Genomic DNA, 72,089 nt, shown 5'->3' on the forward strand with positions numbered 1-72,089 from the left:
TGGTTTCATTCATAAAACACAGGGTTCTATTCATAGAACACAGGGTTCCATTCATAGAACACAGGGTTCTATTAATAGAACACAAGGTTTTATTCATAGAACACATGGTTATATTTATAGATCATGGGTGGTTTCCATTCAGAGAACACATAATTTCATTCCTAAAACACAGTGTTCTATTCATAGAACACAGGGTTCCATTTATAGAACACAGGGTTCTATTCATAGAACACAAGGTTTTATTCATAGAACAGATGGTTATATTTATAGATCACGGGTGGTTTCCATTCAGAGAACACATGGTTTCATTCATAAAACACAGGGTTCTATTCATAGAACACAGGGTTCCATTCATAGAACACAGGGTTCTATTAATAGAACACAAGGTTTTATTCATAGAACACATGGTTATATTTATAGATCACGGGTGGTTTCCATTCAGAGAACACATAATTTCATTCATAAAACACAGGGTTCTATTCATAGAACACAGGGTTCCATTTATAGAACACAGGGTTCTATTCATAGAACACAAGGTTTTATTCATAGAACAGATGGTTATATTTATAGATCACGGGTGGTTTCCATTCAGAGAACACATGGTTTCATTCATAAAACCCAGGGTTCTATTCATAGAACACAGGGTTCCATTCATAGAACACAGGGTTCTATTAATAGAACACAAGGTTTTATTCATAGAACACATGGTTATATTTATAGATCACGGGTGGTTTCCATTCAGAGAACACATAATTTCATTGATAAAACACAGGGTTCTATTCATAGAACACAGGGTTCCATTTATAGAACACAGAGTTCTATTCATAGAACACAAGGTTTTATTCATAGAACAGATGGTTATATTTATAGATCACGGGTGGTTTCCATTCAGAGAACACATGGTTTCATTCATAAAACCCAGGGTTCTATTCAAAGAACACAGGGTTACATTCATAGAACACAGGGTTCTATTAATAGAACACAAGGTTTTATTCATAGAACACATGGTTATATTTATAGATCATGGCTGGTTTCCATTCAGAGAACACTTAATTTCATTCATAAAACAGGGTTCTATTCATAGAACACAGGGTTCCATTCATAGAACACAGGGTTCTATTCATAGAACACAAGGTTTTATTCATAGAACAGATGGTTATATTTAAAGATCACGGGTGGTTTCCATTCAGAGAACACATGGTTTCATTCATAAAACCCAGGGTTCTATTCATAGAACACAGGGTTCCATTCATAGAACACAGGGTTCTATACATAGAACACAAGGTTTTATTCATAGAACACATGGTTATATTTATAGATCACGGGTGGTTTCCATTCAGAGAACACTTAATTTCATTCATAAAACACAGGGTTCTATTCATTGAACACAGGGTTCCATTCATAGAACACAGGGTTCTATTCATAGAACACAAGGTTTTATTCATAGAACAGATGGTTATATTTATAGATCACGGGTGGTTTCCATTCAGAGAACACATGGTTTCATTCATAAAACACAGGGTTCTATTCATAGAACACAGGGTTCCATTCATAGAACACAGGGTTCTATTAATAGAACACAAGGTTTTATTCATAGAACACATGGTTATATTTATAGATCATGGGTGGTTTCCATTCAGAGAACACATAATGTCATTCCTAAAACACAGTGTTCTATTCATAGAACACAGGCTTCCATTTATAGAACACAGGGTTCTATTCATAGAACACAAGGTTTTATTCATAGAACAGATGGTTATATTTATAGATCACGCGTGGTTTCCATTCAGAGAACACATGGTTTCATTCATAAAACACAGGGTTCTATTCATAGAACACAGGGTTCCATTCATAGAACACAGGGTTCTATTAATAGAACACAAGGTTTTATTCATAGAACAGATGGTTATATTTATAGATCACGGGTGGTTTCCATTCAGAGAACACATGGTTTCATTCATACAACCCAGGGTTCTATTCATAGAACACAGGGTTCCATTCATAGAACACAGGGTTGTATACATAGAACACAAGGTTTTATTCATAGAACACATGGTTATATTTATAGATCACGGGTGGTTTCCATTCAAAGAACACATAATTTCATTCATAAAACACAGGGTTCTATTCATAGAACACAGGGTTCCATTTATAGAACACAGGGTTCTATTCATAGAACACAAGGTTTTATTCATAGAACAGATGGTTATATTTATAGATCACGGGTGGTTTCCATTCAGAGAACACATGGTTTCATTCATAAAACACAGGGTTCTATTCATAGAACACAGGGTTCCATTCATAGAACACAGGGTTCTATTAATAGAACACAAGGTTGTATTCATAGAAAACATGGTTATATTTATAGATTACGGGTGTTTTCCATTCAGAGAACACATAATTTAATTCATAAAACACAGGGTTCTATTCATAGAACACAGGGTTCCATTTGTAGAACACAGGGTTCTATTCATAGAACACAGGGTTTTATTCATAGAAAAGATGGTTATATTTATAGATCACGGGTGGTTTCCATTCAGAGAACACATGGTTTCATTCATAAAACACAGGGTTCTATTCATAGAACACAGGGTTCCATTCATAGAACACAGGGTTCTATTAATACAACACAAGGTTTTATTCATAGAACACATGGTTATATTTATAGATCACGGGTGGTTTCCATTCAGAGAACACTTAATTTCATTCATAAAACACAGGGTTCTATTCATAGAACACAGGGTTCCATTCATAGAACACAGGGTTCTATTAATAGAACACAAGGTTTTATTCATAGAACAGATAGTTATATTTATAGATCACGGGTGGTTTCCATTCAGAGAACACATAATTTCATTCCTAAAACACAGTGTTCTATTCATAGAACACAGGGTTCCATTTATAGAACACAGGGTTCTATTCATAGAACACAAGGTTTTATTCATAGAACAGATGGTTATATTTATAGATCACGGGTGGTTTCCATTCAGAGAACACATGGTTTCATTCATAAAACCCAGGGTTCTATTCATAGAACACATGGTTCCATTCATAGAACACAGGGTTCTATTAATAGAAAACAAGGTTTTATTCATAGAACACATGGTTATATTTATAGATCACGGGTGGTTTCCATTCAGAGAACACATAATTTCATTCCTAAAACACAGTGTTCTATTCATAGAACACATGGTTCCATTCATAGAACACAGGGTTCTATTAATAGAACACAAGGTTTTATTCATAGAACACATGGTTATTTTTATAGATCATGGGTGGTTTCCATTCAGAGAACACTTAATTTCATTCATAAAACACAGGGTTCTATTCATAGAACACAGGGTTCCATTCATAGAACACAGGGTTCTATTCATAGAACACAAGGTTTTATTCATAGAACAGATGGTTATATTTATAGATCACGGGTGGTTTCCATTCAGAGAACACATGGTTTCATTCATAAAACCCAGGGTTCTATTCATAGAACACAGGGTTCCATTCATAGAACACAGGGTTCTATACATAGAACACAAGGTTTTATTCATAGAACACATGGTTATATTTATAGATCACGGGTGGTTTCCATTCAGAGAACACTTAATTTCATTCATAAAACACAGGGTTCTATTCATAGAACACAGGGTTCCATTCATAGAACACAGGGTTCTATTCATAGAACACAAGGTTTTATTCATAGAACAGATGGTTATATTTATAGATCACGGGTGGTTTCCATTCAGAGAACACATGGTTTCATTCATAAAACACATGGTTCTATTCATAGAACACAGGGTTCCATTCATAGAACACAGGGTTCTATTAATAGAACACAATGTTTTATTCATAGAACACATGGTTATATTTATAGATCATGGGTGGTTTCCATTCATAGAACACATAATTTCATTCCTAAAACACAGTGTTCTATTCATAGAACACAGGGTTCCATTTATAGAACACAGGGTTCTATTCATAGAACACAAGGTTTTATTCATAGAACAGATGGTTATATTTATAGATCACGGGTGGTTTCCATTCAGAGAACACATGGTTTCATTCATAAAACACAGGGTTCTATTCATATAACACAGGGTTCCATTCATAGAACACAGGGTTCTATTAATAGAACACAAGGTTTTATTCATAGAACACATGGTTATATTTATAGATCACGGGTGGTTTCCATTCAGAGAACACATAATTTCATTCATAAAACACAGGGTTCTATTCATAGAACACAGGGTTCCATTTATAGAACACAGGGTTTTATTCATAGAACACAAGGTTTTATTCATAGAACATATGGTTATATTTATAGATCACGGGTGGTTTCCATTCAGAGAACACATGGTTTCATTCATAAAACCCAGGGTTCTATTCATAGAACACAGGGTTCCATTCATAGAACACAGGGTTCTATACATAGAACACAAGGTTTTATTCATAGAACACATGGTTATATTTATAGATCACGGGTGGTTTCCATTCAAAGAACACATAATTTCATTAATAAAACACAGGGTTCTATTCATAGAACACAGGGTTCCATTCATAGAACACAGGGTACTATTAATAGAACACAAGGTTTTATTCATAGAACACATGGTTATATTTATAGATCATGGGTGGTTTCCATTCAGAGAACACTTAATTTCATTCATAAAACACAGGGTTCTATTCATAGAACACAGGGTTCCATTCATAGAACACAGGGTTCTATTCATAGAACACAAGGTTTTATTCATAGAACAGATGGTTATATTTATAGATCACGGGTGGTTTCCATTCAGAGAACACATAATTTCATTCATAAAACACAGGGTTCTATTCATAGAACACAGGGTGCCATTCGTAGAACACAGGGTTCTATTAATAGAACACAAGGTTTTATTCATAGAACACATGGTTATATTTAAAGATCACGGGTGGTTTCCATTCAGAGAACACATAATTTCATTCCTAAAACACAGTGTTCTATTCATAGAACACAGGGTTCCATTTATAGAACACAGGGTTCTATTCATAGAACACAAGGTTTTATTCATAGAACAGATGGTTATATTTATAGATCACGGGTGGTTTCCATTCAGAGAACACATGGTTTCATTCATAAAACACAGGGTTCTATTCATAGAACACAGGGTTCCATTCATAGAACACAGGGTTATATACATAGAACACAAGGTTTTATTCATAGAACACATGGTTATATTTATAGATCACGGGTGGTTTTCATTCAGAGAACACATAATTTCATTAATAAAACACAGGGTTCTATTCATAGAACACAGGGTTCCATTTATAGAACACAGGGTTCTATTCATAGAACACAAGGTTGTATTCATAGAACAGATGGTTATATTTATAGATCACGGGTGGTTTCCATTCAGAGAACACATGGTTTCATTCATAAAACACAGGGTTCTATTCATAGAACACAGGGTTCCATTCATAGAACACAGGGTTCTATTAATAGAACACAAGGTTGTATTCATAGAAAACATGGTTATATTTATAGATTACGGGTGTTTTCCATTCAGAGAACACATAATTTAATTAATAAAACACAGGGTTCTATCCATAGAACACAGGGTTCCATTTGTAGAACACAGGGTTCTATTCATAGAACACAGGGTTTTATTCATAGAAAAGATGGTTATATTTATAGATCACGGGTGGTTTCCATTCAGAGAACACATGGTTTCATTCATAAAACACAGGGTTCTATTCATAGAACACAGGGTTCCATTCATAGAACACAGGGTTCTATTAATACAACACAAGGTTTTATTCATAGAACACATGGTTATATTTATAGATCACGGGTGGTTTCCATTCAGAGAACACATAATTTCATTCATAAAACACAGGGTTCTATTCATAGAACACAGGGTTCCATTTATAGAACACAGGGTTCTATTCATAGAACACAAGGTTTTATTCATAGAACAGATAGTTATATTTATAGATCACGGGTGGTTTCCATTCAGAGAACACATAATTTCATTCCTAAAACACAGTGTTCTATTCATAGAACACAGGGTTCCATTTATAGAACACAGGGTTCTATTCATAGAACACAAGGTTTTATTCATAGAACAGATGGTTATATTTATAGATCACGGGTGGTTCCCATTCAGAGAACACAAGGTTTCATTCATAAAACACAGGGTTCTATTCATAGAACACATGGTTCCATTCATAGAACACAGGGTTCTATTAATAGAACACAAGGTTTTATTCATAGAACACATGGTTATATTTATAGATCACGGGTGGTTTCCATTCAGAGAACACATAATTTCATTCATAAAACACAGGGATCTATTCATAGAACACAGGGTTCCATTTATAGAACACAGGGTTCTATTCATAGAACACAAGGTTTTATTCATAGAACAGATGGTTATATTTATAGATCACGGGTGGTTTCCATTCAGAGAACTCATGGTTTCATTCATAAAACACAGGGTTCTATTCATAGAACACAGGGTTCCATTCATAGAACACAGGGTTCTATTAATAGAACACAAGGTTTTATTCATAGAACACATGGTTATATTTATAGATCACGGGTGGTTTCCATTCAGAGAACACATAATTTCATTAATAAAACACAGGGTTCTATTCATAGAACACAGGGTTCCATTTATAGAACACAGGGTTCTATTAATAGAACACAAGGTTTTATTCATAGAACACATGGTTATTTTTATAGATCATGGGTGGTTTCCATTCAGAGAACACTTAATTTCATTCATAAAACACAGGGTTCTATTCATAGAACACAGGGTTCCATTCATAGAACACAGGGTTCTATTAATAGAACACAAGGTTTTATTCATAGAACACATGGTTATATTTATAGATCATGGCTGGTTTCCATTCAGAGAACACTTAATTTCATTCATAAAACAGGGTTCTATTCATAGAACACAGGGTTCCATTCATAGAACACAGGGTTCTATTCATAGAACACAGGGTTCTATTCATAGAACACAAGGTTTTATTCATAGAACAGATGGTTATATTTAAAGATCACGGGTGGTTTCCATTCAGAGAACACATGGTTTCATTCATAAAACCCAGGGTTCTATTCATAGAACACAGGGTTCCATTCATAGAACACAGGGTTCTATACATAGAACACAAGGTTTTATTCATAGAACACATGGTTATATTTATAGATCACGGGTGGTTTCCATTCAGAGAACACTTAATTTCATTCATAAAACACAGGGTTCTATTCATAGAACACAGGGTTCAATTCATAGAACACAGGGTTCTATTCATAGAACACAAGGTTTTATTCATAGAACAGATGGTTATATTTATAGATCACGGGTGGTTTCCATTCAGAGAACACATGGTTTCATTCATAAAACACATGGTTCTATTCATAGAACACAGGGTTCCATTCATAGAACACAGGGTTCTATTAATAGAACACAAGGTTTTATTCATAGAACACATGGTTATATTTATAGATCATGGGTGGTTTCCATTCAGAGAACACATAATTTCATTCCTAAAACACAGTGTTCTATTCATAGAACACAGGGTTCCATTTATAGAACACAGGGTTCTATTCATAGAACACAAGGTTTTATTCATAGAACAGATGGTTATATTTATAGATCACGGGTGGTTTCCATTCAGAGAACACATGGTTTCATTCATAAAACACAGGGTTCTATTCATAGAACACAGGGTTCCATTCATAGAACACAGGGTTCTATTCATAGAACACATGGTTTTATTCATAGAACACATGGTTATATTTATAGATCACGGGTGGTTTCCATTCAGAGAACACATAATTTCATTCATAAAACACAGGGTTCTATTCATAGAACACAGGGTTCCATTTATAGAACACAGGGTTCTATTCATAGAACACAAGGTTTTATTCATAGAACAGATGGTTATATTTATAGATCACGGGTGGTTTCCATTCAGAGAACACATGGTTTCATTCATAAAACCCAGGGTTCTATTCATAGAACACAGGGTTCCATTCATAGAACACAGGGTTCTATACATAGAACACAGGGTTTTATTCATAGAACACATGGTTATATTTATAGATCACGGGTGGTTTCCATTCAAAGAACACATAATTTCATTAATAAAACACAGGGTTCTATTCATAGAACACAGGGTTCCATTCATAGAACACAGGGTTCTATTAATAGAACACAAGGTTTTATTCATAGAACACATGGTTATATTTATAGATCATGGGTGGTTTCCATTCAGAGAACACTTAATTTCATTCATAAAACACAGGGTTCTATTCATAGAACACAGGGTTCCATTCATAGAACACAGGGTTCTATTCATAGAACACAAGGTTTTATTCATAGAACAGATGGTTATATTTATAGATCACGGGTGGTTTCCATTCAGAGAACACATGGTTTCATTCATAAAACACAGGGTTCTATTCATAGAACACAGGGTTCCATTCATAGAACACAGGGTTCTATTCATAGAACACAAGGTTTTATTCATAGAACAGATGGTTATATTTATAGATCACGGGTGGTTTCCATTCAGAAAACACATGGTTTCATTCATAAAACACAGGGTTCTATTCATAGAACACAGGGTTCCATTCATAGAACACAGGGTTCTATTAATATAACACAAGGTTTTATTCATAGAACACATGGTTATATTTATAGATCACGGGTGGTTTCCATTCAGAGAACACATAATTTCATTCCTAAAACACAGTGTTCTATTCATAGAACACAGGGTTCCATTTATAGAACACAGGGTTCTATTCATAGAACACAAGGTTTTATTCATAGAACAGATGGTTATATTTATAGATCACGGGTGGTTTCCATTCAGAGAACACATGGTTTCATTCATAAAACACAGGGTTCTATTCATAGAACACAGGGTTCCATTCATAGAACACAGGGTTCTATTAATAGAACACAAGGTTTTATTCATAGAACACATGGTTATATTTATAGATCACGGGTGGTTTCCATTCAGAGAACACATAATTTCATTCATAAAACACAGGGTTCTATTAATAGAACACAGGGTTCCATTTATAGAACACAGGGTTCTATTCATAGAACACAAGGTTTTATTCATAGAACAGATGGTTATATTTATAGATCACGGGTGGTTTCCATTCAGAGAACACATGGTTTCATTCATAAAACCCAGGGTTCTATTCATAGAACACAGGGTTCCATTCATAGAACACAGGGTTCTATACATAGAACACAAGGTTTTATTCATAGAACACATGGTTATATTTATAGATCACGGGTGGTTTCCATTCAAAGAACACATAATTTCATTAATAAAACACAGGGTTCTATTCATAGAACACAGGGTTCCATTCATAGAACACAGGGTTCTATTAATAGAACACAAGGTTTTATTCATAGAACACATGGTTATATTTATAGATCATGGGTGGTTTCCAATCAGAGAACACTTAATTTCATTCATAAAACACAGGGTTCTATTCATAGAACACATGGTTCCATTCATAGAACACAGGGTTCTATTCATAGAACACAAGGTTTTATTCATAGAACAGATGGTTATATTTATAGATCACGGGTGGTTTCCATTCAGAGAACACATGGTTTCATTCATAAAACACAGGGTTCTATTCATAGAACACAGGGTTCCATTCATAGAACACAGGGTTCTATTCATAGAACACAAGGTTTTATTCATAGAACAGATGGTTATATTTATAGATCACGGGTGGTTTCCATTCAGAGAACACATGGTTTCATTCATAAAACACAGGGTTCTATTCATAGAACACAGGGTTCCATTCATAGAACACAGGGTTCTATTAATAGAACACAAGGTTTTATTCATAGAACACATGGTTATATTTATAGATCACGGGTGGTTTCCATTCAGAGAACACATAATTTAATTCATAAAACACAGGGTTCTATTCATAGAACACAGGGTGCCATTCATAGAACACAGTGTTCTATTAATAGAACACAAGGTTTTATTCATAGAACACATGGTTATATTTATAGATCACGGGTGGTTTCCATTCAGAGAACACATAATTTCATTCCTAAAACACAGTGTTCTATTCATAGAACACAGGGTTCCATTTATAGAACACAGGGTTCTATTCATAGAACACAAGGTTTTATTCATAGAACAGATGGTTATATTTATAGATCACGGGTGGTTTCCATTCAGAGAACTCATGGTTTCATTCATAAAACACAGGGTTCTATTCATAGAACACAGGGTTCCATTCATAGAACACAGGGTTCTATTAATAGAACACAAGGTTTTATTCATAGAACACATGGTTATATTTATAGATCACGGGTGGTTTCCATTCAGAGAACACATAATTTCATTAATAAAACACAGGGTTCTATTCATAGAACACAGGGTTCCATTTATAGAACACAGGGTTCTATTAATAGAACACAAGGTTTTATTCATAGAACACATGGTTATTTTTATAGATCATGGGTGGTTTCCATTCAGAGAACACTTAATTTCATTCATAAAACACAGGGTTCTATTCATAGAACACAGGGTTCCATTCATAGAACACAGGGTTCTATTAATAGAACACAAGGTTTTATTCATAGAACACATGGTTATATTTATAGATCATGGCTGGTTTCCATTCAGAGAACACTTAATTTCATTCATAAAACAGGGTTCTATTCATAGAACACAGGGTTCCATTCATAGAACACAGGGTTCTATTCATAGAACACAAGGTTTTATTCATAGAACAGATGGTTATATTTAAAGATCACGGGTGGTTTCCATTCAGAGAACACATGGTTTCATTCATAAAACCCAGGGTTCTATTCATAGAACACAGGGTTCCATTCATAGAACACAGGGTTCTATACATAGAACACAAGGTTTTATTCATAGAACACATGGTTATATTTATAGATCACGGGTGGTTTCCATTCAGAGAACACTTAATTTCATTCATAAAACACAGGGTTCTATTCATAGAACACAGGGTTCAATTCATAGAACACAGGGTTCTATTCATAGAACACAAGGTTTTATTCATAGAACAGATGGTTATATTTATAGATCACGGGTGGTTTCCATTCAGAGAACACATGGTTTCATTCATAAAACACATGGTTCTATTCATAGAACACAGGGTTCCATTCATAGAACACAGGGTTCTATTAATAGAACACAAGGTTTTATTCATAGAACACATGGTTATATTTATAGATCATGGGTGGTTTCCATTCAGAGAACACATAATTTCATTCCTAAAACACAGTGTTCTATTCATAGAACACAGGGTTCCATTTATAGAACACAGGGTTCTATTCATAGAACACAAGGTTTTATTCATAGAACAGATGGTTATATTTATAGATCACGGGTGGTTTCCATTCAGAGAACACATGGTTTCATTCATAAAACACAGGGTTCTATTCATAGAACACAGGGTTCCATTCATAGAACACAGGGTTCTATTCATAGAACACATGGTTTTATTCATAGAACACATGGTTATATTTATAGATCACGGGTGGTTTCCATTCAGAGAACACATAATTTCATTCATAAAACACAGGGTTCTATTCATAGAACACAGGGTTCCATTTATAGAACACAGGGTTCTATTCATAGAACACAAGGTTTTATTCATAGAACAGATGGTTATATTTATAGATCACGGGTGGTTTCCATTCAGAGAACACATGGTTTCATTCATAAAACCCAGGGTTCTATTCATAGAACACAGGGTTCCATTCATAGAACACAGGGTTCTATACATAGAACACAGGGTTTTATTCATAGAACACATGGTTATATTTATAGATCACGGGTGGTTTCCATTCAAAGAACACATAATTTCATTAATAAAACACAGGGTTCTATTCATAGAACACAGGGTTCCATTCATAGAACACAGGGTTCTATTAATAGAACACAAGGTTTTATTCATAGAACACATGGTTATATTTATAGATCATGGGTGGTTTCCATTCAGAGAACACTTAATTTCATTCATAAAACACAGGGTTCTATTCATAGAACACAGGGTTCCATTCATAGAACACAGGGTTCTATTCATAGAACACAAGGTTTTATTCATAGAACAGATGGTTATATTTATAGATCACGGGTGGTTTCCATTCAGAGAACACATGGTTTCATTCATAAAACACAGGGTTCTATTCATAGAACACAGGGTTCCATTCATAGAACACAGGGTTCTATTCATAGAACACAAGGTTTTATTCATAGAACAGATGGTTATATTTATAGATCACGGGTGGTTTCCATTCAGAAAACACATGGTTTCATTCATAAAACACAGGGTTCTATTCATAGAACACAGGGTTCCATTCATAGAACACAGGGTTCTATTAATATAACACAAGGTTTTATTCATAGAACACATGGTTATATTTATAGATCACGGGTGGTTTCCATTCAGAGAACACATAATTTCATTCCTAAAACACAGTGTTCTATTCATAGAACACAGGGTTCCATTTATAGAACACAGGGTTCTATTCATAGAACACAAGGTTTTATTCATAGAACAGATGGTTATATTTATAGATCACGGGTGGTTTCCATTCAGAGAACACATGGTTTCATTCATAAAACACAGGGTTCTATTCATAGAACACAGGGTTCCATTCATAGAACACAGGGTTCTATTAATAGAACACAAGGTTTTATTCATAGAACACATGGTTATATTTATAGATCACGGGTGGTTTCCATTCAGAGAACACATAATTTCATTCATAAAACACAGGGTTCTATTAATAGAACACAGGGTTCCATTTATAGAACACAGGGTTCTATTCATAGAACACAAGGTTTTATTCATAGAACAGATGGTTATATTTATAGATCACGGGTGGTTTCCATTCAGAGAACACATGGTTTCATTCATAAAACCCAGGGTTCTATTCATAGAACACAGGGTTCCATTCATAGAACACAGGGTTCTATACATAGAACACAAGGTTTTATTCATAGAACACATGGTTATATTTATAGATCACGGGTGGTTTCCATTCAAAGAACACATAATTTCATTAATAAAACACAGGGTTCTATTCATAGAACACAGGGTTCCATTCATAGAACACAGGGTTCTATTAATAGAACACAAGGTTTTATTCATAGAACACATGGTTATATTTATAGATCATGGGTGGTTTCCAATCAGAGAACACTTAATTTCATTCATAAAACACAGGTTTCTATTCATAGAACACATGGTTCCATTCATAGAACACAGGGTTCTATTCATAGAACACAAGGTTTTATTCATAGAACAGATGGTTATATTTATAGATCACGGGTGGTTTCCATTCAGAGAACACATGGTTTCATTCATAAAACACAGGGTTCTATTCATAGAACACAGGGTTCCATTCATAGAACACAGGGTTCTATTCATAGAACACAAGGTTTTATTCATAGAACAGATGGTTATATTTATAGATCACGGGTGGTTTCCATTCAGAGAACACATGGTTTCATTCATAAAACACAGGGTTCTATTCATAGAACACAGGGTTCCATTCATAGAACACAGGGTTCTATTAATAGAACACAAGGTTTTATTCATAGAACACATGGTTATATTTATAGATCACGGGTGGTTTCCATTCAGAGAACACATAATTTAATTCATAAAACACAGGGTTCTATTCATAGAACACAGGGTGCCATTCATAGAACACAGTGTTCTATTAATAGAACACAAGGTTTTATTCATAGAACACATGGTTATATTTATAGATCACGGGTGGTTTCCATTCAGAGAACACATAATTTCATTCCTAAAACACAGTGTTCTATTCATAGAACACAGGGTTCCATTTATAGAACACAGGGTTCTATTCATAGAACACAAGGTTTTATTCATAGAATAGATGGTAATATTTATAGATCACGGGTGGTTTCCATTCAGAGAACACATGGTTTCATTCATAAAACACAGGGTTCTATTCATAGAACACAGGGTTCCATTCATAGAACACAGGGTTCTATTAATAGAACACAAGGTTTTATTCATAGAACACATGGTTATATTTATAGATCACGGGTGGTTTCCATTCAGAGAACACATAATTTCATTCATAAAACACAGGGTTCTATTCATAGAACACAGGGTTCCATTTATAGAACACAGGGTTCTATTCATAGAACACAAGGTTTTATTCATAGAACAGATAGTTATATTTATAGATCACGGGTGGTTCCCATTCAGAGAACACAAGGTTTCATTCATAAAACACAGGGTTCTATTCATAGAACACATGGTTCCATTCATAGAACACAGGGTTCTATTAATAGAACACAAGGTTTTATTCATAGAACACATGGTTATATTTATAGATCACGGGTGGTTTCCATTCAGAGAACACATAATTTCATTCATAAAACACAGGGTTCTATTCATAGAACACAGGGTTCCATTTATAGAACACAGGGTTCTATTCATAGAACACAAGGTTTTATTCATAGAACAGATGGATATATTTATAGATCACGGGTGGTTTCCATTCAGAGAACTCATGGTTTCATTCATAAAACACAGGGTTCTATTCATAGAACACAGGGTTCCATTCATAGAACACAGGGTTCTATTAATAGAACACAAGGTTTTATTCATAGAACACATGGTTATATTTATAGATCACGGGTGGTTTCCATTCAGAGAACACATAATTTCATTCATAAAACACAGGGTTCTATTCATAGAACACAGGGTTCCATTTATAGAACACAGAGTTCTATTCATAGAACACAAGGTTTTATTCATAGAACACATGGTTATTTTTATAGATCATGGGTGGTTTCCATTCAGAGAACACTTAATTTCATTCATAAAACACAGGGTTCTATTCATAGAACACAGGGTTCCATTCATAGAACACAGGGTTCTATTAATAGAACTCAAGGTTTTATTCATAGAACACATGGTTATATTTATAGATCATGGCTAGTTTCCATTCAGAGAACACTTCATTTTATTCATAAAACACAGGGTTCTATTCATAGAACACAGGGTTCCATTCATAGAACACAGGGTTCTATTCATAGAACACAAGGTTTTATTCATAGAACAGATGGTTATATTTAAAGATCACGGGTGGTTTCCATTCAGAGAACACATGGTTTCATTCATAAAACCCAGGGTTCTATTCATAGAACACAGGGTTCCATTCATAGAACACAGGGTTCTATACATAGAACACAAGGTTTTATTCATAGAACACATGGTTATATTTATAGATCACAGGTGGTTTCCATTCAGAGAACACATCATTTCATTAATAAAACACAGGGTTCTATTCATAGAACACAGGGTTCCATTCATAGAACACAGGGTTCTATTTATAGAACACAAGGTTTTATTCATAGAACACATGGTTATATTTATAGATCATGGGTGGTTTCCATTCAGAGAACACTTAATTTCATTCATAAAACACAGGGTTCTATTCATAGAACACAGGGTTCCATTCATAGAACACAGGGTTCTATTCATAGAACACAAGGTTTTATTCATAGAACAGATGGTTATATTTATAGATCACGGGTGGTTTCCATTCAGAGAACACATGGTTTCATTCATAAAACACAGGGTTCTATTCATAGAACACAGGGTTCCATTCATAGAACACAGGGTTCTATTAATAGAACACAAGGTTTTATTCATAGAACACATGGTTATATTTATAGATCATGGGTGGTTTCCATTCAGAGAACACATAATTTCATTCCTAAAACACAGTGTTCTATTCATAGAACACAGGGTTCCATTTATAGAACACAGGGTTCTATTCATAGAACACAAGGTTTTATTCATAGAACAGATGGTTATATTTATAGATCACGGGTGGTTTCCATTCAGAGAACACATGGTTTCATTCATAAAACACAGGGTTCTATTCATAGAACACAGGGTTCCATTCATAGAACACAGGGTTCTATTAATAGAACACAAGGTTTTATTCATAGAACACATGGTTATATTTATAGATCACGGGTGGTTTCCATTCAGAGAACACATAATTTCATTCATAAAACACAGGGTTCTATTCATAGAACACAGGGTTCCATTTATAGAACACAGGGTTCTATTCATAGAACACAAGGTTTTATTCATAGAACAGATGGTTATATTTATAGATCACGGGTGGTTTCCATTCAGAGAACACATGGTTTCATTCATAAAACCCAGGGTTCTATTCATAGAACACAGGGTTCCATTCATAGAACACAGGGTTCTATTAATAGAACACAAGGTTTTATTCATAGAACACATGGTTATATTTATAGATCACGGGTGGTTTCCATTCAGAGAACACATAATTTCATTGATAAAACACAGGGTTCTATTCATAGAACACAGGGTTCCATTTATAGAACACAGAGTTCTATTCATAGAACACAAGGTTTTATTCATAGAACAGATGGTTATATTTATAGATCACGGGTGGTTTCCATTCAGAGAACACATGGTTTCATTCATAAAACCCAGGGTTCTATTCAAAGAACACAGGGTTACATTCATAGAACACAGGGTTCTATTAATAGAACACAAGGTTTTATTCATAGAACACATGGTTATATTTATAGATCATGGCTGGTTTCCATTCAGAGAACACTTAATTTCATTCATAAAACAGGGTTCTATTCATAGAACACAGGGTTCCATTCATAGAACACAGGGTTCTATTCATAGAACACAAGGTTTTATTCATAGAACAGATGGTTATATTTAAAGATCACGGGTGGTTTCCATTCAGAGAACACATGGTTTCATTCATAAAACCCAGGGTTCTATTCATAGAACACAGGGTTCCATTCATAGAACACAGGGTTCTATACATAGAACACAAGGTTTTATTCATAGAACACATGGTTATATTTATAGATCACGGGTGGTTTCCATTCAGAGAACACTTAATTTCATTCATAAAACACAGGGTTCTATTCATTGAACACAGGGTTCCATTCATAGAACACAGGGTTCTATTCATAGAACACAAGGTTTTATTCATAGAACAGATGGTTATATTTATAGATCACGGGTGGTTTCCATTCAGAGAACACATGGTTTCATTCATAAAACACAGGGTTCTATTCATAGAACACAGGGTTCCATTCATAGAACACAGGGTTCTATTAATAGAACACAAGGTTTTATTCATAGAACACATGGTTATATTTATAGATCATGGGTGGTTTCCATTCAGAGAACACATAATGTCATTCCTAAAACACAGTGTTCTATTCATAGAACACAGGCTTCCATTTATAGAACACAGGGTTCTATTCATAGAACACAAGGTTTTATTCATAGAACAGATGGTTATATTTATAGATCACGCGTGGTTTCCATTCAGAGAACACATGGTTTCATTCATAAAACACAGGGTTCTATTCATAGAACACAGGGTTCCATTCATAGAACACAGGGTTCTATTAATAGAACACAAGGTTTTATTCATAGAACAGATGGTTATATTTATAGATCACGGGTGGTTTCCATTCAGAGAACACATGGTTTCATTCATACAACCCAGGGTTCTATTCATAGAACACAGGGTTCCATTCATAGAACACAGGGTTGTATACATAGAACACAAGGTTTTATTCATAGAACACATGGTTATATTTATAGATCACGGGTGGTTTCCATTCAAAGAACACATAATTTCATTCATAAAACACAGGGTTCTATTCATAGAACACAGGGTTCCATTTATAGAACACAGGGTTCTATTCATAGAACACAAGGTTTTATTCATAGAACAGATGGTTATATTTATAGATCACGGGTGGTTTCCATTCAGAGAACACATGGTTTCATTCATAAAACACAGGGTTCTATTCATAGAACACAGGGTTCCATTCATAGAACACAGGGTTCTATTAATAGAACACAAGGTTGTATTCATAGAAAACATGGTTATATTTATAGATTACGGGTGTTTTCCATTCAGAGAACACATAATTTAATTCATAAAACACAGGGTTCTATTCATAGAACACAGGGTTCCATTTGTAGAACACAGGGTTCTATTCATAGAACACAGGGTTTTATTCATAGAAAAGATGGTTATATTTATAGATCACGGGTGGTTTCCATTCAGAGAACACATGGTTTCATTCATAAAACACAGGGTTCTATTCATAGAACACAGGGTTCCATTCATAGAACACAGGGTTCTATTAATACAACACAAGGTTTTATTCATAGAACACATGGTTATATTTATAGATCACGGGTGGTTTCCATTCAGAGAACACTTAATTTCATTCATAAAACACAGGGTTCTATTCATAGAACACAGGGTTCCATTCATAGAACACAGGGTTCTATTAATAGAACACAAGGTTTTATTCATAGAACAGATAGTTATATTTATAGATCACGGGTGGTTTCCATTCAGAGAACACATAATTTCATTCCTAAAACACAGTGTTCTATTCATAGAACACAGGGTTCCATTTATAGAACACAGGGTTCTATTCATAGAACACAAGGTTTTATTCATAGAACAGATGGTTATATTTATAGATCACGGGTGGTTTCCATTCAGAGAACACATGGTTTCATTCATAAAACCCAGGGTTCTATTCATAGAACACAGGGTTCCATTCATAGAACACAGGGTTCTATACATAGAACACAGGGTTTTATTCATAGAACACATGGTTATATTTATAGATCACGGGTGGTTTCCATTCAAAGAACACATAATTTCATTAATAAAACACAGGGTTCTATTCATAGAACACAGGGTTCCATTCATAGAACACAGGGTTCTATTAATAGAACACAAGGTTTTATTCATAGAACACATGGTTATATTTATAGATCATGGGTGGTTTCCATTCAGAGAACACTTAATTTCATTCATAAAACACAGGGTTCTATTCATAGAACACAGGGTTCCATTCATAGAACACAGGGTTCTATTCATAGAACACAAGGTTTTATTCATAGAACAGATGGTTATATTTATAGATCACGGGTGGTTTCCATTCAGAGAACACATGGTTTCATTCATAAAACACAGGGTTCTATTCATAGAACACAGGGTTCCATTCATAGAACACAGGGTTCTATTAATAGAACACAAGGTTTTATTCATAGAACACATGGTTATATTTATAGATCACGGGTGGTTTCCATTCAGAGAACACATAATTTCATTCCTAAAACACAGTGTTCTATTCATAGAACACAGGGTTCCATTTATAGAACACAGGGTTCTATTCATAGAACACAAGGTTTTATTCATAGAACAGATGGTTATATTTATAGATCACGGGTGGTTTCCATTCAGAGAACACATGGTTTCATTCATAAAACACAGGGTTCTATTCATAGAACACAGGGTTCCATTCATAGAACACAGGGTTCTATTAATAGAACACAAGGTTTTATTCATAGAACACATGGTTATATTTATAGATCACGGGTGGTTTCCATTCAGAGAACACATAATTTCATTCATAAAACACAGGGTTCTATTAATAGAACACAGGGTTCCATTTATAGAACACAGGGTTCTATTCATAGAACACAAGGTTTTATTCATAGAACAGATGGTTATATTTATAGATCACGGGTGGTTTCCATTCAGAGAACACATGGTTTCATTCATAAAACACAGGGTTCTATTCATAGAACACAGGGTTCCATTCATAGAACACAGGGTTCTATTCATAGAACACAAGGTTTTATTCATAGAACAGATGGTTATATTTATAGATCACGGGTGGTTTCCATTCAGAGAACACATGGTTTCATTCATAAAACACAGGGTTCTATTCATAGAACACAGGGTTCCATTCATAGAACACAGGGTTCTATTAATAGAACACAAGGTTTTATTCATAGAACACATGGTTATATTTATAGATCACGGGTGGTTTCCATTCAGAGAACACATAATTTCATTCCTAAAACACAGTGTTCTATTCATAGAACACAGGGTTCCATTTATAGAACACAGGGTTCTATTCATAGAACACAAGGTTTTATTCATAGAACAGATGGTTATATTTATAGATCACGGGTGGTTTCCATTCAGAGAACACATGGTTTCATTCATAAAACACAGGGTTCTATTCATAGAACACAGGGTTCCATTCATAGAACACAGGGTTCTATTAATAGAACACAAGGTTTTATTCATAGAACACATGGTTATATTTATAGAACACGGGTGGTTTCCATTCAGAGAACACATAATTTCATTCATAAAACACAGGGTTCTATTAATAGAACACAGGGTTCCATTTATAGAACACAGGGTTCTATTCATAGAACACAAGGTTTTATTCATAGAACAGATGGTTATATTTATAGATCACGGGTGGTTTCCATTCAGAGAACACATGGTTTCATTCATAAAACCCAGGGTTCTATTCATAGAACACAGGGTTCCATTCATAGAACACAGGGTTCTATACATAGAACACAAGGTTTTATTCATAGAACACATGGTTATATTTATAGATCACGGATGGTTTCCATTCAAAGAACACATAATTTCATTAATAAAACACAGGGTTCTATTCATAGAACACAGGGTTCCATTCATAGAACACAGGGTTTTATTCATAGAACAGATGGTTATATTTATAGATCACGGGTGGTTTCCATTCAGAGAACACATGGTTTCATTCATAAAACCCAGGGTTCTATTCATAGAACACAGGGTTCCATTCATAGAACACAGGGTTCTATACATAGAACACAGGGTTTTATTCATAGAACACATGGTTATATTTATAGATCACGGGTGGTTTCCATTCAAAGAACACATAATTTCATTAATAAAACACAGGGTTCTATTCATATAACACAGGGTTCCATTCATAGAACACAGGGTTCTATTAATAGAACACAAGGTTTTATTCATAGAACACATGGTTATATTTATAGATCATGGGTGGTTTCCATTCAGAGAACACTTAATTTCATTCATAAAACACAGGGTTCTATTCATAGAACACAGGGTTCCATTCATAGAACACAGGGTTCTATTCATAGAACACAAGGTTTTATTCATAGAACAGATGGTTATATTTATAGATCACGGGTGGTTTCCATTCAGAGAACACATGGTTTCATTCATAAAACACAGGGTTCTATTCATAGAACACAGGGTTCCATTCATAGAACACAGGGTTCTATTAATAGAACACAAGGTTTTATTCATAGAACACATGGTTATATTTATAGATCACGGGTGGTTTCCATTCAGAGAACACATAATTTCATTCCTAAAACACAGTGTTCTATTCATAGAACACAGGGTTCCATTTATAGAACACAGGGTTCTATTCATAGAACACAAGGTTTTATTCATAGAACAGATGGTTATATTTATAGATCACGGGTGGTTTCCATTCAGAGAACACATGGTTTCATTCATAAAACACAGGGTTCTATTCATAGAACACAGGGTTCCATTCATAGAACACAGGGTTCTATTAATAGAACACAAGGTTTTATTCATAGAACACATGGTTATATTTATAGATCACGGGTGGTTTCCATTCAGAGAACACATAATTTCATTCATAAAACACAGGGTTCTATTAATAGAACACAGGGTTCCATTTATAGAACACAGGGTTCTATTCATAGAACACAAGGTTTTATTCATAGAACAGATGGTTATATTTATAGATCACGGGTGGTTTCCATTCAGAGAACACATGGTTTCATTCATAAAACACAGGGTTCTATTCATAGAACACAGGGTTCCATTCATAGAACACAGGGTTCTATTCATAGAACACAAGGTTTTATTCATAGAACAGATGGTTATATTTATAGATCACGGGTGGTTTCCATTCAGAGAACACATGGTTTCATTCATAAAACACAGGGTTCTATTCATAGAACACAGGGTTCCATTCATAGAACACAGGGTTCTATTAATAGAACACAAGGTTTTATTCATAGAACACATGGTTATATTTATAGATCACGGGTGGTTTCCATTCAGAGAACACATAATTTCATTCCTAAAACACAGTGTTCTATTCATAGAACACAGGGTTCCATTTATAGAACACAGGGTTCTATTCATAGAACACAAGGTTTTATTCATAGAACAGATGGTTATATTTATAGATCACGGGTGGTTTCCATTCAGAGAACACATGGTTTCATTCATAAAACACAGGGTTCTATTCATAGAACACAGGGTTCCATTCATAGAACACAGGGTTCTATTAATAGAACACAAGGTTTTATTCATAGAACACATGGTTATATTTATAGAACACGGGTGGTTTCCATTCAGAGAACACATAATTTCATTCATAAAACACAGGGTTCTATTAATAGAACACAGGGTTCCATTTATAGAACACAGGGTTCTATTCATAGAACACAAGGTTTTATTCATAGAACAGATGGTTATATTTATAGATCACGGGTGGTTTCCATTCAGAGAACACATGGTTTCATTCATAAAACCCAGGGTTCTATTCATAGAACACAGGGTTCCATTCATAGAACACAGGGTTCTATACATAGAACACAAGGTTTTATTCATAGAACACATGGTTATATTTATAGATCACGGATGGTTTCCATTCAAAGAACACATAATTTCATTAATAAAACACAGGGTTCTATTCATAGAACACAGGGTTCCATTCATAGAACACAGGGTTCTATTAATAGAACACAAGGTTTTATTCATAGAACACATGGTTATATTTATAGATCATGGGTGGTTTCCAATCAGAGAACACTTAATTTCATTCATAAAACACAGGGTTCTATTCATAGAACACATGGTTCCATTCATAGAACACAGGGTTCTATTCATAGAACACAAGGTTTTATTCATAGAACAGATGGTTATATTTATAGATCACGGGTGGTTTCCATTCAGAGAACACATGGTTTCATTCATAAAACACAGGGTTCTATTCATAGAACACAGGGTTCCATTCATAGAACACAGGGTTCTATTCATAGAACACAAGGTTTTATTCATAGAACAGATGGTTATATTTATAGATCACGGGTGGTTTCCATTCAGAGAACACATGGTTTCATTCATAAAACACAGGGTTCTATTCATAGAACACAGGGTTCCATTCATAGAACACAGGGTTCTATTAATAGAACACAAGGTTTTATTCATAGAACACATGGTTATATTTATAGATCACGGGTGGTTTCCATTCAGAGAACACATAATTTAATTCATAAAACACAGGGTTCTATTCATAGAACACAGGGTGCCATTCATAGAACACAGTGTTCTATTAATAGAACACAAGGTTTTATTCATAGAACACATGGTTATATTTATAGATCACGGGTGGTTTCCATTCAGAGAACATATAATTTCATTCATAAAACACAGGGTTCTATTCATAGAACACAGGGTTCCATTCATAGAACACAGGGTTCTATACATAGAACACAAGGTTTTATTCATAGAACACATGGTTATATTTATAGATCACGGGTGGTTTCCATTCAAAGAACACATAATTTCATTAATAAAACACAGGGTTCTATTCATAGAACACAGGGTTCCATTCATAGAACACAGGGTTCTATTAATAGAACACAAGGTTTTATTCATAGAACACATGGTTATATTTATAGATCACGGGTGGTTTCCATTCAGAGAACACATAATTTCATTCATAAAACACAGGGTTCTATTCATAGAACACAGGGTTCCATTTATAGAACACAGGGTTCTATTCATAGAACACAAGGTTTTATTCATAGAACAGATAGTTATATTTATAGATCACGGGTGGTTCCCATTCAGAGAACACAAGGTTTCATTCATAAAACACAGGGTTCTATTCATAGAACACATGGTTCCATTCATAGAACACAGGGTTCTATTAATAGAACACAAGGTTTTATTCATAGAACACATGGTTATATTTATAGATCACGGGTGGTTTCCATTCAGAGAACACATAATTTCATTCATAAAACACAGGGTTCTATTCATAGAACACAGGGTTCCATTTATAGAACACAGGGTTCTATTCATAGAACACAAGGTTTTATTCATAGAACAGATGGATATATTTATAGATCACGGGTGGTTTCCATTCAGAGAACTCATGGTTTCATTCATAAAACACAGGGTTCTATTCATAGAACACAGGGTTCCATTCATAGAACACAGGGTTCTATTAATAGAACACAAGGTTTTATTCATAGAACACATGGTTATATTTATAGATCACGGGTGGTTTCCATTCAGAGAACACATAATTTCATTCATAAAACACAGGGTTCTATTCATAGAACACAGGGTTCCATTTATAGAACACAGAGTTCTATTCATAGAACACAAGGTTTTATTCATAGAACAGATGGTTATATTTATAGATCACGGGTGGTTTCCATTCAGAGAACACATGGTTTCATTCATAAAACCCTGGGTTCTATTCATAGAACACAGGGTTACATTCATAGAACACAGGGTTCTATACATAGAACACAAGGTTTTATTCATAGAACACATGGTTATATTTATAGATCACGGGTGGTTTCCATTCAGAGAACACATAATTTCATTAATAAAACACAGGGTTCTATTCATAGAACACAGGGTTCCATTTATAGAACACAGGGTTCTATTAATAGAACACAAGGTTTTATTCATAGAACACATGGTTATTTTTATAGATCATGGGTGGTTTCCATTCAGAGAACACTTAATTTCATTCATAAAACACAGGGTTCTATTCATAGAACACAGGGTTCCATTCATAGAACACAGGGTTCTATTAATAGAACACAAGGTTTTATTCATAGAACACATGGTTATATTTATAGATCATGGCTGGTTTCCATTCAGAGAACACATGGTTTCATTCATAAAACCCTGGGTTCTATTCATAGAACACAGGGTTCCATTCATAGAACACAGGGTTCTATACATAGAACACAAGGTTTTATTCATAGAACACATGGTTATATTTATAGATCACGGGTGGTTTCCATTCAAAGAACACATAATTTCATTAATAAAACACAGGGTTCTATTCATAGAACACAGGGTTCCATTCATAGAACACAGGGTTCTATTAATAGAACACAAGGTTTTATTCATAGAACACATGGTTATATTTATAGATCATGGGTGGTTTCCAATCAGAGAACACTTAATTTCATTCATAAAACACAGGGTTCTATTCATAGAACACATGGTTCCATTCATAGAACACAGGGTTCTATTCATAGAACACAAGGTTTTATTCATAGAACAGATGGTTATATTTATAGATCACGGGTGGTTTCCATTCAGAGAACACATGGTTTCATTCATAAAACACAGGGTTCTATTCATAGAACACAGGGTTCCATTCATAGAACACAGGGTTCTATTCATAGAACACAAGGTTTTATTCATAGAACAGATGGTTATATTTATAGATCACGGGTGGTTTCCATTCAGAGAACACATGGTTTCATTCATAAAACACAGGGTTCTATTCATAGAACACAGGGTTCCATTCATAGAACACAGGGTTCTATTAATAGAACACAAGGTTTTATTCATAGAACACATGGTTATATTTATAGATCACGGGTGGTTTCCATTCAGAGAACACATAATTTAATTCATAAAACACAGGGTTCTATTCATAGAACACAGGGTGCCATTCATAGAACACAGTGTTCTATTAATAGAACACAAGGTTTTATTCATAGAACACATGGTTATATTTATAGATCACGGGTGGTTTCCATTCAGAGAACACATAATTTCATTCCTAAAACACAGTGTTCTATTCATAGAACACAGGGTTCCATTTATAGAACACAGGGTTCTATTCATAGAACACAAGGTTTTATTCATAGAATAGATGGTAATATTTATAGATCACGGGTGGTTTCCATTCAGAGAACACATGGTTTCATTCATAAAACACAGGGTTCTATTCATAGAACACAGGGTTCCATTCATAGAACACAGGGTTCTATTAATAGAACACAAGGTTTTATTCATAGAACACATGGTTATATTTATAGATCACGGGTGGTTTCCATTCAGAGAACACATAATTTCATTCATAAAACACAGGGTTCTATTCATAGAACACAGGGTTCCATTTATAGAACACAGGGTTCTATTCATAGAACACAAGGTTTTATTCATAGAACAGATAGTTATATTTATAGATCACGGGTGGTTCCCATTCAGAGAACACAAGGTTTCATTCATAAAACACAGGGTTCTATTCATAGAACACATGGTTCCATTCATAGAACACAGGGTTCTATTAATAGAACACAAGGTTTTATTCATAGAACACATGGTTATATTTATAGATCACGGGTGGTTTCCATTCAGAGAACACATAATTTCATTCATAAAACACAGGGTTCTATTCATAGAACACAGGGTTCCATTTATAGAACACAGGGTTCTATTCATAGAACACAAGGTTTTATTCATAGAACAGATGGATATATTTATAGATCACGGGTGGTTTCCATTCAGAGAACTCATGGTTTCATTCATAAAACACAGGGTTCTATTCATAGAACACAGGGTTCCATTCATAGAACACAGGGTTCTATTAATAGAACACAAGGTTTTATTCATAGAACACATGGTTATATTTATAGATCACGGGTGGTTTCCATTCAGAGAACACATAATTTCATTCATAAAACACAGGGTTCTATTCATAGAACACAGGGTTCCATTTATAGAACACAGAGTTCTATTCATAGAACACAAGGTTTTATTCATAGAACACATGGTTATTTTTATAGATCATGGGTGGTTTCCATTCAGAGAACACTTAATTTCATTCATAAAACACAGGGTTCTATTCATAGAACACAGGGTTCCATTCATAGAACACAGGGTTCTATTAATAGAACTCAAGGTTTTATTCATAGAACACATGGTTATATTTATAGATCATGGCTAGTTTCCATTCAGAGAACACTTCATTTTATTCATAAAACACAGGGTTCTATTCATAGAACACAGGGTTCCATTCATAGAACACAGGGTTCTATTCATAGAACACAAGGTTTTATTCATAGAACAGATGGTTATATTTAAAGATCACGGGTGGTTTCCATTCAGAGAACACATGGTTTCATTCATAAAACCCAGGGTTCTATTCATAGAACACAGGGTTCCATTCATAGAACACAGGGTTCTATACATAGAACACAAGGTTTTATTCATAGAACACATGGTTATATTTATAGATCACAGGTGGTTTCCATTCAGAGAACACATCATTTCATTAATAAAACACAGGGTTCTATTCATAGAACACAGGGTTCCATTCATAGAACACAGGGTTCTATTTATAGAACACAAGGTTTTATTCATAGAACACATGGTTATATTTATAGATCATGGGTGGTTTCCATTCAGAGAACACTTAATTTCATTCATAAAACACAGGGTTCTATTCATAGAACACAGGGTTCCATTCATAGAACACAGGGTTCTATTCATAGAACACAAGGTTTTATTCATAGAACAGATGGTTATATTTATAGATCACGGGTGGTTTCCATTCAGAGAACACATGGTTTCATTCATAAAACACAGGGTTCTATTCATAGAACACAGGGTTCCATTCATAGAACACAGGGTTCTATTAATAGAACACAAGGTTTTATTCATAGAACACATGGTTATATTTATAGATCATGGGTGGTTTCCATTCAGAGAACACATAATTTCATTCCTAAAACACAGTGTTCTATTCATAGAACACAGGGTTCCATTTATAGAACACAGGGTTCTATTCATAGAACACAAGGTTTTATTCATAGAACAGATGGTTATATTTATAGATCACGGGTGGTTTCCATTCAGAGAACACATGGTTTCATTCATAAAACACAGGGTTCTATTCATAGAACACAGGGTTCCATTCATAGAACACAGGGTTCTATTAATAGAACACAAGGTTTTATTCATAGAACACATGGTTATATTTATAGATCACGGGTGGTTTCCATTCAGAGAACACATAATTTCATTCATAAAACACAGGGTTCTATTCATAGAACACAGGGTTCCATTTATAGAACACAGGGTTCTATTCATAGAACACAAGGTTTTATTCATAGAACAGATGGTTATATTTATAGATCACGGGTGGTTTCCATTCAGAGAACACATGGTTTCATTCATAAAACCCAGGGTTCTATTCATAGAACACAGGGTTCCATTCATAGAACACAGGGTTCTATTAATAGAACACAAGGTTTTATTCATAGAACACATGGTTATATTTATAGATCACGGGTGGTTTCCATTCAGAGAACACATAATTTCATTGATAAAACACAGGGTTCTATTCATAGAACACAGGGTTCCATTTATAGAACACAGAGTTCTATTCATAGAACACAAGGTTTTATTCATAGAACAGATGGTTATATTTATAGATCACGGGTGGTTTCCATTCAGAGAACACATGGTTTCATTCATAAAACCCAGGGTTCTATTCAAAGAACACAGGGTTACATTCATAGAACACAGGGTTCTATTAATAGAACACAAGGTTTTATTCATAGAACACATGGTTATATTTATAGATCATGGCTGGTTTCCATTCAGAGAACACTTAATTTCATTCATAAAACAGGGTTCTATTCATAGAACACAGGGTTCCATTCATAGAACACAGGGTTCTATTCATAGAACACAAGGTTTTATTCATAGAACAGATGGTTATATTTAAAGATCACGGGTGGTTTCCATTCAGAGAACACATGGTTTCATTCATAAAACCCAGGGTTCTATTCATAGAACACAGGGTTCCATTCATAGAACACAGGGTTCTATACATAGAACACAAGGTTTTATTCATAGAACACATGGTTATATTTATAGATCACGGGTGGTTTCCATTCAGAGAACACTTAATTTCATTCATAAAACACAGGGTTCTATTCATTGAACACAGGGTTCCATTCATAGAACACAGGGTTCTATTCATAGAACACAAGGTTTTATTCATAGAACAGATGGTTATATTTATAGATCACGGGTGGTTTCCATTCAGAGAACACATGGTTTCATTCATAAAACACAGGGTTCTATTCATAGAACACAGGGTTCCATTCATAGAACACAGGGTTCTATTAATAGAACACAAGGTTTTATTCATAGAACACATGGTTATATTTATAGATCATGGGTGGTTTCCATTCAGAGAACACATAATGTCATTCCTAAAACACAGTGTTCTATTCATAGAACACAGGCTTCCATTTATAGAACACAGGGTTCTATTCATAGAACACAAGGTTTTATTCATAGAACAGATGGTTATATTTATAGATCACGCGTGGTTTCCATTCAGAGAACACATGGTTTCATTCATAAAACACAGGGTTCTATTCATAGAACACAGGGTTCCATTCATAGAACACAGGGTTCTATTAATAGAACACAAGGTTTTATTCATAGAACAGATGGTTATATTTATAGATCACGGGTGGTTTCCATTCAGAGAACACATGGTTTCATTCATACAACCCAGGGTTCTATTCATAGAACACAGGGTTCCATTCATAGAACACAGGGTTGTATACATAGAACACAAGGTTTTATTCATAGAACACATGGTTATATTTATAGATCACGGGTGGTTTCCATTCAAAGAACACATAATTTCATTCATAAAACACAGGGTTCTATTCATAGAACACAGGGTTCCATTTATAGAACACAGGGTTCTATTCATAGAACACAAGGTTTTATTCATAGAACAGATGGTTATATTTATAGATCACGGGTGGTTTCCATTCAGAGAACACATGGTTTCATTCATAAAACACAGGGTTCTATTCATAGAACACAGGGTTCCATTCATAGAACACAGGGTTCTATTAATAGAACACAAGGTTGTATTCATAGAAAACATGGTTATATTTATAGATTACGGGTGTTTTCCATTCAGAGAACACATAATTTAATTCATAAAACACAGGGTTCTATTCATAGAACACAGGGTTCCATTTGTAGAACACAGGGTTCTATTCATAGAACACAGGGTTTTATTCATAGAAAAGATGGTTATATTTATAGATCACGGGTGGTTTCCATTCAGAGAACACATGGTTTCATTCATAAAACACAGGGTTCTATTCATAGAACACAGGGTTCCATTCATAGAACACAGGGTTCTATTAATACAACACAAGGTTTTATTCATAGAACACATGGTTATATTTATAGATCACGGGTGGTTTCCATTCAGAGAACACTTAATTTCATTCATAAAACACAGGGTTCTATTCATAGAACACAGGGTTCCATTCATAGAACACAGGGTTCTATTAATAGAACACAAGGTTTTATTCATAGAACAGATAGTTATATTTATAGATCACGGGTGGTTTCCATTCAGAGAACACATAATTTCATTCCTAAAACACAGTGTTCTATTCATAGAACACAGGGTTCCATTTATAGAACACAGGGTTCTATTCATAGAACACAAGGTTTTATTCATAGAACAGATGGTTATATTTATAGATCACGGGTGGTTTCCATTCAGAGAACACATGGTTTCATTCATAAAACCCAGGGTTCTATTCATAGAACACATGGTTCCATTCATAGAACACAGGGTTCTATTAATAGAAAACAAGGTTTTATTCATAGAACACATGGTTATATTTATAGATCACGGGTGGTTTCCATTCAGAGAACACATAATTTCATTCCTAAAACACAGTGTTCTATTCATAGAACACATGGTTCCATTCATAGAACACAGGGTTCTATTAATAGAACACAAGGTTTTATTCATAGAACACATGGTTATTTTTATAGATCATGGGTGGTTTCCATTCAGAGAACACTTAATTTCATTCATAAAACACAGGGTTCTATTCATAGAACACAGGGTTCCATTCATAGAACACAGGGTTCTATTCATAGAACACAAGGTTTTATTCATAGAACAGATGGTTATATTTATAGATCACGGGTGGTTTCCATTCAGAGAACACATGGTTTCATTCATAAAACCCAGGGTTCTATTCATAGAACACAGGGTTCCATTCATAGAACACAGGGTTCTATACATAGAACACAAGGTTTTATTCATAGAACACATGGTTATATTTATAGATCACGGGTGGTTTCCATTCAGAGAACACTTAATTTCATTCATAAAACACAGGGTTCTATTCATAGAACACAGGGTTCCATTCATAGAACACAGGGTTCTATTCATAGAACACAAGGTTTTATTCATAGAACAGATGGTTATATTTATAGATCACGGGTGGTTTCCATTCAGAGAACACATGGTTTCATTCATAAAACACATGGTTCTATTCATAGAACACAGGGTTCCATTCATAGAACACAGGGTTCTATTAATAGAACACAATGTTTTATTCATAGAACACATGGTTATATTTATAGATCATGGGTGGTTTCCATTCATAGAACACATAATTTCATTCCTAAAACACAGTGTTCTATTCATAGAACACAGGGTTCCATTTATAGAACACAGGGTTCTATTCATAGAACACAAGGTTTTATTCATAGAACAGATGGTTATATTTATAGATCACGGGTGGTTTCCATTCAGAGAACACATGGTTTCATTCATAAAACACAGGGTTCTATTCATATAACACAGGGTTCCATTCATAGAACACAGGGTTCTATTAATAGAACACAAGGTTTTATTCATAGAACACATGGTTATATTTATAGATCACGGGTGGTTTCCATTCAGAGAACACATAATTTCATTCATAAAACACAGGGTTCTATTCATAGAACACAGGGTTCCATTTATAGAACACAGGGTTTTATTCATAGAACACAAGGTTTTATTCATAGAACATATGGTTATATTTATAGATCACGGGTGGTTTCCATTCAGAGAACACATGGTTTCATTCATAAAACCCAGGGTTCTATTCATAGAACACAGGGTTCCATTCATAGAACACAGGGTTCTATACATAGAACACAAGGTTTTATTCATAGAACACATGGTTATATTTATAGATCACGGGTGGTTTCCATTCAAAGAACACATAATTTCATTAATAAAACACAGGGTTCTATTCATAGAACACAGGGTTCCATTCATAGAACACAGGGTACTATTAATAGAACACAAGGTTTTATTCATAGAACACATGGTTATATTTATAGATCATGGGTGGTTTCCATTCAGAGAACACTTAATTTCATTCATAAAACACAGGGTTCTATTCATAGAACACAGGGTTCCATTCATAGAACACAGGGTTCTATTCATAGAACACAAGGTTTTATTCATAGAACAGATGGTTATATTTATAGATCACGGGTGGTTTCCATTCAGAGAACACATAATTTCATTCATAAAACACAGGGTTCTATTCATAGAACACAGGGTGCCATTCGTAGAACACAGGGTTCTATTAATAGAACACAAGGTTTTATTCATAGAACACATGGTTATATTTAAAGATCACGGGTGGTTTCCATTCAGAGAACACATAATTTCATTCCTAAAACACAGTGTTCTATTCATAGAACACAGGGTTCCATTTATAGAACACAGGGTTCTATTCATAGAACACAAGGTTTTATTCATAGAACAGATGGTTATATTTATAGATCACGGGTGGTTTCCATTCAGAGAACACATGGTTTCATTCATAAAACACAGGGTTCTATTCATAGAACACAGGGTTCCATTCATAGAACACAGGGTTATATACATAGAACACAAGGTTTTATTCATAGAACACATGGTTATATTTATAGATCACGGGTGGTTTTCATTCAGAGAACACATAATTTCATTAATAAAACACAGGGTTCTATTCATAGAACACAGGGTTCCATTTATAGAACACAGGGTTCTATTCATAGAACACAAGGTTGTATTCATAGAACAGATGGTTATATTTATAGATCACGGGTGGTTTCCATTCAGAGAACACATGGTTTCATTCATAAAACACAGGGTTCTATTCATAGAACACAGGGTTCCATTCATAGAACACAGGGTTCTATTAATAGAACACAAGGTTGTATTCATAGAAAACATGGTTATATTTATAGATTACGGGTGTTTTCCATTCAGAGAACACATAATTTAATTAATAAAACACAGGGTTCTATCCATAGAACACAGGGTTCCATTTGTAGAACACAGGGTTCTATTCATAGAACACAGGGTTTTATTCATAGAAAAGATGGTTATATTTATAGATCACGGGTGGTTTCCATTCAGAGAACACATGGTTTCATTCATAAAACACAGGGTTCTATTCATAGAACACAGGGTTCCATTCATAGAACACAGGGTTCTATTAATACAACACAAGGTTTTATTCATAGAACACATGGTTATATTTATAGATCACGGGTGGTTTCCATTCAGAGAACACATAATTTCATTCATAAAACACAGGGTTCTATTCATAGAACACAGGGTTCCATTTATAGAACACAGGGTTCTATTCATAGAACACAAGGTTTTATTCATAGAACAGATAGTTATATTTATAGATCACGGGTGGTTTCCATTCAGAGAACACATAATTTCATTCCTAAAACACAGTGTTCTATTCATAGAACACAGGGTTCCATTTATAGAACACAGGGTTCTATTCATAGAACACAAGGTTTTATTCATAGAACAGATGGTTATATTTATAGATCACGGGTGGTTCCCATTCAGAGAACACAAGGTTTCATTCATAAAACACAGGGTTCTATTCATAGAACACATGGTTCCATTCATAGAACACAGGGTTCTATTAATAGAACACAAGGTTTTATTCATAGAACACATGGTTATATTTATAGATCACGGGTGGTTTCCATTCAGAGAACACATAATTTCATTCATAAAACACAGGGATCTATTCATAGAACACAGGGTTCCATTTATAGAACACAGGGTTCTATTCATAGAACACAAGGTTTTATTCATAGAACAGATGGTTATATTTATAGATCACGGGTGGTTTCCATTCAGAGAACTCATGGTTTCATTCATAAAACACAGGGTTCTATTCATAGAACACAGGGTTCCATTCATAGAACACAGGGTTCTATTAATAGAACACAAGGTTTTATTCATAGAACACATGGTTATATTTATAGATCACGGGTGGTTTCCATTCAGAGAACACATAATTTCATTAATAAAACACAGGGTTCTATTCATAGAACACAGGGTTCCATTTATAGAACACAGGGTTCTATTAATAGAACACAAGGTTTTATTCATAGAACACATGGTTATTTTTATAGATCATGGGTGGTTTCCATTCAGAGAACACTTAATTTCATTCATAAAACACAGGGTTCTATTCATAGAACACAGGGTTCCATTCATAGAACACAGGGTTCTATTAATAGAACACAAGGTTTTATTCATAGAACACATGGTTATATTTATAGATCATGGCTGGTTTCCATTCAGAGAACACTTAATTTCATTCATAAAACAGGGTTCTATTCATAGAACACAGGGTTCCATTCATAGAACACAGGGTTCTATTCATAGAACACAGGGTTCTATTCATAGAACACAAGGTTTTATTCATAGAACAGATGGTTATATTTAAAGATCACGGGTGGTTTCCATTCAGAGAACACATGGTTTCATTCATAAAACCCAGGGTTCTATTCATAGAACACAGGGTTCCATTCATAGAACACAGGGTTCTATACATAGAACACAAGGTTTTATTCATAGAACACATGGTTATATTTATAGATCACGGGTGGTTTCCATTCAGAGAACACTTAATTTCATTCATAAAACACAGGGTTCTATTCATAGAACACAGGGTTCAATTCATAGAACACAGGGTTCTATTCATAGAACACAAGGTTTTATTCATAGAACAGATGGTTATATTTATAGATCACGGGTGGTTTCCATTCAGAGAACACATGGTTTCATTCATAAAACACATGGTTCTATTCATAGAACACAGGGTTCCATTCATAGAACACAGGGTTCTATTAATAGAACACAAGGTTTTATTCATAGAACACATGGTTATATTTATAGATCATGGGTGGTTTCCATTCAGAGAACACATAATTTCATTCCTAAAACACAGTGTTCTATTCATAGAACACAGGGTTCCATTTATAGAACACAGGGTTCTATTCATAGAACACAAGGTTTTATTCATAGAACAGATGGTTATATTTATAGATCACGGGTGGTTTCCATTCAGAGAACACATGGTTTCATTCATAAAACACAGGGTTCTATTCATAGAACACAGGGTTCCATTCATAGAACACAGGGTTCTATTCATAGAACACATGGTTTTATTCATAGAACACATGGTTATATTTATAGATCACGGGTGGTTTCCATTCAGAGAACACATAATTTCATTCATAAAACACAGGGTTCTATTCATAGAACACAGGGTTCCATTTATAGAACACAGGGTTCTATTCATAGAACACAAGGTTTTATTCATAGAACAGATGGTTATATTTATAGATCACGGGTGGTTTCCATTCAGAGAACACATGGTTTCATTCATAAAACCCAGGGTTCTATTCATAGAACACAGGGTTCCATTCATAGAACACAGGGTTCTATACATAGAACACAGGGTTTTATTCATAGAACACATGGTTATATTTATAGATCACGGGTGGTTTCCATTCAAAGAACACATAATTTCATTAATAAAACACAGGGTTCTATTCATAGAACACAGGGTTCCATTCATAGAACACAGGGTTCTATTAATAGAACACAAGGTTTTATTCATAGAACACATGGTTATATTTATAGATCATGGGTGGTTTCCATTCAGAGAACACTTAATTTCATTCATAAAACACAGGGTTCTATTCATAGAACACAGGGTTCCATTCATAGAACACAGGGTTCTATTCATAGAACACAAGGTTTTATTCATAGAACAGATGGTTATATTTATAGATCACGGGTGGTTTCCATTCAGAGAACACATGGTTTCATTCATAAAACACAGGGTTCTATTCATAGAACACAGGGTTCCATTCATAGAACACAGGGTTCTATTCATAGAACACAAGGTTTTATTCATAGAACAGATGGTTATATTTATAGATCACGGGTGGTTTCCATTCAGAAAACACATGGTTTCATTCATAAAACACAGGGTTCTATTCATAGAACACAGGGTTCCATTCATAGAACACAGGGTTCTATTAATATAACACAAGGTTTTATTCATAGAACACATGGTTATATTTATAGATCACGGGTGGTTTCCATTCAGAGAACACATAATTTCATTCCTAAAACACAGTGTTCTATTCATAGAACACAGGGTTCCATTTATAGAACACAGGGTTCTATTCATAGAACACAAGGTTTTATTCATAGAACAGATGGTTATATTTATAGATCACGGGTGGTTTCCATTCAGAGAACACATGGTTTCATTCATAAAACACAGGGTTCTATTCATAGAACACAGGGTTCCATTCATAGAACACAGGGTTCTATTAATAGAACACAAGGTTTTATTCATAGAACACATGGTTATATTTATAGATCACGGGTGGTTTCCATTCAGAGAACACATAATTTCATTCATAAAACACAGGGTTCTATTAATAGAACACAGGGTTCCATTTATAGAACACAGGGTTCTATTCATAGAACACAAGGTTTTATTCATAGAACAGATGGTTATATTTATAGATCACGGGTGGTTTCCATTCAGAGAACACATGGTTTCATTCATAAAACCCAGGGTTCTATTCATAGAACACAGGGTTCCATTCATAGAACACAGGGTTCTATACATAGAACACAAGGTTTTATTCATAGAACACATGGTTATATTTATAGATCACGGGTGGTTTCCATTCAAAGAACACATAATTTCATTAATAAAACACAGGGTTCTATTCATAGAACACAGGGTTCCATTCATAGAACACAGGGTTCTATTAATAGAACACAAGGTTTTATTCATAGAACACATGGTTATATTTATAGATCATGGGTGGTTTCCAATCAGAGAACACTTAATTTCATTCATAAAACACAGGTTTCTATTCATAGAACACATGGTTCCATTCATAGAACACAGGGTTCTATTCATAGAACACAAGGTTTTATTCATAGAACAGATGGTTATATTTATAGATCACGGGTGGTTTCCATTCAGAGAACACATGGTTTCATTCATAAAACACAGGGTTCTATTCATAGAACACAGGGTTCCATTCATAGAACACAGGGTTCTATTCATAGAACACAAGGTTTTATTCATAGAACAGATGGTTATATTTATAGATCACGGGTGGTTTCCATTCAGAGAACACATGGTTTCATTCATAAAACACAGGGTTCTATTCATAGAACACAGGGTTCCATTCATAGAACACAGGGTTCTATTAATAGAACACAAGGTTTTATTCATAGAACACATGGTTATATTTATAGATCACGGGTGGTTTCCATTCAGAGAACACATAATTTAATTCATAAAACACAGGGTTCTATTCATAGAACACAGGGTGCCATTCATAGAACACAGTGTTCTATTAATAGAACACAAGGTTTTATTCATAGAACACATGGTTATATTTATAGATCACGGGTGGTTTCCATTCAGAGAACACATAATTTCATTCCTAAAACACAGTGTTCTATTCATAGAACACAGGGTTCCATTTATAGAACACAGGGTTCTATTCATAGAACACAAGGTTTTATTCATAGAATAGATGGTAATATTTATAGATCACGGGTGGTTTCCATTCAGAGAACACATGGTTTCATTCATAAAACACAGGGTTCCATTCATAGAACACAGGGTTCTATTAATAGAACACAAGGTTTTATTCATAGAACACATGGTTATATTTATAGATCACGGGTGGTTTCCATTCAGAGAACACATAATTTCATTCATAAAACACAGGGTTCTATTCATAGAACACAGGGTTCCATTTATAGAACACAGGGTTCTATTCATAGAACACAAGGTTTTATTCATAGAACAGATAGTTATATTTATAGATCACGGGTGGTTCCCATTCAGAGAACACAAGGTTTCATTCATAAAACACAGGGTTCTATTCATAGAACACATGGTTCCATTCATAGAACACAGGGTTCTATTAATAGAACACAAGGTTTTATTCATAGAACACATGGTTATATTTATAGATCACGGGTGGTTTCCATTCAGAGAACACATAATTTCATTCATAAAACACAGGGTTCTATTCATAGAACACAGGGTTCCATTTATAGAACACAGGGTTCTATTCATAGAACACAAGGTTTTATTCATAGAACAGATGGATATATTTATAGATCACGGGTGGTTTCCATTCAGAGAACTCATGGTTTCATTCATAAAACACAGGGTTCTATTCATAGAACACAGGGTTCCATTCATAGAACACAGGGTTCTATTAATAGAACACAAGGTTTTATTCATAGAACACATGGTTATATTTATAGATCACGGGTGGTTTCCATTCAGAGAACACATAATTTCATTCATAAAACACAGGGTTCTATTCATAGAACACAGGGTTCCATTTATAGAACACAGAGTTCTATTCATAGAACACAAGGTTTTATTCATAGAACAGATGGTTATATTTATAGATCACGGGTGGTTTCCATTCAGAGAACACATGGTTTCATTCATAAAACCCTGGGTTCTATTCATAGAACACAGGGTTACATTCATAGAACACAGGGTTCTATACATAGAACACAAGGTTTTATTCATAGAACACATGGTTATATTTATAGATCACGGGTGGTTTCCATTCAGAGAACACATAATTTCATTAATAAAACACAGGGTTCTATTCATAGAACACAGGGTTCCATTTATAGAACACAGGGTTCTATTAATAGAACACAAGGTTTTATTCATAGAACACATGGTTATTTTTATAGATCATGGGTGGTTTCCATTCAGAGAACACTTAATTTCATTCATAAAACACAGGGTTCTATTCATAGAACACAGGGTTCCATTCATAGAACACAGGGTTCTATTAATAGAACACAAGGTTTTATTCATAGAACACATGGTTATATTTATAGATCATGGCTGGTTTCCATTCAGAGAACACTTAATTTTATTCATAAAACACAGGTTTCTATTCATAGAACACAGGGTTCCATTCATAGAACACAGGGTTCTATTCATAGAACACAAGGTTTTATTCATAGAACAGATGGTTATATTTAAAGATCACGGGTGGTTTCCATTCAGAGAACACATGGTTTCATTCATAAAACCCAGGGTTCTATTCATAGAACACAGGGTTCCATTCATAGAACACAGGGTTCTATACATAGAACACAAGGTTTTATTCATAGAACACATGGTTATATTTATAGATCACGGGTGTTTTCCATTCAGAGAACACATCATTTCATTAATAAAACACAGGGTTCTATTCATAGAACACAGGGTTCCATTCATAGAACACAGGGTTCTATTTATAGAACACAAGGTTTTATTCATAGAACACATGGTTATATTTATAGATCATGGGTGGTTTCCATTCAGAGAACACTTAATTTCATTCATAAAACACAGGGTTCTATTCATAGAACACAGGGTTCCATTCATAGAACACAGGGTTCTATTCATAGAACACAAGGTTTTATTCATAGAACAGATGGTTATATTTATAGATCACGGGTGGTTTCTATTCAGAGAACACATGGTTTTATTCATAAAACACAGGGTTCTATTCATAGAACACAGGGTTCCATTCATAGAACACAGGGTTCTATTAATAGAACACAAGGTTTTATTCATAGAACACATGGTTATATTTATAGATCATGGGTGGTTTCCATTCAGAGAACACATAATTTCATTCCTAAAACACAGTGTTCTATTCATAGAACACAGGGTTCCATTTATAGAACACAGGGTTCTATTCATAGAACACAAGGTTTTATTCATAGAACAGATGGTTATATTTATAGATCAAGGGTGGTTTCCATTCAGAGAACACATGGTTTCATTCATAAAACACAGGGTTCTATTCATAGAACACAGGGTTCCATTCATAGAACACAGGGTTCTATTAATAGAACACAAGGTTTTATTCATAGAACACATGGTTATATTTATAGATCACGGGTGGTTTCCATTCAGAGAACACATAATTTCATTCATAAAACACAGGGTTCTATTCATAGAACACAGGGTTCCATTTATAGAACACAGGGTTCTATTCATAGAACACAAGGTTTTATTCATAGAACAGATGGTTATATTTATAGATCACGGGTGGTTTCCATTCAGAGAACACATGGTTTCATTCATAAAACCCAGGGTTCTATTCATAGAACACAGGGTTCCATTCATAGAACACAGGGTTCTATACATAGAACACAAGGTTTTATTCATAGAACACATGGTTATATTTATAGATCACGGTTGGTTTCCATTCAGAGAACACATAATTTCATTGATAAAACACAGGGTTCTATTCATAGAACACAGGGTTCCATTTATAGAACACAGAGTTCTATTCATAGAACACAAGGTTTTATTCATAGAACAGATGGTTATATTTATAGATCACGGGTGGTTTCCATTCAGAGAACACATGGTTTCATTCATAAAACCCAGGGTTCTATTCAAAGAACACAGGGTTACATTCATAGAACACAGGGTTCTATTAATAGAACACAAGGTTTTATTCATAGAACACATGGTTATATTTATAGATCATGGCTGGTTTCCATTCAGAGAACACTTAATTTCATTCATAAAACACAGGGTTCTATTCATTGAACACAGGGTTCCATTCATAGAACACAGGGTTCTATTCATAGAACACAAGGTTTTATTCATAGAACAGATGGTTATATTTATAGATCACGGGTGGTTTCCATTCAGAGAACACATGGTTTCATTCATAAAACACAGGGTTCTATTCATAGAACACAGGGTTCCATTCATAGAACACAGGGTTCTATTAATAGAACACAAGGTTTTATTCATAGAACACATGGTTATATTTATAGATCACGGGTGGTTTCCATTCAGAGAACACATAATTTAATTCATAAAACACAGGGTTCTATTCATAGAACACAGGGTGCCATTCATAGAACACAGTGTTCTATTAATAGAACACAAGGTTTTATTCATAGAACACATGGTTATATTTATAGATCACGGGTGGTTTCCATTCAGAGAACACATAATTTCATTCCTAAAACACAGTGTTCTATTCATAGAACACAGGGTTCCATTTATAGAACACAGGGTTCTATTCATAGAACACAAGGTTTTATTCATAGAATAGATGGTAATATTTATAGATCACGGGTGGTTTCCATTCAGAGAACACATGGTTTCATTCATAAAACACAGGGTTCTATTCATAGAACACAGGGTTCCATTCATAGAACACAGGGTTCTATTAATAGAACACAAGGTTTTATTCATAGAACACATGGTTATATTTATAGATCACGGGTGGTTTCCATTCAGAGAACACATAATTTCATTCATAAAACACAGGGTTCTATTCTTAGAACACAGGGTTCCATTTATAGAACACAGGGTTCTATTCATAGAACACAAGGTTTTATTCATAGAACAGATAGTTATATTTATAGATCACGGGTGGTTCCCATTCAGAGAACACAAGGTTTCATTCATAAAACACAGGGTTCTATTCATAGAACACATGGTTCCATTCATAGAACACAGGGTTCTATTAATAGAACACAAGGTTTTATTCATAGAACACATGGTTATATTTATAGATCACGGGTGGTTTCCATTCAGAGAACACATAATTTCATTCATAAAACACAGGGTTCTATTCATAGAACACAGGGTTCCATTTATAGAACACAGGGTTCTATTCATAGAACACAAGGTTTTATTCATAGAACAGATGGATATATTTATAGATCACGGGTGGTTTCCATTCAGAGAACTCATGGTTTCATTCATAAAACACAGGGTTCTATTCATAGAACACAGGGTTCCATTCATAGAACACAGGGTTCTATTAATAGAACACAAGGTTTTATTCATAGAACACATGGTTATATTTATAGATCACGGGTGGTTTCCATTCAGAGAACACATAATTTCATTCATAAAACACAGGGTTCTATTCATAGAACACAGGGTTCCATTTATAGAACACAGAGTTCTATTCATAGAACACAAGGTTTTATTCATAGAACAGATGGTTATATTTATAGATCACGGGTGGTTTCCATTCAGAGAACACATGGTTTCATTCATAAAACCCAGGGTTCTATTCATAGAACACAGGGTTACATTCATAGAACACAGGGTTCTATACATAGAACACAAGGTTTTATTCATAGAACACATGGTTATATTTATAGATCACGGGTGGTTTCCATTCAGAGAACACATAATTTCATTAATAAAACACAGGGTTCTATTCATAGAACACAGGGTTCCATTTATAGAACACAGGGTTCTATTAATAGAACACAAGGTTTTATTCATAGAACACATGGTTATTTTTATAGATCATGGGTGGTTTCCATTCAGAGAACACTTAATTTCATTCATAAAACACAGGGTTCTATTCATAGAACACAGGGTTCCATTCATAGAACACAGGGTTCTATTAATAGAACACAAGGTTTTATTCATAGAACACATGGTTATATTTATAGATCATGGCTGGTTTCCATTCAGAGAACACTTAATTTTATTCATAAAACACAGGGTTCTATTCATAGAACACAGGGTTCCATTCATAGAACACAGGGTTCTATTCATAGAACACAAGGTTTTATTCATAGAACAGATGGTTATATTTAAAGATCACGGGTGGTTTCCATTCAGAGAACACATGGTTTCATTCATAAAACCCAGGGTTCTATTCATAGAACACAGGGTTCCATTCATAGAACACAGGGTTCTATACATAGAACACAAGGTTTTATTCATAGAACACATGGTTATATTTATAGATCACGGGTGGTTTCCATTCAGAGAACACATCATTTCATTAATAAAACACAGGGTTCTATTCATAGAACACAGGGTTCCATTCATAGAACACAGGGTTCTATTTATAGAACACAAGGTTTTATTCATAGAACACATGGTTATATTTATAGATCATGGGTGGTTTCCATTCAGAGAACACTTAATTTCATTCATAAAACACAGGGTTCTATTCATAGAACACAGGGTTCCATTCATAGAACACAGGGTTCTATTCATAGAACACAAGGTTTTATTCATAGAACAGATGGTTATATTTATAGATCACGGGTGGTTTCCATTCAGAGAACACATGGTTTCATTCATAAAACACAGGGTTCTATTCATAGAACACAGGGTTCCATTCATAGAACACAGGGTTCTATTAATAGAACACAAGGTTTTATTCATAGAACACATGGTTATATTTATAGATCACGGGTGGTTTCCATTCAGAGAACACATAATTTCATTGATAAAACACAGGGTTCTATTCATAGAACACAGGGTTCCATTTATAGAACACAGAGTTCTATTCATAGAACACAAGGTTTTATTCATAGAACAGATGGTTATATTTATAGATCACGGGTGGTTTCCATTCAGAGAACACATGGTTTCATTCATAAAACCCAGGGTTCTATTCAAAGAACACAGGGTTACATTCATAGAACACAGGGTTCTATTAATAGAACACAAGGTTTTATTCATAGAACACATGGTTATATTTATAGATCATGGCTGGTTTCCATTCAGAGAACACTTAATTTCATTCATAAAACAGGGTTCTATTCATAGAACACAGGGTTCCATTCATAGAACACAGGGTTCTATTCATAGAACACAAGGTTTTATTCATAGAACAGATGGTTATATTTAAAGATCACGGGTGGTTTCCATTCAGAGAACACATGGTTTCATTCATAAAACCCAGGGTTCTATTCATAGAACACAGGGTTCCATTCATAGAACACAGGGTTCTATACATAGAACACAAGGTTTTATTCATAGAACACATGGTTATATTTATAGATCACGGGTGGTTTCCATTCAGAGAACACTTAATTTCATTCATAAAACACAGGGTTCTATTCATTGAACACAGGGTTCCATTCATAGAACACAGGGTTCTATTCATAGAACACAAGGTTTTATTCATAGAACAGATGGTTATATTTATAGATCACGGGTGGTTTCCATTCAGAGAACACATGGTTTCATTCATAAAACACAGGGTTCTATTCATAGAACACAGGGTTCCATTCATAGAACACAGGGTTCTATTAATAGAACACAAGGTTTTATTCATAGAACACATGGTTATATTTATAGATCATGGGTGGTTTCCATTCAGAGAACACATAATGTCATTCCTAAAACACAGTGTTCTATTCATAGAACACAGGCTTCCATTTATAGAACACAGGGTTCTATTCATAGAACACAAGGTTTTATTCATAGAACAGATGGTTATATTTATAGATCACGGGTGGTTTCCATTCAGAGAACACATGGTTTCATTCATAAAACACAGGGTTCTATTCATAGAACACAGGGTTCCATTCATAGAACACAGGGTTCTATTAATAGAACACAAGGTTTTATTCATAGAACAGATGGTTATATTTATAGATCACAGGTGGTTTCCATTCAGAGAACACATGGTTTCATTCATACAACCCAGGGTTCTATTCATAGAACACAGGGTTCCATTCATAGAACACAGGGTTCTATACATAGAACACAAGGTTTTATTCATAGAACACATGGTTATATTTATAGATCACGGGTGGTTTCCATTCAAAGAACACATAATTTCATTCATAAAACACAGGGTTCTATTCATAGAACACAGGGTTCCATTTATAGAACACAGGGTTCTATTCATAGAACACAAGGTTTTATTCATAGAACAGATGGTTATATTTATAGATCACGGGTGGTTTCCATTCAGAGAACACATGGTTTCATTCATAAAACACAGGGTTCTATTCATAGAACACAGGGTTCCATTCATAGAACACAGGGTTCTATTAATAGAACACAAGGTTGTATTCATAGAAAACATGGTTATATTTATAGATTACGGGTGTTTTCCATTCAGAGAACACATAATTTAATTCATAAAACACAGGGTTCTATTCATAGAACACAGGGTTTCATTTGTAGAACACAGGGTTCTATTCATAGAACACAGGGTTTTATTCATAGAAAAGATGGTTATATTTATAGATCACGGGTGGTTTCAATTCAGAGAACACATGGTTTCATTCATAAAACACAGGGTTCTATTCATAGAACACAGGGTTCCATTCATAGAACACAGGGTTCTATTAATACAACACAAGGTTTTATTCATAGAACACATGGTTATATTTATAGATCACGGGTGGTTTCCATTCAGAGAACACATAATTTCATTCATAAAACACAGGGTTCTATTCATAGAACACAGGGTTCCATTTATAGAACACAGGGTTCTATTCATAGAACACAAGGTTTTATTCATAGAACAGATAGTTATATTTATAGATCACGGGTGGTTTCCATTCAGAGAACACATAATTTCATTCCTAAAACACAGTGTTCTATTCATAGAACACAGGGTTCCATTTATAGAACACAGGGTTCTATTCATAGAACACAAGGTTTTATTCATAGAACAGATGGTTATATTTATAGATCACGGGTGGTTCCCATTCAGAGAACACAAGGTTTCATTCATAAAACACAGGGTTCTATTCATAGAACACATGGTTCCATTCATAGAACACAGGGTTCTATTAATAGAACACAAGGTTTTATTCATAGAACACATGGTTATATTTATAGATCACGGGTGGTTTCCATTCAGAGAACACATAATTGCATTCCTAAAACACAGTGTTCTATTCATAGAACACAGGGTTCCATTTATAGAACACAGGGTTCTATTCATAGAACACAAGGTTTTATTCATAGAACAGATGGTTATATTTATAGATCACGGGTGGTTCCCATTCAGAGAACACAAGGTTTCATTCATAAAACACAGGGTTCTATTCATAGAACACATGGTTCCATTCATAGAACACAGGGTTATATTAATAGAACACAAGGTTTTATTCATAGAACACATGGTTATTTTTATAGATCATGGGTGGTTTCCATTCAGAGAACACTTAATTTCATTCATAAAACACAGGGTTCTATTCATAGAACACAGGGTTCCATTCATAGAACACAGGGTTCTATTAATAGAACACAAGGTTTTATTCATAGAACACATGGTTATATTTATAGATCATGGCTGGTTTCCATTCAGATAACACTTAATTTCATTCATAAAACACAGGGTTCTATTCATAGAACACAGGGTTCCATTCATAGAACACAGGGTTCTATTCATAGAACACAAGGTTTTATTCATAGAACAGATGGTTATATTTATAGATCACGGGTGGTTACCATTCAGAGAACACATGGTTTCATTCATAAAACCCAGGGTTCTATTCATAGAACATAGGGTTCCATTCATAGAACACAGGGTTCTATACATAGAACACAAGGTTTTATTCATAGAACACATGGTTATATTTATAGATCACGGGTGGTTTCCATTCAGAGAACACTTAATTTCATTCATAAAACACAGGGTTCTATTCATAGAACACAGGGTTCCATTCATAGAACACAGGGTTCTATTCATAGAACACAAGGTTTTATTCATAGAACAGATGGTTATATTTATAGATCACGGGTGGTTTCCATTCAGAGAACACATGGTTTCATTCATAAAACACATGGTTCTATTCATAGAACACAGGGTTCCATTCATAGAACACAGGGTTCTATTAATAGAACACAAGGTTTTATTCATAGAACTCATGGTTATATTTATAGATCATGGGTGGTTTCCATTCAGAGAACACATAATTTCATTCCTAAAACACAGTGTTCTATTCATAGAACACAGGGTTCCATTTATAGAACACAGGGTTCTATTCATAGAACACAAGGTTTTATTCATAGAACAGATGATTATATTTATAGATCACGGGTGGTTTCCATTCAGAGAACACATGGTTTCATTCATAAAACACAGGGTTCTATTCATATAACACAGGGTTCCATTCATAGAACACAGGGTTCTATTAATAGAACACAAGGTTTTATTCATAGAACACATGGTTATATTTATAGATCACGGGTGGTTTCCATTCAGAGAACACATAATTTCATTCATAAAACACAGGGTTCTATTCATAGAACACAGGGTTCCATTTATAGAACACAGGGTTTTATTCATAGAACACAAGGTTTTATTCATAGAACAGATGGTTATATTTATAGATCACGGGTGGTTTCCATTCAGAGAACACATGGTTTCATTCATAAAACCCAGGGTTCTATTCATAGAACACAGGGTTCCATTCATAGAACACAGGGTTCTATACATAGAACACAAGGTTTTATTCATAGAACACATGGTTATATTTATAGATCACGGGTGGTTTCCATTCAAAGAACACATAATTTCATTAATAAAACACAGAGTTCTATTCATAGAACACAGGGTTCCATTCATAGAACACAGGGTTCTATTAATAGAACACAAGGTTTTATTCATAGAACACATGGTTATATTTATAGATCATGGGTGGTTTCCATTCAGAGAACACTTAATTTCATTCATAAAACACAGGGTTCTATTCATAGAACACAGGGTTCCATTCATAGAACACAGGGTTCTATTCATAGAACACAAGGTTTTATTCATAGAACAGATGGTTATATTTATAGATCACGGGTGGTTTCCATTCAGAGAACACATAATTTCATTCATAAAACACAGGGTTCTATTCATAGAACACAGGGTGCCATTCGTAGAACACAGGGTTCTATTAATAGAACACAAGGTTTTATTCATAGAACACATGGTTATATTTAAAGATCACGGGTGGTTTCCATTCAGAGAACACATAATTTCATTCCTAAAACACAGTGTTCTATTCATAGAACACAGGGTTCCATTTATAGAACACAGGGTTCTATTCATAGAACACAAGGTTTTATTCATAGAACAGATGGTTATATTTATAGATCACGGGTGGTTTCCATTCAGAGAACACATGGTTTCATTCATAAAACACAGGGTTCTATTCATAGAACACAGGGTTCCATTCATAGAACACAGGGTTATATACATAGAACACAAGGTTTTATTCATAGAACACATGGTTATATTTATAGATCACGGGTGGTTTTCATTCAGAGAACACATAATTTCATTAATAAAACACAGGGTTCTATTCATAGAACACAGGGTTCCATTTATAGAACACAGGGTTCTATTCATAGAACACAAGGTTGTATTCATAGAACAGATGGTTATATTTATAGATCACGGGTGGTTTCCATTCAGAGAACACATGGTTTCATTCATAAAACACAGGGTTCTATTCATAGAACACAGGGTTCCATTCATAGAACACAGGGTTCTATTAATAGAACACAAGGTTGTATTCATAGAAAACATGGTTATATTTATAGATTACGGGTGTTTTCCATTCAGAGAACACATAATTTAATTAATAAAACACAGGGTTCTATCCATAGAACACAGGGTTCCATTTGTAGAACACAGGGTTCTATTCATAGAACACAGGGTTTTATTCATAGAAAAGATGGTTATATTTATAGATCACGGGTGGTTTCCATTCAGAGAACACATGGTTTCATTCATAAAACACAGGGTTCTATTCATAGAACACAGGGTTCCATTCATAGAACACAGGGTTCTATTAATACAACACAAGGTTTTATTCATAGAACACATGGTTATATTTATAGATCACGGGTGGTTTCCATTCAGAGAACACATAATTTCATTCATAAAACACAGGGTTCTATTCATAGAACACAGGGTTCCATTTATAGAACACAGGGTTCTATTCATAGAACACAAGGTTTTATTCATAGAACAGATAGTTATATTTATAGATCACGGGTGGTTTCCATTCAGAGAACACATAATTTCATTCCTAAAACACAGTGTTCTATTCATAGAACACAGGGTTCCATTTATAGAACACAGGGTTCTATTCATAGAACACAAGGTTTTATTCATAGAACAGATGGTTATATTTATAGATCACGGGTGGTTCCCATTCAGAGAACACAAGGTTTCATTCATAAAACACAGGGTTCTATTCATAGAACACATGGTTCCATTCATAGAACACATGGTTCTATTAATAGAACACAAGGTTTTATTCATAGAACACATGGTTATATTTATAGATCACGGGTGGTTTCCATTCAGAGAACACATAATTTCATTCAAAAAACACAGGGATCTATTCATAGAACACAGGGTTCCATTTATAGAACACAGGGTTCTATTCATAGAACACAAGGTTTTATTCATAGAACAGATGGTTATATTTATAGATCACGGGTGGTTTCCATTCAGAGAACTCATGGTTTCATTCATAAAACACAGGGTTCTATTCATAGAACACAGGGTTCCATTCATAGAACACAGGGTTCTATTAATAGAACACAAGGTTTTATTCATAGAACACATGGTTATATTTATAGATCACGGGTGGTTTCCATTCAGAGAACACATAATTTCATTAATAAAACACAGGGTTCTATTCATAGAACACAGGGTTCCATTTATAGAACACAGGGTTCTATTAATAGAACACAAGGTTTTATTCATAGAACACATGGTTATTTTTATAGATCATGGGTGGTTTCCATTCAGAGAACACTTAATTTCATTCATAAAACACAGGGTTCTATTCATAGAACACAGGGTTCCATTCATAGAACACAGGGTTCTATTAAAAGAACACAAGGTTTTATTCATAGAACACATGGTTATATTTATAGATCATGGCTGGTTTCCATTCAGAGAACACTTAATTTCATTCATAAAACAGGGTTCTATTCATAGAACACAGGGTTCCATTCATAGAACACAGGGTTCTATTCATAGAACACAAGGTTTTATTCATAGAACAGATGGTTATATTTAAAGATCACGGGTGGTTTCCATTCAGAGAACACATGGTTTCATTCATAAAACCCAGGGTTCTATTCATAGAACACAGGGTTCCATTCATAGAACACAGGGTTCTATACATAGAACACAAGGTTTTATTCATAGAACACATGGTTATATTTATAGATCACGGGTGGTTTCCATTCAGAGAACACTTAATTTCATTCATAAAACACAGGGTTCTATTCATAGAACACAGGGTTCCATTCATAGAACACAGGGTTCTATTCATAGAACACAAGGTTTTATTCATAGAACAGATGGTTATATTTATAGATCACGGGTGGTTTCCATTCAGAGAACACATGGTTTCATTCATAAAACACATGGTTCTATTCATAGAACACAGGGTTCCATTCATAGAACACAGGGTTCTATTAATAGAACACAAGGTTTTATTCATAGAACACATGGTTATATTTATAGATCATGGGTGGTTTCCATTCAGAGAACACATAATTTCATTCCTAAAACACAGTGTTCTATTCATAGAACACAGGGTTCCATTTATAGAACACAGGGTTCTATTCATAGAACACAAGGTTTTATTCATAGAACAGATGGTTATATTTATAGATCACGGGTGGTTTCCATTCAGAGAACACATGGTTTCATTCATAAAACACAGGGTTCTATTCATAGAACACAGGGTTCCATTCATAGAACACAGGGTTCTATTAATAGAACACAAGGTTTTATTCATAGAACACATGGTTATATTTATAGATCATGGCTGGTTTCCATTCAGAGAACACTTAATTTCATTCATAAAACAGGGTTCTATTCATAGAACACAGGGTTCCATTCATAGAACACAGGGTTCTATTCATAGAACACAAGGTTTTATTCATAGAACAGATGGTTATATTTAAAGATCACGGGTGGTTTCCATTCAGAGAACACATGGTTTCATTCATAAAACCCAGGGTTCTATTCATAGAACACAGGGTTCCATTCATAGAACACAGGGTTCTATACATAGAACACAAGGTTTTATTCATAGAACACATGGTTATATTTATAGATCACGGGTGGTTTCCATTCAGAGAACACTTAATTTCATTCATAAAACACAGGGTTCTATTCATAGAACACAGGGTTCCATTCATAGAACACAGGGTTCTATTAATAGAACACAAGGTTTTATTCATAGAACACATGGTTATATTTATAGATCATGGCTGGTTTCCATTCAGAGAACACCTAATTTCATTCATAAAACACAGGGTTCTATTCATAGAACACAGGGTTCCATTCATAGAACACAGGGTTCTATTCATAGAACACAAGGTTTTATTCATAGAACAGATGGTTAGATTTAAAGATCATGGGTGGTTTCCATTCAGAGAACACATGGTTTCATTCATAAAACCCAGGGTTCTATTCATAGAACACAGGGTTCCATTCATAGAACACAGGGTTCTATACATAGAACACAAGGTTTTATTCATAGAACACATGGTTATATTTATAGATCACGGGTGGTTTCCATTCAGAGAACAAATAATTTCATTAATAAAACACAGGGTTCTATTCATAGAACACAGGGTTCCATTCATAGAACACAGGGTTCTATTAATAGAACACAAGGTTTTATTCATAGAACACATGGTTATATTTATAGATCATGGGTGGTTTCCATTCAGAGAACACTTAATTTCATTCATAAAACACAGGGTTCTATTCATAGAACACAGGGTTCCATTCATAGAACACAGGGTTCTATTAATAGAACACAAGGTTTTATTCATAGAACACATGGTTATATTTATAGATCATGGGTGGTTTCCATTCAGAGAACACATAATTTCATTCCTAAAACACAGTGTTCTATTCATAGAACACAGGGTTCCATTTATAGAACACAGGGTTCTATTCATAGAACACAAGGTTTTATTCATAGAACAGATGGTTATATTTATAGATCACGGGTGGTTTCCATTCAGAGAACACATGGTTTCATTCATAAAACACAGGGTTCTATTCATAGAACACAGGGTTCCATTCATAGAACACAGGGTTCTATTAATAGAACACAAGGTTTTATTCATAGAACACATGGTTATATTTATAGATCACGGGTGGTTTCCATTCAGAGAACACATAATTTCATTCATAAAACACAGGGTTCTATTCATAGAACACAGGGTTCCATTTATAGAACACAGGGTTCTATTCATAGAACACAAGGTTTTATTCATAGAACAGATGGTTATATTTATAGATCACGGGTGGTTTCCATTCAGAGAACACATGGTTTCATTCATAAAACCCAGGGTTCTATTCATAGAACACAGGGTTCCATTCATAGAACACAGGGTTCTATACATAAAACACAAGGTTTTATTCATAGAACACATGGTTATATTTATAGATCACGGGTGGTTTCCATTCAGAGAACACATGGTTTCATTCATAAAACACAGGGTTCTATTCATAGAACACAGGGTTCCATTCATAGAACACAGGGTTTTATTAATAGAACACAAGGTTTTATTCATAGAACACATGGTTATATTTATAGATCACGGGTGGTTTCCATTCAGATAACACATAATTTCATTGATAAAACACAGGGTTCTATTCATAGAACACAGGGTTCCATTTATAGAACACAGAGTTCTATTCATAGAACACAAGGTTTTATTCATAGAACAGATGGTTATATTTATAGATCACGGGTGGTTTCCATTCAGAGAACACATGGTTTCATTCATAAAACCCAGGGTTCTATTCAAAGAACACAGGGTTACATTCATAGAACACAGGGTTCTATTAATAGAACACAAGGTTTTATTCATAGAACACATGGTTATATGTATAGATTATGGGGGGTTTCCATTCAGAGAACACATAATTTAATTCATAAAACACAGGGTTCTATTCATAGAACTCAGGGTTCCATTTGTAGAACACAGGGTTCTATTCATAGAACACAAGGTTTTATTCATAGAAAAGATGGTTATATTTATAGATCACGGGTGGTTTCCATTCAGAGAACACATGGTTTCATTAATAAAACACAGGGTTCTATTCACAGAACACAGGGTTCCATTCATAGAACACAGGGTTCTATACATAGAACACAAGGTTTTATTCATAGAACACATGGTTATATTTATAGATCACGGGTGGTTTCCATTCAGAGAACACATAATTTCATTAATAAAACACAGGGTTCTATTCATATAACACAGGGTTCCATTAATAGAACACAGGGTTCTATTCATAGAACACAAGGTTTTATTCATAGAACAGATGGTTATATTTATAGATAACGGGTGGTTTCCATTCAGAGAACACATAATTTCATTCCTAAAACACAGTGTTCTATTCATAGAACACAGGGTTCCATTTATAGAACACAGGGTTCTATTCATAGAACACAAGGTTTTATTCATAGAACAGATGGTTATATTTATAGATCACGGGTGGTTCCCATTCAGAGAACACAAGGTTTCATTTATAAAACACAGGGTTCTATTCATAGAACACATGGTTCCATTCATAGAACACGGGTTCTATTAATTGAACACAAGGTTTTATTCATAGAACACATGGTTATATTTATAGATCACGGGTGGTTTCCATTCAGAGAACACATAATTTCATTCATAAAACACAGGGTTCTATTCATAGAACACAGGGTTCCATTTATAGAACACAGGGTTCTATTCATAGAACACAAGGTTTTATTCATAGAACAGATGGTTATATTTATAGATCACGGGTGGTTTCCATTCAGAGAACTCATGGTTTCATTCATAAAACACAGGGTTCTATTCATAGAACACAGGGTTCTATTAATAGAACACAAGGTTTTATTCATAGAACACATGGTTATATTTATAGATCACGGGTGGTTTCCATTCAGAGAACACATAATTTCATTCATAAAACACAGAGTTCTATTCATAGAACACAAGGTTTTATTCATAGAACAGATGGTTATATTTATAGATCACGGGTGGTTTCCATTCAGAGAACACATGGTTTCATTCATAAAACCCTGGGTTCTATTCATAGAACACAGGGTTACATTCATAGAACACAGGGTTCTATACATAGAACACAAGGTTTTATTCATAGAACACATGGTTATATTTATAGATCACGGGTGGTTTCCATTCAGAGAACACATAATTTCATTAATAAAACACAGGGTTCTATTCATAGAACACAGGGTTCCATTTATAGAACACAGGGTTCTATTAATAGAACACAAGGTTTTATTCATAGAACACATGGTTATTTTTATAGATCATGGGTGGTTTCCATTCAGAGAACACTTAATTTCATTCATAAAACACAGGGTTCTATTCATAGAACACAGGGTTCCATTCATAAAACACAGGGTTCTATTAATAGAACACAAGGTTTTATTCATAGAACACATGGTTATATTTATAGATCATGGCTGGTTTCCATTCAGAGAACACCTAATTTCATTCATAAAACACAGGGTTCTATTCATAGAACACAGGGTTCCATTCATAGAACACAGGGTTCTATTCATAGAACACAAGGTTTTATTCATAGAACAGATGGTTAGATTTAAAGATCACGGGTGGTTTCCATTCAGAGAACACATGGTTTCATTCATAAAACTCAGGGTTCTATTCATAGAACACAGGGTTCCATTCATAGAACACAGGGTTCTATACATAGAACACAAGGTTTTATTCATAGAACACATGGTTATATTTATAGATCACGGGTGGTTTCCATTCAGAGAACACATAATTTCATTAATAAAACACAGGGTTCTATTCATAGAACACAGGGTTCCATTCATAGAACACAGGGTTCTATTAATAGAACACAAGGTTTTATTCATAGAACACATGGTTATATTTATAGATCATGGGTGGTTTCCATTCAGAGAACACTTAATTTCATTCATAAAACACAGGGTTCTATTCATAGAACACAGGGTTCCATTCATAGAACACAGGGTTCTATTAATAGAACACAAGGTTTTATTCATAGAACACATGGTTATATTTATAGATCATGGGTGGTTTCTATTCAGAGAACACATAATTTCATTCCTAAAACACAGTGTTCTATTCATAGAACACAGGGTTCCATTTATAGAACACAGGGTTCTATTCATAGAACACAAGGTTTTATTCATAGAACAGATGGTTATATTTATAGATCACGGGTGGTTTCCATTCAGAGAACACATGGTTTCATTCATAAAACACAGGGTTCTATTCATAGAACACAGGGTTCCATTCATAGAACACAGGGTTCTATTAATAGAACACAAGGTTTTATTCATAGAACACATGGTTATATTTATAGATCACGGGTGGTTTCCATTCAGAGAACACATAATTTCATTCATAAAACACAGGGTTCTATTCATAGAACACAGGGTTCCATTTATAGAACACAGGGTTCTATTCATAGAACACAAGGTTTTATTCATAGAACAGATGGTTATATTTATAGATCACGGGTGGTTTCCATTCAGAGAACACATGGTTTCATTCATAAAACCCAGGGTTCTATTCATAGAACACAGGGTTCCATTCATAGAACACAGGGTTCTATACATAAAACACAAGGTTTTATTCATAGAACACATGGTTATATTTATAGATCACGGGTGGTTTCCATTCAGAGAACACATGATTTCATTCATAAAACACAGGGTTCTATTCATAGAACACAGGGTTCCATTCATAGAACACAGGGTTCTATTAATAGAACACAAGGTTTTATTCATAGAACACATGGTTATATTTATAGATCACGGGTGGTTTCCATTCAGAGAACACATAATTTAATTCATAAAACACAGGGTTCTATTCATAGAACACAGGGTGCCATTCATAGAACACAGGGTTCTATTAATAGAACACAAGGTTTTATTCATAGAACACATGGTTATATTTATAGATCACGGGTGGTTTCCATTCAGAGAACACATAATTTCATTGATAAAACACAGGGTTCTATTCATAGAACACAGGGTTCCATTTATAGAACACAGAGTTCTATTCATAGAACACAAGGTTTTATTCATAGAACAGATGGTTATATTTATAGATCACGGGTGGTTTCCATTCAGAGAACACATGGTTTCATTCATAAAACCCAGGGTTCTATTCAAAGAACACAGGGTTACATTCATAGAACACAGGGTTCTATTAATAGAACACAAGGTTTTATTCATAGAACACATGGTTATATGTATAGATTATGGGTGGTTTCCATTCAGAGAACACATAATTTAATTCATAAAACACAGGGTTCTATTCATAGAACTCAGGGTTCCATTTGTAGAACACAGGGTTCTATTCATAGAACACAAGGTTTTATTCATAGAAAAGATGGTTATATTTATAGATCACGGGTGGTTTCCATTCAGAGAACACATGGTTTCATTAATAAAACACAGGGTTCTATTCACAGAACACAGGGTTCCATTCATAGAACACAGGGTTCTATACATAGAACACAAGGTTTTATTCATAGAACACATGGTTATATTTATAGATCACGGGTGGTTTCCATTCAGAGAACACATAATTTCATTAATAAAAAACAGGGTTCTATTCATAGAACACAGGGTTCCATTAATAGAACACAGGGTTCTATTCATAGAACACAAGGTTTTATTCATAGAACAGATGGTTATATTTATAGATAACGGGTGGTTTCCATTCAGAGAACACATGGTTTCATTCATAAAACACAGGGTTCTATTCATAGAACACAGGGTTCCATTCATAGAACACAGGGTTCTACTAATAGAACACAAGGTTTTATTCATAGAACACATGGTTATATTTATAGATCACGGGTGGTTTCCATTCAGAAAACACATGGTTGAATTAATAAAACACAGGGTTATATTCATAGAACACAGGGTTCCATTCATAGAACACAGGGTTCTATTAATAGAACACAAGGTTTTATTCATAGAACACATGGTTATATTTATAGATCATGGGTGGTTTCCATTCAGAGAACACATAATTTAATTCATAAAACACAGGGTTCTATTCATAGAACACAGGGTTCCATTCATAGAACACATGGTTCTATTCATAGAACACAAGGTTTTATTCATAGAACAGATGGTTATATTTATAGATCACGGGTGGTTTCCATTCAGAGAACACATGGTTTCATTCATAAAACACAGGGTTCTATTCATAGAACACAGGGTTCCATTCATAGAACACATGGTTCTATTAATAGAACACAAGGTTTTATTCATAGAACACATGGTTATATTTATAGATCACGGGTGGTTTCCATTCAGAGAACACATAATTTCATTCATAAAACACAGGGTTCTATTCATAGAACACAGGGTTCCATTTATAGAACACAGGGTTCTATTCATAGAACACAAGGTTTTATTCATAGAACAGATGGTTATATTTATAGATCACGGGTGGTTTCCATTCAGAGAACTCATGGTTTCATTCATAAAACACAGGGTTCTATTCATAGAACACAGGGTTCTATTAATAGAACACAAGGTTTTATTCATAGAACACATGGTTATATTTATAGATCACGGGTGGTTTCCATTCAGAGAACACATAATTTCATTCATAAAACACAGAGTTCTATTCATAGAACACAAGGTTTTATTCATAGAACAGATGGTTATATTTATAGATCACGGGTGGTTTCCATTCAGAGAACACATGGTTTCATTCATAAAACCCTGGGTTCTATTCATAGAACACAGGGTTACATTCATAGAACACAGGGTTCTATACATAGAACACAAGGTTTTATTCATAGAACACATGGTTATATTTATAGATCACGGGTGGTTTCCATTCAGAGAACACATAATTTCATTAATAAAACACAGGGTTCTATTCATAGAACACAGGGTTCCATTTATAGAACACAGGGTTCTATTAATAGAACACAAGGTTTTATTCATAGAACACATGGTTATTTTTATAGATCATGGGTGGTTTCCATTCAGAGAACACTTAATTTCATTCATAAAACACAGGGTTCTATTCATAGAACACAGGGTTCCATTCATAAAACACAGGGTTCTATTAATAGAACACAAGGTTTTATTCATAGAACACATGGTTATATTTATAGATCATGGCTGGTTTCCATTCAGAGAACACCTAATTTCATTCATAAAACACAGGGTTCTATTCATAGAACACAGGGTTCCATTCATAGAACACAGGGTTCTATTCATAGAACACAAGGTTTTATTCATAGAACAGATGGTAAGATTTAAAGATCACGGGTGGTTTCCATTCAGAGAACACATGGTTTCATTCATAAAACTCAGGGTTCTATTCATAGAACACAGGGTTCCATTCATAGAACACAGGGTTCTATACATAGAACACAAGGTTTTATTCATAGAACACATGGTTATATTTATAGATCACGGGTGGTTTCCATTCAGAGAACACATAATTTCATTAATAAAACACAGGGTTCTATTCATAGAACACAGGGTTCCATTCATAGAACACAGGGTTCTATTAATAGAACACAAGGTTTTATTCATAGAACACATGGTTATATTTATAGATCATGGGTGGTTTCCATTCAGAGAACACTTAATTTCATTCATAAAACACAGGGTTCTATTCATAGAACACAGGGTTCCATTCATAGAACACAGGGTTCTATTAATAGAACACAAGGTTTTATTCATAGAACACATGGTTATATTTATAGATCATGGGTGGTTTCTATTCAGAGAACACATAATTTCATTCCTAAAACACAGTGTTCTATTCATAGAACACAGGGTTCCATTTATAGAACACAGGGTTCTATTCATAGAACACAAGGTTTTATTCATAGAACAGATGGTTATATTTATAGATCACGGGTGGTTTCCATTCAGAGAACACATGGTTTCATTCATAAAACACAGGGTTCTATTCATAGAACAAAGGGTTCCATTCATAGAACACAGGGTTCTATTAATAGAACACAAGGTTTTATTCATAGAACACATGGTTATATTTATAGATCACGGGTGGTTTCCATTCAGAGAACACATAATTTCATTCATAAAACACAGGGTTCTATTCATAGAACACAGGGTTCCATTTATAGAACACAGGGTTCTATTCATAGAACACAAGGTTTTATTCATAGAACAGATGGTTATATTTATAGATCACGGGTGGTTTCCATTCAGAGAACACATGGTTTCATTCATAAAACCCAGGGTTCTATTCATAGAACACAGGGTTCCATTCATAGAACACAGGGTTCTATACATAAAACACAAGGTTTTATTCATAGAACACATGGTTATATTTATAGATCACGGGTGGTTTCCATTCAGAGAACACATGATTTCATTCATAAAACACAGGGTTCTATTCATAGAACACAGGGTTCCATTCATAGAACACAGGGTTCTATTAATAGAACACAAGGTTTTATTCATAGAACACATGGTTATATTTATAGATCACGGGTGGTTTCCATTCAGAGAACACATAATTTAATTCATAAAACACAGGGTTCTATTCATAGAACACAGGGTGCCATTCATAGAACACAGGGTTCTATTAATAGAACACAAGGTTTTATTCATAGAACACATGGTTATATTTATAGATCACGGGTGGTTTCCATTCAGAGAACACATAATTTCATTGATAAAACACAGGGTTCTATTCATAGAACACAGGGTTCCATTTATAGAACACAGAGTTCTATTCATAGAACACAAGGTTTTATTCATAGAACAGATGGTTATATTTATAGATCACGGGTGGTTTCCATTCAGAGAACACATGGTTTCATTCATAAAACCCAGGGTTCTATTCAAAGAACACAGGGTTACATTCATAGAACACAGGGTTCTATTAATAGAACACAAGGTTTTATTCATAGAACACATGGTTATATGTATAGATTATGGGTGGTTTCCATTCAGAGAACACATAATTTAATTCATAAAACACAGGGTTCTATTCATAGAACTCAGGGTTCCATTTGTAGAACACAGGGTTCTATTCATAGAACACAAGGTTTTATTCATAGAAAAGATGGTTATATTTATAGATCACGGGTGGTTTCCATTCAGAGAACACATGGTTTCATTAATAAAACACAGGGTTCTATTCACAGAACACAGGGTTCCATTCATAGAACACAGGGTTCTATACATAGAACACAAGGTTTTATTCATAGAACACATGGTTATATTTATAGATCACGGGTGGTTTCCATTCAGAGAACACATAATTTCATTAATAAAAAACAGGGTTCTATTCATAGAACACAGGGTTCCATTAATAGAACACAGGGTTCTATTCATAGAACACAAGGTTTTATTCATAGAACAGATGGTTATATTTATAGATAACGGGTGGTTTCCATTCAGAGAACACATGGTTTCATTCATAAAACACAGGGTTCTATTCATAGAACACAGGGTTCCATTCATAGAACACAGGGTTCTACTAATAGAACACAAGGTTTTATTCATAGAACACATGGTTATATTTATAGATCACGGGTGGTTTCCATTCAGAAAACACATGGTTGAATTAATAAAACACAGGGTTATATTCATAGAACACAGGGTTCCATTCATAGAACACAGGGTTCTATTAATAGAACACAAGGTTTTATTCATAGAACACATGGTTATATTTATAGATCATGGGTGGTTTCCATTCAGAGAACACATAATTTAATTCATAAAACACAGGGTTCTATTCATAGAACACAGGGTTCCATTCATAGAACACATGGTTCTATTCATAGAACACAAGGTTTTATTCATAGAACAGATGGTTATATTTATAGATCACGGGTGGTTTCCATTCAGAGAACACATGGTTTCATTCATAAAACACAGGGTTCTATTCATAGAACACAGGGTTCCATTCATAGAACACATGGTTCTATTAATAGAACACAAGGTTTTATTCATAGAACACATGGTTATATTTATAGATCACGGGTGGTTTCCATTCAGAGAACACATAATTTCATTCATAAAACACAGGGTTCTATTCATAGAACACAGGGTTCCATTTATAGAACACAGGGTTCTATTCATAGAACACAAGGTTTTATTCATAGAACAGATGGTTATATTTATAGATCACGGGTGGTTTCCATTCAGAGAACTCATGGTTTCATTCATAAAACACAGGGTTCTATTCATAGAACACAGGGTTCCATTCATAGAACACAGGGTTCTATTAATAGAACACAAGGTTTTATTCATAGAACACATGGTTATATTTATAGATCACGGGTGGTTTCCATTCAGAGAACACAGAATTTCATTCCTAAAACACAGTGTTCTATTCATAGAACACAGGGTTCCATTTATAGAACACAGGGTTCTATTCATAGAACACAAGGTTTTATTCATAGAACAGATGGTTATATTTAAAGATCACTCGTGGTTTCCATTCAGAGAACACATGGTTTCATTCATAAAACACAGGGTTCTATTCATAGAACACAGGGTTCCATTCATAGAACACAGGGTTCTATTAATAGAACACAAGGTTTTATTCATAGAACACATGGTTATATTTATAGATCATGGGTGGTTTCCATTCAGAGAACACTTAATTTCATTCATAAAACACAGGGTTCTATTCATAGAACACAGGGTTCCATTCATAGAACACAGGGTTCTATTAATAGAACACAAGGTTTTATTCATAGAACACATGGTTATATTTATAGATCATGGGTGGTTTCCATTCAGAGAACACATAATTTCATTCCTAAAACACAGTGTTCTATTCATAGAACACAGGGTTCCATTTATAGAACACAGGGTTCTATTCATAGAACACAAGGTTTTATTCATAGAACAGATGGTTATATTTATAGATCACGGGTGGTTTCCATTCAGAGAACACATGGTTTCATTCATAAAACACAGGGTTCTATTCATAGAACACAGGGTTCCATTCATAGAACACAGGGTTCTATTAATAGAACACAAGGTTTTATTCATAGAACACATGGTTATATTTATAGATCACGGGTGGTTTCCATTCAGAGAACACATAATTTCATTCATAAAACACAGGGTTCTATTCATAGAACACAGGGTTCCATTTATAGAACACAGGGTTCTATTCATAGAACACAAGGTTTTATTCATAGAACAGATGGTTATATTTATAGATCACGGGTGGTTTCCATTCAGAGAACACATGGTTTCATTCATAAAACCCAGGGTTCTATTCATAGAACACAGGGTTCCATTCATAGAACACAGGGTTCTATACATAAAACACAAGGTTTTATTCATAGAACACATGGTTATATTTATAGATCACGGGTGGTTTCCATTCAGAGAACACATGGTTTCATTCATAAAACACAGGGTTCTATTCATAGAACACAGGGTTCCATTCATAGAAAACAGGGTTTTATTAATAGAACACAAGGTTTTATTCATAGAACACATGGTTATATTTATAGATCACGGGTGGTTTCCATTCAGATAACACATAATTTCATTGATAAAACACAGGGTTCTATTCATAGAACACAGGGTTCCATTTATAGAACACAGAGTTCTATTCATAGAACACAAGGTTTTATTCATAGAACAGATGGTTATATTTATAGATCACGGGTGGTTTCCATTCAGAGAACACATGGTTTCATTCATAAAACCCAGGGTTCTATTCAAAGAACACAGGGTTACATTCATAGAACACAGGGTTCTATTAATAGAACACAAGGTTTTATTCATAGAACACATGGTTATATGTATAGATTATGGGGGGTTTCCATTCAGAGAACACATAATTTAATTCATAAAACACAGGGTTCTATTCATAGAACTCAGGGTTCCATTTGTAGAACACAGGGTTCTATTCATAGAACACAAGGTTTTATTCATAGAAAAGATGGTTATATTTATAGATCACGGGTGGTTTCCATTCAGAGAACACATGGTTTCATTAATAAAACACAGGGTTCTATTCACAGAACACAGGGTTCCATTCATAGAACACAGGGTTCTATACATAGAACACAAGGTTTTATTCATAGAACACATGGTTATATTTATAGATCACGGGTGGTTTCCATTCAGAGAACACATAATTTCATTAATAAAACACAGGGTTCTATTCATATAACACAGGGTTCCATTAATAGAACACAGGGTTCTATTCATAGAACACAAGGTTTTATTCATAGAACAGATGGTTATATTTATAGATAACGGGTGGTTTCCATTCAGAGAACACATAATTTCATTCCTAAAACACAGTGTTCTATTCATAGAACACAGGGTTCCATTTATAGAACACAGGGTTCTATTCATAGAACACAAGGTTTTATTCATAGAACAGATGGTTATATTTATAGATCACGGGTGGTTCCCATTCAGAGAACACAAGGTTTCATTTATAAAACACAGGGTTCTATTCATAGAACACATGGTTCCATTCATAGAACACGGGTTCTATTAATTGAACACAAGGTTTTATTCATAGAACACATGGTTATATTTATAGATCACGGGTGGTTTCCATTCAGAGAACACATAATTTCATTCATAAAACACAGGGTTCTATTCATAGAACACAGGGTTCCATTTATAGAACACAGGGTTCTATTCATAGAACACAAGGTTTTATTCATAGAACAGATGGTTATATTTATAGATCACGGGTGGTTTCCATTCAGAGAACTCATGGTTTCATTCATAAAACACAGGGTTCTATTCATAGAACACAGGGTTCTATTAATAGAACACAAGGTTTTATTCATAGAACACATGGTTATATTTATAGATCACGGGTGGTTTCCATTCAGAGAACACATAATTTCATTCATAAAACACAGAGTTCTATTCATAGAACACAAGGTTTTATTCATAGAACAGATGGTTATATTTATAGATCACGGGTGGTTTCCATTCAGAGAACACATGGTTTCATTCATAAAACCCTGGGTTCTATTCATAGAACACAGGGTTACATTCATAGAACACAGGGTTCTATACATAGAACACAAGGTTTTATTCATAGAACACATGGTTATATTTATAGATCACGGGTGGTTTCCATTCAGAGAACACATAATTTCATTAATAAAACACAGGGTTCTATTCATAGAACACAGGGTTCCATTTATAGAACACAGGGTTCTATTAATAGAACACAAGGTTTTATTCATAGAACACATGGTTATTTTTATAGATCATGGGTGGTTTCCATTCAGAGAACACTTAATTTCATTCATAAAACACAGGGTTCTATTCATAGAACACAGGGTTCCATTCATAGAACACAGGGTTCTATTAATAGAACACAAGGTTTTATTCATAGAACACATGGTTATATTTATAGATCATGGCTGGTTTCCATTCAGAGAACACCTAATTTCATTCATAAAACACAGGGTTCTATTCATAGAACACAGGGTTCCATTCATAGAACACAGGGTTCTATTCATAGAACACAAGGTTTTATTCATAGAACAGATGGTTAGATTTAAAGATCACGGGTGGTTTCCATTCAGAGAACACATGGTTTCATTCATAAAACTCAGGGTTCTATTCATAGAACACAGGGTTCCATTCATAGAACACAGGGTTCTATACATAGAACACAAGGTTTTATTCATAGAACACATGGTTATATTTATAGATCACGGGTGGTTTCCATTCAGAGAACACATAATTTCATTAATAAAACACAGGGTTCTATTCATAGAACACAGGGTTCCATTCATAGAACACAGGGTTCTATTAATAGAACACAAGGTTTTATTCATAGAACACATGGTTATATTTATAGATCATGGGTGGTTTCCATTCAGAGAACACTTAATTTCATTCATAAAACACAGGGTTCTATTCATAGAACACAGGGTTCCATTCATAGAACACAGGGTTCTATTAATAGAACACAAGGTTTTATTCATAGAACACATGGTTATATTTATAGATCATGGGTGGTTTCTATTCAGAGAACACATAATTTCATTCCTAAAACACAGTGTTCTATTCATAGAACACAGGGTTCCATTTATAGAACACAGGGTTCTATTCATAGAACACAAGGTTTTATTCATAGAACAGATGGTTATATTTATAGATCACGGGTGGTTTCCATTCAGAGAACACATGGTTTCATTCATAAAACACAGGGTTCTATTCATAGAACACAGGGTTCCATTCATAGAACACAGGGTTCTATTAATAGAACACAAGGTTTTATTCATAGAACACATGGTTATATTTATAGATCACGGGTGGTTTCCATTCAGAGAACACATAATTTCATTCATAAAACACAGGGTTCTATTCATAGAACACAGGGTTCCATTTATAGAACACAGGGTTCTATTCATAGAACACAAGGTTTTATTCATAGAACAGATGGTTATATTTATAGATCACGGGTGGTTTCCATTCAGAGAACACATGGTTTCATTCATAAAACCCAGGGTTCTATTCATAGAACACAGGGTTCCATTCATAGAACACAGGGTTCTATACATAAAACACAAGGTTTTATTCATAGAACACATGGTTATATTTATAGATCACGGGTGGTTTCCATTCAGAGAACACATGATTTCATTCATAAAACACAGGGTTCTATTCATAGAACACAGGGTTCCATTCATAGAACACAGGGTTCTATTAATAGAACACAAGGTTTTATTCATAGAACACATGGTTATATTTATAGATCACGGGTGGTTTCCATTCAGAGAACACATAATTTAATTCATAAAACACAGGGTTCTATTCATAGAACACAGGGTGCCATTCATAGAACACAGGGTTCTATTAATAGAACACAAGGTTTTATTCATAGAACACATGGTTATATTTATAGATCACGGGTGGTTTCCATTCAGAGAACACATAATTTCATTGATAAAACACAGGGTTCTATTCATAGAACACAGGGTTCCATTTATAGAACACAGAGTTCTATTCATAGAACACAAGGTTTTATTCATAGAACAGATGGTTATATTTATAGATCACGGGTGGTTTCCATTCAGAGAACACATGGTTTCATTCATAAAACCCAGGGTTCTATTCAAAGAACACAGGGTTACATTCATAGAACACAGGGTTCTATTAATAGAACACAAGGTTTTATTCATAGAACACATGGTTATATGTATAGATTATGGGTGGTTTCCATTCAGAGAACACATAATTTAATTCATAAAACACAGGGTTCTATTCATAGAACTCAGGGTTCCATTTGTAGAACACAGGGTTCTATTCATAGAACACAAGGTTTTATTCATAGAAAAGATGGTTATATTTATAGATCACGGGTGGTTTCCATTCAGAGAACACATGGTTTCATTAATAAAACACAGGGTTCTATTCACAGAACACAGGGTTCCATTCATAGAACACAGGGTTCTATACATAGAACACAAGGTTTTATTCATAGAACACATGGTTATATTTATAGATCACGGGTGGTTTCCATTCAGAGAACACATAATTTCATTAATAAAAAACAGGGTTCTATTCATAGAACACAGGGTTCCATTAATAGAACACAGGGTTCTATTCATAGAACACAAGGTTTTATTCATAGAACAGATGGTTATATTTATAGATAACGGGTGGTTTCCATTCAGAGAACACATGGTTTCATTCATAAAACACAGGGTTCTATTCATAGAACACAGGGTTCCATTCATAGAACACAGGGTTCTACTAATAGAACACAAGGTTTTATTCATAGAACACATGGTTATATTTATAGATCACGGGTGGTTTCCATTCAGAAAACACATGGTTGAATTAATAAAACACAGGGTTATATTCATAGAACACAGGGTTCCATTCATAGAACACAGGGTTCTATTAATAGAACACAAGGTTTTATTCATAGAACACATGGTTATATTTATAGATCATGGGTGGTTTCCATTCAGAGAACACATAATTTAATTCATAAAACACAGGGTTCTATTCATAGAACACAGGGTTCCATTCATAGAACACATGGTTCTATTCATAGAACACAAGGTTTTATTCATAGAACAGATGGTTATATTTATAGATCACGGGTGGTTTCCATTCAGAGAACACATGGTTTCATTCATAAAACACAGGGTTCTATTCATAGAACACAGGGTTCCATTCATAGAACACATGGTTCTATTAATAGAACACAAGGTTTTATTCATAGAACACATGGTTATATTTATAGATCACGGGTGGTTTCCATTCAGAGAACACATAATTTCATTCATAAAACACAGGGTTCTATTCATAGAACACAGGGTTCCATTTATAGAACACAGGGTTCTATTCATAGAACACAAGGTTTTATTCATAGAACAGATGGTTATATTTATAGATCACGGGTGGTTTCCATTCAGAGAACTCATGGTTTCATTCATAAAACACAGGGTTCTATTCATAGAACACAGGGTTCCATTCATAGAACACAGGGTTCTATTAATAGAACACAAGGTTTTATTCATAGAACACATGGTTATATTTATAGATCACGGGTGGTTTCCATTCAGAGAACACAGAATTTCATTCCTAAAACACAGTGTTCTATTCATAGAACACAGGGTTCCATTTATAGAACACAGGGTTCTATTCATAGAACACAAGGTTTTATTCATAGAACAGATGGTTATATTTAAAGATCACTCGTGGTTTCCATTCAGAGAACACATGGTTTCATTCATAAAACACAGGGTTCTATTCATAGAACACAGGGTTCCATTCATAGAACACAGGGTTCTATTAATAGAACACAAGGTTTTTTTCATAGAACACATGGTTATATTTATAGATCACGGGTGGTTTCCATTCAGAGAACACATAATTTCATTAATAAAACACAGGGTTCTATTCATAGAACACAGGGTTCCATTTATAGAACACAGGGTTCCATTAATAGAACACAAGGTTTTATTCATAGAACACATGGTTATATTTATAGATCATGGGTGGTTTCCATTCAGAGAACACATAATTTCATTCCTAAAACACAGTGTTCTATTCATAGAACACAGGGTTCCATTTATAGAACACAGGGTTCTATTCATAGAACACAAGGTTTTATTCATAGAACAGATGGTTATATTTATAGATCACGGGTGGTTTCCATTCAGAGAACACATGGTTTCATTCATAAAACACAGGGTTCTATTCATAGAACACAGGGTTCCATTCATAGAATACAGGGTTCTATTAATAGAACACAAGGTTTTATTCATAGAACACATGGTTATATTTATAGATCACGGGTGGTTTCCATTCAGAGAACACATAATTTCATTCATAAAACACAGGGTTCTATTCATAGAACACAGGGTTCCATTTATAGAACACAGGGTTCTATTCATAGAACACAAGGTTTTATTCATAGAACAGATGGTTATATTTATAGATCACGGGTGGTTTCCATTCAGAGAACACATGGTTTCATTCATAAAACCCAGGGTTCTATTTATAGAACACAGGGTTCCATTCATAGAACACAGGGTTCTATACATAGAACACAAGGTTTTATTCATAGAGCACATGGTTATATTTATAGATCACGGGTGGTTTCCATTCAAAGAACGCATAATTTCATTAATAAAACACAGGGTTCTATTCATAGAACACAGGGTTCCATTCATAGAACACAGGGTTCTATTAATAGAACACAAGGTTTTATTCATAGAACACATGGTTATATTTATAGATCATGGGTGGTTTCCATTCAGAGAACACTTAATTTCATTCATAAAACACAGGGTTCTATTCATAGAACACAGGGTTCCATTCATAGAACACATGGTTCTATTCATAGAACACAAGGTTTTATTCATAGAACAGATGGTTATATTTATAGATCACGGGTGGTTTCCATTCAGAGAACACATGGTTTCATTCATAAAACACAGGGTTCTATTCATAGAAACCAGGGTTCCATTCATAGAACACAGGGTTCTATTAATAGAACACAAGGTTTTATTCATAGAACACATGGTTATATTTATAGATCACGGGTGGTTTCCATTCAGAGAACACATAATTTCATTCCTAAAACACAGTGTTCTATTCATAGAACACAGGGTTCCATTTATAGAACACAGGGTTCTATTCATAGAACACAAGGTTTTATTCATAGAACAGATGGTTATATTTATAGATCACGGGTGTTTTCCATTCAGAGAACACATGGTTTCATTCATAAAACACAGGGTTCTATTCATAGAACACAGGGTTCCATTCATAGAACACAGGGTTCTATTAATAGAACACAAGGTTTTATTCATAGAACACATGGTTATATTTATAGATCACGGGTGGTTTCCATTCAGAGAACACATAATTTAATTCATAAAACACAGGGTTCTATTCATAGAACAAAGGGTTCCATTTATAGAACACAGGGTTCTATTCATAGAACACAAGGTTTTATTCATAGAACAGATGGTTATATTTATAGATCACGGGTGGTTCCCATTCAGAGAACACAAGGTTTCATTCATAAAACACAGGGTTCTATTCATAGAACACATGGTTCCATTCATAGAACACAGGGTTCTATTAATAGAACACAAGGTTTTATTCATAGAACACATGGTTATATTTATAGATCACGGGTGGTTTCCATTCAGAGAACACATAATTTCATTCATAAAACACAGGGTTCTATTCATAGAACACAGGGTTCCATTTATAGAACACAGGGTTCTATTCATAGAACACAAGGTTTTATTCATAGAACAGATGGTTATATTTATAGATCACGGGTGGTTTCCATTCAGAGAACTCATGGTTTCATTCATAAAACACAGGGTTCTATTCATAGAACACAGGGTTCCATTCATAGAACACAGGGTTCTATTAATAGAACACAAGGTTTTATTCATAGAACACATGGTTATATTTATAGATCACGGGTGGTTTCCATTCAGAGAACACATAATTTCATTCATAAAACACAGGGTTCTATTCATAGAACACAGGGTTCCATTTATAGAACACAGAGTTCTATTCATAATACACAAGGTTTTATTCATAGAACAGATGGTTATATTTATAGATCACGGGTGGTTTCCATTCAGAGAACACATGGTTTCATTCATAAAACCCTGGGTTCTATTCATAGAACACAGGGTTACATTCATAGAACACAGGGTTCTATACATAGAACACAAGGTTTTATTCATAGAACACATGGTTATATTTATAGATCACGGGTGGTTTCCATTCAGAGAACACATAATTTCATTAATAAAACACAGGGTTCTATTCATAGAACACAGGGTTCCATTTATAGAACACAGGGTTCTATTAATAGAACACAAGGTTTTATTCATAGAACACATGGTTATTTTTATAGATCATGGGTGGTTTCCATTCAGAGAACACTTAATTTCATTCATAAAACACAGGGTTCTATTCATAGAACACAGGGTTCCATTCATAGAACACAGGGTTCTATTAATAGAACACAAGGTTTTATTCATAGAACACATGGTTATATTTATAGATCATGGCTGGTTTCCATTCAGAGAACACCTAATTTCATTCATAAAACACAGGGTTCTATTCATAGAACACAGGGTTCCATTCATAGAACACAGGGTTCTATTCATAGAACACAAGGTTTTATTCATAGAACAGATGGTTAGATTTAAAGATCACGGGTGGTTTCCATTCAGAGAACACATGGTTTCATTCATAAAACCCAGGGTTCTATTCATAGAACACAGGGTTCCATTCATAGAACACAGGGTTCTATACATAGAACACAAGGTTTTATTCATAGAACACATGGTTATATTTATAGATCACGGGTGGTTTCCATTCAGAGAACACATAATTTCATTAATAAAACACAGGGTTCTATTCATAGAACACAGGGTTCCATTCATAGAACACAGGGTTCTATTAATAGAACACAAGGTTTTATTCATAGAACACATGGTTATATTTATAGATCATGGGTGGTTTCCATTCAGAGAACACTTAATTTCATTCATAAAACACAGGGTTCTATTCATAGAACACAGGGTTCCATTCATAGAACACAGGGTTCTATTAATAGAACACAAGGTTTTATTCATAGAACACATGGTTATATTTATAGATCATGGGTGGTTTCCATTCAGAGAACACATAATTTCATTCCTAAAACACAGTGTTCTATTCATAGAACACAGGGTTCCATTTATAGAACACAGGGTTCTATTCATAGAACACAAGGTTTTATTCATAGAACAGATGGTTATATTTATAGATCACGGGTGGTTTCCATTCAGAGAACACATGGTTTCATTCATAAAACACAGGGTTCTATTCATAGAACACAGGGTTCCATTCATAGAACACAGGGTTCTATTAATAGAACACAAGGTTTTATTCATAGAACACATGGTTATATTTATAGATCACGGGTGGTTTCCATTCAGAGAACACATAATTTCATTCATAAAACACAGGGTTCTATTCATAGAACACAGGGTTCCATTTATAGAACACAGGGTTCTATTCATAGAACACAAGGTTTTATTCATAGAACAGATGGTTATATTTATAGATCACGGGTGGTTTCCATTCAGAGAACACATGGTTTTCTTCATAAAACCCAGGGTTCTATTCATAGAACACAGGGTTCCATTCATAGAACACAGGGTTCTATACATAAAACACAAGGTTTTATTCATAGAACACATGGTTATATTTATAGATCACGGGTGGTTTCCATTCAGAGAACACATGGTTTCATTCATAAAACACAGGGTTCTATTCATAGAACACAGGGTTCCATTCATAGAACACAGGGTTCTATTAATAGAACACAAGGTTTTATTCATAGAACACATGGTTATATTTATAGATCACGGGTGGTTTCCATTCAGAGAACACATAATTTCATTGATAAAACACAGGGTTCTATTCATAGAACACAGGGTTCCATTTATAGTACACAGAGTTCTATTCATAGAACACAAGGTTTTATTCATAGAACAGATGGTTATATTTATAGATCACGGGTGGTTTCCATTCAGAGAACA

This window comes from Crinia signifera, chromosome 4 (genome assembly GCF_055691185.1).
Source record: "Crinia signifera chromosome 4, ASM5569118v1, whole genome shotgun sequence".
Taxonomy (NCBI): Eukaryota; Metazoa; Chordata; class Amphibia; order Anura; family Myobatrachidae; genus Crinia; species Crinia signifera.